The sequence below is a fragment of the Botryllus schlosseri genome, chromosome 4, assembly GCF_051294905.1.
Source record: "Botryllus schlosseri isolate E-star chromosome 4, Bs_hap1, whole genome shotgun sequence".
Taxonomy (NCBI): Eukaryota; Metazoa; Chordata; class Ascidiacea; order Stolidobranchia; family Styelidae; genus Botryllus; species Botryllus schlosseri.
The window spans coordinates 11,321,755-11,393,843 of NC_137239.1; the positions used below are offsets into that span (position 1 = coordinate 11,321,755).

Genomic DNA, 72,089 nt, shown 5'->3' on the forward strand with positions numbered 1-72,089 from the left:
GCTCCAGTATATTCCATCTATAGACATCTGGTTAGAATACCAGGCTTCCTGACACGCATTGACAAGCATGATATCTCCAGAGTTACACTCCATCTGGGGACTTGGAAGTACGGAATTATAGCCCCTGAGCTCCATCTCGCATTGCGTGGAGATGGCAGTTTATGCCATTTGATTACTGGTAATCTACTATTTTCTCTGAAAGAGCGGCATGCTCTGCACAGCACATAGATAAACTTAAGATCATCCCTCCATCCTCGGTTTTCTAATATTTGCATTTGAAATCCTGGCTTGATGGATTGTACCAAGATTTCGTAGTGTTTTACTATATCATCTTCAAATTTGTAGCTGATTGTTGGATTTGTTGAGGATGTTGGATTGAAAAACTCTGATATATGCTTTGAGAATCGATAATATTATGTTGACAACGAATGTATTGTGGTCCATGAAAACCCTAGCTCATCATTGCAATTTGCAGTTTCACAACAACGCCATTCCGCCGCCCAGTATCAACAGATGCTGAGTCACATATGATATGACATTTTCAAATTTTCATCATATTCCTCTAATCGGTTTTCTAGACCGCTGAAATTATGTTAAGTTGTTCTACTTTCGCCTTTTCGAACAACCAGTTCGATTTGTGTCAAACAAATTGAAATTATACGATCCGTACAGTCTACATCTAAAATCGAAATTAATAATTATTTATTAATTATTTAATTTTGACTGTAAGCAAGAAAACGATAGGAATAATTCAATAAGAGCGATCAAAATTTACCAAAATACTATTTTAGATCTTCGTAATTGGAATTGTGTCAGTTAAATTCAAATCAGTCGGTATATATATTATATAGTCTGTATCTGCAAAAAAAGCCTATCCTTCATACCGTGAAAACTGGAAAATTTTTGTGCGGGAGGTTTTTGTTTAGCCAGTCTTAACTTTTGGTATTTTTGCAATCAGGACACAAAAGTTCATCGTTTGTGACTACAGGACACACAAAATTTTGAATTTTTTTTCTAGACATAACCCTAATGTACACTGCGCTATTTGTAAGGAGCTTACAGAAAGTACAAATTCAATATTTCTGAACCGTCGCAGTGGTTTCCTCAAGCATCATTATAGACGGATATTGCAAGCGGGACACATGTCATCTCCATCCTTTTCTACTCCAAAAGGAATCGAAAAGTCCATACCAACATTCAAGTGATGTGCACAAACACATGCTTATGATACATCAAAAGGAATATAGCTTACAAGCTCGTACAGCTGATATGAACATATCTTACGATAATGCACGCCCGGTCAACATACTGATGCTCTGAATCATGCAAATGCCTGTTTGTTGTGATAGCTATATAGTCATCGGTCCATTTTAATTCGGATCTGGTACACCCCTGTACACCCCATGTGAGTGGTACACCCTTTTAAAATTTTGGTACACCCTAGGGTGTACGAAAACCCCGGTTGAAGAGCACTGATATAGCCTATCTGAGCATGAAAATATCTTAAAACTGGAATTTCACCCTAAAAGAGGAGTGATTTACAGAAGACGAACGCCGGAGCTAAAAGGTTTGCTTCAAACATCGGGCAGAAGAAAACTAGCTCGTGTAAAACAGACTGGTAGGCTACACCCGAAAACGCATGCCGTACTGCGGAAAACCGTCTTAAATGCTTTCCCTGTGTGCGTGTATGTGTGTGTGTTAGAGAGTGAAGATATAATAAATATGATGTAGCTAATTGTACTAAGCTCTTCTTTTCGGTTTATCTATTTGTGAATTTGACTCTGCGCTACCGTGATTAATTATTAAGTTCATTATCGTTCACTGTATCGACAATTGTCGCGTATGAAACATCTCTATGAACCCGTGTTTAATTGCTTAATTTTAACCCTACATAGCCGCCCGAGCGTAAGTTGTCCGATTGTTACGCAACCGTAAGGAAAGGAGAGAAACGATATGTTTATTTGTACAAATCCAATACGCTTAGAGAGTTGGTCGTAGCTCAACACTTCGACCACTGCAAACTTCAGATTTTCCAAATTAGATTAGAATTAGAATTGCTGAATTCATGAAGACTTGTTGTCCACGTTTGGGTTGGCCCCCTATTATTTTCTAAAATCCATGGCGTCACTAAAATAGTGGCCGGTAGACTCGATACAAGTCATCGCGTGTTCAAGTTCTTCAACCCTGCAAGAGCCTATACGCAATAATCGGTATATCGCATCACGCATCGAGCAAGGCGCTTTTATATCTAGGACGCTTTTCACCTCAAATTCCCTTTCAACGACAGTCACGCCTATATAGTAATTGGTTAAAACTGCAAACCTGGTCGGTGTTAACGTAGAACGATCACCGCGCAGAACGGTTTGCTTTGTTGAAATTCACCGCACGTTTTATCCTGTATTGAGATGACTCTTCCGAAAAAGCTATAAACGTGATATCGGGAAGACGAGTAAAATATAACTGACAAGAATTTATGGATATTGTGGTTCAATTCAATAACTTGAGAATTACTGCAGATTTAGCGACTTTTTGGCGATTCTTTACAAGATTTGGCGACACCGAGCACCCGTTTAAGCGATTTTGGTTCATCTGGAGTTGGCAACACTGAATACGCATATTGTTATTACTTGGCGGAATATATCGTGTTATAATTGCTTAATTGTGCACATTCATCGAAATTTCGGATAATCCAAAAAGCAAAACTTAATACAGAATTGCAGATCAGTCCAGTAGAGTTAGATTGTAATGCAGGAAGAATAGTTTCTCTGCATGCTCACCCAGTTAAACTCATCCTGCAAGGGTAAATCTGTCACGCATCGCTCTTAGCGTCGCCGATTTCTTGAGATTGAGAACACAGAAATTGAATTTCCAATATTTATGATTTCTTTTTTATATATATAAAATATCGTCCGCGATATCGGCCTTCATAGGCTGATATCGATAATCGGGAAAGTTCCAAATATAGGCAAGTTCGATAATCGGTTGAAGTCTAGTTATAATCCGGTTAGACATCTCGGCAAGATCGGAAATGTAGCCTAAGTGCAATCATTGAACAGTTACTTTGGAGGCTCAATGAGACAGTCTGACCACCCTGGGCTCCTATCAACGAAATGAATCTTCACATCGTAATGCAGCAAAAGATCTACTTACTCGTCCATAATTTTGTTTCTATAGATATAATATTCTATCGTTATTAGGGATTCGCGACCAGCAGTGATGAAGGATAAGCAGTTTGCGAATATTTTGATATATTTGGTTGGCTTTGTAATTGGATTTTATGTCTTACTTGTCGGATGGAAAAGTGGACTAAATCTGATCACAAGTAATTTTACATGGTCAGTGCATATTCACGAAACGGTTGGTAACAGGTTGAAGAATATCACTGCAGGTATGTATTAAATTGCAGCATTCATAGTCAAACCATATCATACTTGATATTAAGTATTCTTGCCGATCTCCTAATAATGTTCGAAACTTTTATGCGAGTCGTCACGTCCAGAATGCTACTTATGTATACAGCAGAAATGAGTAAATTTCAAAATTTCACACCCAAGTCCTGTGTTATAAATATAGCTACATTGATCGAACGCCAATAGATAGGCTGCGATACCATATTGGCAGTTAGCGTCCCGTTAGCACAGTGCGTTCCAAATTATGTTGAAACTTGTAGCGCGCGTATTAGATGTTATGGAGTACGTATATCTCTGCTGTACATCTACCTACAACTATATATTACCGTATTCATGGTGGAGAGCTACATTGATCGAACGCCAATAGATAGGCTGCGATACCATATTGGCAGTTAGCGTCCCGTTAGCACAGTCTCGTTAGAAGATGACGCGATCATTCTAAAGTTATATCTCTATAAGCTATCCCTAGGTCACGCCATAGTACAAGGCATAGTCTATACTTAGTAAGTATTAAGTATTACTTACAGATACTCAAATACTGCAATATGTGGTTGGTTCTTGTATGTACGGAGTTTGAACATATTTACGACTGATGATTGAGTTCAGTGCAATTTATGAATTGTCAGGTTACTTCGTGTATCGATATTTCATTTTCAGAGAGTGACGTTTGAATATTAGCTGAGTGACATATATATTTCATTTTAATAGACTGTATTATCATCTATCTACATTATAAAATGACACGATATTGCTGTGTACCTGGTTGCACGAGTCGGATTGGTGGTTATTTGATTCCTACGTCACCAGGGAAGCTGATGAAATGGAGAGAAGCAATTAATAGATCAAACTCCAAAATGAAACAGCTTTGGACAGAGACATTGGGCAGAGGGCAGAGACATTGCTTGCTATGGTCATTTTCTTCCAAGTGATTATATGAGTCGAACATGAAACTTGAAAGACAGGAGGCAGTCCCATCAGTCTTTCAGCATGATAAAAGAACGCCACTAAAAACTGTCAGGAAGACAAACAATTCGAACCCATTTACACCAGAACCTACTGAAATAATTCATTCCGGAACACATAGTGACCAGAAATTTCAAACAGACTCGGAAAATATGGGCATTCAGTGCCAACGACGGGAAGAACGTTATAAAACCTATTTAGTTTATGTTCAGGCTACATGTTATATTTTCGCGATATATTATGAATGTTTTATAGCAGTGTTTCTTAACCTGGTCGCCAGCGCACCCAAGGGGCAATTTGGGGTCGGAAACGCTTAGGGGCCGATATGGTTGCGCTGGGCTCAGGGGGCGGTATGGGGGGCGCTGAAGAAAAATGGCGTTGCAGTAGAGCAGTGGTTCGCAACCTTTTTGTCTTCGCGGACCTCTTTTGAACCGTGACGGACCCCCGCGGAACCCCACAAGTTTTATTACGAATTTAGTTCAATTATCGTGCAACCGTCATCTGTCTTTTGCAAATATAAACTCAAGGCTAGTGACAAACAGCAACGAAATGACCGTTCTTGAAAATAATATCATACTATATGTAAAAATATGGGTAGATTTTTATTATTTCGAAGGGACTTCTGCAGATGAATTTCTTATTTCTTGAACTATGAGGTCCTGTCTTGAAAATTCAGGCGTTCGATTTGGTATGAACGAGTGCCGAAAATCTACTTCCACAAAGGTAGGTGACGGCGAATGTAATATTAACGGCTGACGCTTCTGACGACACCTTTTTCATTGAAGTTACCTCGTCCAAACTAGTCGTTTTTATACACGGACCCCCTGAAAATGCTTCGCGGACCCACGATTGAGAACCACTGCAGTAGCGGGTGCAGTAGGCACATATGATTATATAGTAGTAGAACAACGGTTTTATATATCCCTGAGTTCTCATTCCAAATTAACATTCGAAAAATCTTTCAAATTACGAGATTTTTCGTCGCGCTTCACACCAACTATATTCCCCCAATGTTTGCAACATGTTTTCACGCATACAGCGCGGTTTATTATATTCCATGTGAAATTAATTGCGCGTACCTTTAGATCACCAATTCCCCGTTTTATACTTCCATCACGCTAGCTTGGGTTATTTTCCGCCAAATGTTTCGAACTAGGTATTTTATACGGCAATGTACAAAGTGTCGAAGTCGAAGAAGGGGCACTGTATCACTTTTGAGAGTGAGAGCCCTTTGTACAATATGCTTTGAAGCTTTTTGGTCAATATGAATAACTAAATATATTTGTATTTTTTTAGAGCTACAAAATAGAATCTTCAGAATTTGTCTTTATCGTGTCATAGTGGATGATACATAGGCCTATTGTGTAGTGTTGTGACCCTCAACCTCACATTAACGTGGTATAATACGGCTTGCTTTGTTTGGAATACATTCATGTCAAAGTTATTAGGTGGGTGCAGCACTAAACTCAATGTGAGCAAACATCTCTAGCACCACCTTAGTTGATATACTAGTCACAGAAAGCAATGAAACAAAACTCAATAACATCAACGTCCTCGTATTGCCAGTCGCAGAGGTGAATTCGGGATATGTACAACGGGCTTGAACCAAATGGTGTAAGCAGGTACCAGATGGTTGTTATAACAATCTTGAATCTATCCCGGATATAGTACATACCATTATTTTAGCGTTAATTAGTCGCGTGCTCCTCGGACGTGATTCAAACTATTTGCAATAGTTAAGTCCCAATCCGAGAAGACCGACAGGACTTCGAATTCTTACCCCTTGTTTTTATACTACCTTCCTTAAAATATGGGGGTAGGGGGCGCTAGACCTAGGCAATTTTCGAAAAGGGGTGCTGTAGGAAAAAAGGTTATAGTAACCACTGTTTTATAGTGTCAACTTGTCCTTATCCGCGGCGCAAAAAAGCCTTCAGTTGTAAATAGCGCTACTCATTCCCGTTTTTATTTTACGAATAATACCCCGACGCCATGCCATATGTTTCTGCCGCCAGGCTGGTGAAGCTACAATCTATATTTTACATATGGCGGCTGCATGTTATGCCCAGTTTACTACGCGATTGCTTTAGATTTAAGCTTTTACCAGTGTCCAACAGCCTGTGTCTACACTCAGTAATTCCGTGCAGGTTGCGATCTTGTCCAAGACAAATCGTGTTACCGGTTTCAACTGACATCCAGTTATATCAATTTCCCATTCGCTTCATTACTTTGTGAAGGTTACGACTCAACGTCGGCAACAATCGATAATGTGGAGCTATATGACGCAATTGTGGACACAGTCAGGCGTAAAATGCAGGAAACTTGGCATGCGATTTCTATTTGGGTCAACGTTACTGAAGCGGTAGGTAGCTAAGATAATGCACACATACCTGTGTTGTCCACATCCGTGTTTTGATGGTAGAAAATGCGTTTTTGATTTATGTGAGAATGTTTTATGATTTTTCACTTGCTTGAGTGCTTTTCAAACCTTTCATTATCTACTTCTACTTGATTTAGACGTCCCAACATGGTAGTAGGAAGTCTGTAGACTATACCATCTGCAACCGTGACACTGGGAATATTGATCTATTTCTGATAGCCTAGGAGCTGCCTTTCCAGTTTATTTCCTGTCTAAGTATGCCAATGGTAAAGCTATTCAAATATACGCACTGAAGTTTTGTAAATGCGCCTGCTAGATCAGTGGTTCCCAACCTTTTTCGACTTATCGCCCCCTTATCAAGCTCGTCACAAATTTTCGCACCCCACTTCCCCCCAAGATTTACAGATTCGAAAAAATAGAACATAATTTATGGGAAATTTATTCAATTAACTCTGATCGCTGGTAAATTGACTAAAAAAAGGTCATTTATCCGAGTAGGTGCTCAAAAAACCGGTTTCCACGTTTACTTTACGTTTAGTTTCCCTTATTTAGTCAACTTTCACCTGAATTTTTTGACCGTGGTAATTATATAGGAGGAGATGTGGTACAGATGAGACACTGGGACCGAAAATATTTGAAAATGCTCTATGACAATCCTATGATCACACTCCGTGAATTTGTATACAATTGCAAGCTGGCAGAATCCTTCCTCGCATGCAAAAAATTGCGACATGAATGAGTCATGGGGTCTCTGACAGATGTTTTCTGTTTCGGGAAGTGCAAAATAAATTTCAATCCACGAACTCATTTTTCTTTGTAACATTCAAAGTTGGTCAAAGTAGTCACCGTCGCTACTGAAGTAGAAGTAGAAGTATTGCCGGAATTTCTACTCAAGTAGAAGTAAGAGTGGTGGTTCACAAGTAAGTAAGTAAGTAGGTATTCTACGCTTATTTTTGCCTACAAAACTGAAAACTGTCAAGTAGAAGTAGAAGTAGTCTAAAATCATAACTACTTAAAAAGTAGTGTGAGTACGCAAAATCTACTTCAAGTACTTCAAAAAGTAGAAGTACTTCGTTACTGACCACCTCTGCATTCAACACGAACAAACCTGCAATAATTTTTAATGTGAAGTGTTGGGCTTGTACCAGACTATATAACGGCACACATTTATTATTCAATACCATCCTCAGGTGAACTTTTTTTAAATTCAAATACATAATTTATACAGTTGAAGCTAATGATACCATAGTGAAATCGAGCAAAATAGTTGGACTAACTAGTCATGCAACAACAGAAACATGCCTATACACATAGTCTGTATGCTGTACGATGGGACTGAACTAAACATGGGTCCAATTTCGTCTCTTGGGGTACAACGAAGATGGTGAGAGTATCCATATCAATATAAATCATCCATATGGATATCAAATAACTGTTATAGCTGACGAAAATGATACTATTTCTTGGCGCCTTGTCCTCGTGATGGAAGTGATGATTTGGTTTGACGCAATGATTATATCCTTATCACCAACTGCAAAGCTTCTATCAACATAGTTTCCGCTATTTAGAGGCCAAAACTACAGCAGATTGGACTTGATTCAACACAATCCCTTCCTAGATATAGTAGCCAACGACATATAGGGCAAATAGCTGTGTATGGTAGAAAATCTTCATGTCATTTCAGCACCTTCTTATCCTTTGATCTCATCACTATCTGTTGGTGCATTTAATTGGTAAAATAATGTTGCAGTAACCTTATTGAATAAAACGAAATGGTTATAAACTGAGCTCGTAGTAACATACCGTAGCCTACACATCTGCAGGGATATGTAAAAACTCAAGATATCTAGAAATTCGAGATATCCCTGCATATCTGGTAGACACTTCCTGCCACCACATCTGAAATATAGAAGATTTAGTTGATTATTGCGGTGATGTCTTGGCATGGATGTTTTTAGGACAATCTACTTTCCACAGATGATTTATTTTGGCTATTTATTTGCAAAGCGTATACATAAAGCAGAGGTTGCCGAATATTTTTTGCCCGACCACTAAATAAATTGTATGGATTATAAAAACTAAGCAACGTATTATGTATGCTCATTATTACTCAGTTATATAATGCTAAACTTGAAGGAATATCAACCCGCCATTTGGGAAACCCAAGTATGGGAATGCCCTAAGACACAGAGCAAAATACATGCAACTCTAGGGACGCCAAACACCAGAATGATCCACCAACTTCAAGCCAATAAAACATAAAATTTATGAACAAATATAAAGCTAGGGTTGAAACCTAATTGCTACAAATACCACCACCCTATCCAAGCATATTTAATGAGAATGCTAATGTTGGAATTGCAGATTTCAAAACACAAAAACGAGAGTGTGAGCATTAGTCGTTCGTATTTGAAAATGATCATCATCATCATTGGTTTATTAGCAATTTTATCAGTTCAATACACCACAAAAAATGCGATACAATGAAAAGATAGGAAGATGTCGAAGCGACTAGGAGTTGTCTATGGAATCGGACACCCACCTTGGCCTAGGCGATGTAAAGATGAGGCATGCACACTGAATGACAGTAAAGAAGATATAGTATAGAATAAAGAAGCGACAAGAAATAGGGCGGCATGTCATGGGAAAGTCTTAGCACAGTCCGTTGCGCTACCAACATAATATGTATCATGTCGAGAGTCCAGGTAGCGAGCAACCGACAACAGTCCATACTCCATACTGTGTTACAATTTTTTAATGATCAAAATCTTGCACTTGGTTTCTGCATGGGAATTTCTTCTACATCTGGGATATAGCTGAAGCATACGGTTTGTTGAAGTTATATATGATCGTTTGATTCACTGTCTTACAAGTAAGGATAATTTCCAAGTCTTTCAGTTGAAAGTACAAAAAGCACGCCATGCTTTCAATATCCGGCAGTATTCATGGATGTCATAATATAGATAGCTAACGTATGGAGGTTAGTTATCTATACTCATAACATGAAAGCAATAGAGATCTCATAAGCCAGACCGGAAACAGTGGTTGTTTTCGCCAATACGTTGCCTGTGACTGAACGGTTGCATGCATGGAATGACTATGTACTTAAATGAAGTTGTGTGTGAAGTTGCCACCAATTCCACTCTGGCGAATAATCATCCCTGAAAATCACTCGGAAAAGGTGACCAGTGAACTCGGCCTTTGGTGAGCTCGGCCCATAGAAAATTTGTTGATAAAATTATTACAAACGTCGTGAATTGTATACTGGAGAGAATGGGGATTTGGTGGTGGAGGTCATGTCGTATGAATGTTATTCCCTCTGAGGGACGGTATTGTATGTCGTAAGAATGTTATAGCATAGTGTCCTGTATGGTGTGGAGTGTGGACGCAAGGAAATCCCACGGTTTAGTGAAATTGGTCTACGTCACACGTTCCATTTGGCTAAAGGCAATTTGACAGTAATTTTTTACAGGCTTGCCGAGCGCAAAATGTGATAAAACGGGTATCAATCGAAAGCTACCGCGGTACTGATTCCGAGAATATTAATTTTATTCTGCTTGTGGTCCTGAACCCCCCTAAAATAACACGCCACGCTCGAATGTTGCATTGCAGCGGAGTTTGGTATTGTGACCAGGGCCGTAACAGCACTTCGTCAGCCCCCTAAAAAAACGTTGGCCTTGGGCCCCCCATAGTGTTCGCTTTTGCCACGAAATTAGCTGTACTGTTTAGTGAGCCATCACGAAGCGCGAAAATTTTCGATATTTCATGATACAATCGGTCAATAAGATCGGGAATTGCATATATATTGCTATCAATTTTGATCCTCTCTCTGTTCACGTAATCAGATTTACCGGTAGAGCTGAGCGAGGTGTGTTTGAAAACGTAGGACCGCCCAATAATCTTCGGGCGTATACCCGTTGGCAGGAACGAAACAGCACTTCGTCAACCCCCCCCCCCACAAAAATTTGGGTTTTGGGTTCTCATAGGGTGAGAAACCAGCCCCTCATCGCAGTGTTCGCTTTTGCCACGAAATTAGCTGTACTGTTTAGTGAGCCAGCACGAAGCGCGAAAATTTTCGATATTTCATGATACAATCGGTCAATAAGATCGGGAATTGCATATATATTGCTATCAATTTCTTGTCCTCTCTGCTCACGTTATCAGATTTACCGGAAACTGTAGGGCCCGTAAATAATAATTAAACATCTTCGGGTGGGCGGACCCGTTGGTATGACTTCGTTACATGATTTTATTTCGTGACCTCCTGTCTGCCATATCAAAAATATAGAATCGCTCAAACGTACTAAACCAGTGGTTCTTAACCTTTTTTCCTCCAGCGCCCCCTTTTAAAAATTATCGTGCTCCAGCGCCCCCCAACCGCATATTGTAAGGAATGTAATAAAGACAATGAGTAAGAGGGAGGGCCGTAACAGCATTTCGTAATCCCCCCTAAAAATGATTGACTTGCGCACCCATAGCGTGATAAACCAAACTTCCGAGGGCTTCGCCCCCAAGAACCCCGTAGCGTGATTTTGATGGTCAGCAAAGTTTGTGTGGCATGGTCGCCCTAGGTAATAAAATTTTCTATATTGCATGAATGAATAGGTGGTAATTACATATATAAGTCGCTATAAACTTTTTATCCTCTCAGCCCACGTAATCAGATTTACCAGTAACGCTGATTGAGCTGTTGTATGGGAAGATGGACGGCACGTAATTAATAAATAAACATATTCGGGCATGCCCGTAGGTACAATTAATTCGTTACCAGGGCCGTAACAGCACTTCGTCAGCCCCCCCCCCCAAAAAAAACGTTGGTCTTAGCCCCCCCCCCCTCCATCGGGTGATAAACCAAACTTCCGGGGGGCTTCGCCCCCAGACCCCCTTTCGGCTATCTACTATTTGCTGATACTAGTCATCTACATTGGGTGTCCATTTACTGAGCCAGGTATTCCCATCTAGACGCGCGAAGCGCGAAAAAAATTCAATAATTAATGATTGAATGGGTAAATATGATCGGGAATTGCATGTATATTGATATCAAATTTTATCCTCTCTTTGCTCACGTAAACAAATTTACCGGTAGAGCTGAGTGATGTGTGATTGAAAAGGTAGGACCCCTCAATAATAATTATACATCTTCGGGCGTATACTCGTTGGCAGGAACGAAACGGCACTTCGTCAGGCCCCCCGAAAAAACTTGGGTCTTGGGCTCCCATAGGGTGATAAACCGACCGCCCCCATCACGTTGTTCGTTTTGCCACGAAATCAGCTGTGCTGTTTAGCGAGCCAGTGCAAAGTGCGAAAACTTTCGATAATTCATGATAAAATCGGTCAGTAAGATCGGGAATTGCATATATATTGCTATTAATTTCTTGTCCTCTCTGCTCATGTTACCAGATTTACCGGTAGAGCTGAGTGAGGTGCAATGTTCCGTCTAAGCTGCTCACGTGCGCAGTGCTGACATGGTATCTGTGCACAGAAAATCTACGTTGCGCACAACTAATCCGAAGTTTTGACCCTTTTTTAGTCGTTACGCACTGTTGTCCAAGGGTCTGCGCAGTGAGATTATTGAGTGTGCGCAGACTCATCAAAACGTGGAGCGAACAATGTGAGGTGTCTTAGAAACTGTAGGGCCCGTAACTAATAATTAAACATATTCGGGCGGGCGAACCCGTTGGTATGACTTCGTTGCATGATGTTATTTCGTGACCTCCTGTCTGCTATATCAAAAATATAGAATCGCCCAACAGGGATATCGCCCTACAAGAATATCTAGTTTTAGATATCCCTGTCGCCCAATCGTACTAAACTAAAAGACGAACACGATTTCAAATTGGTATTTCTTCACTGGCATATAATTTTTCCCTGCCGGATGGAATTCGTTTTCTGGGGTTCAGATTGCCAACACAGGAATATTCGGTGCCAGTCATTTAGGCGCCCATGGACAATTAAACCTATATGTCGTTTGTAGGCTATATATAACGAAGTTTTCGGTGTTCATTTTCTCTGAATGCTTATTAAGGATATGTCCTACCATCACATCATCTACTGCGAAGCCATTTTTCTCCAGCGCCCCCCATACCGCCCCCCTGAGCCCAGCGCCCCCCATATCGCCCCCTGAGCATTTTCGCCCCCTTTCAAAATCGCCAGCACCCCCTGGGGGGCGCTGGAGGCAAGGTTAAGAACCACTGTACTAAACTAAAAGACGCACATGATTTCAAATTGGTATTTCTTCACTGGCATATATTTATTTCCTGCGGGATGGTCTTTGTCTTCTGAGGTTCAGATTGCCACGACAGGAACATATGGCGCCTGTCACTTAGGCACCTATGGACAATTAAACCTATTATTTTGTATATATAACGAGGTTGTCGGTTGCCACTTGACTCTAAATTTAACTCGACTTGACTTGACTCGGGTCAAAATGTGCAATGTCCCGAGATGACTTGTGACTCGAAGGTAGTGACTGGTTACTAGGTCTGGGCACAATGATTCGAGTACTCGAATCTGAATCGAGTAATAATTTTAATCACTCGAGTTGAGTAGCCTACTGAAATGATACGCTCCTCGCCCCTGAAAGTTAATTTATCAACGAGAATTAGTTTCGATACCAATTTTCACTGTTGAAGCCTTTAAACCTTGATTGGCGGTATCGTAGCATACGACGAAACATATAGTACAGGGGCTCTGAACCTTTTTGTCTTCGCGAACCCCTTTTGAACCGTCACGGACCCCCGCGGACCCTAAGTTTTAGAGCAAATCGAGCTCAATCCTCGTGCAACCGTCTTATGTCTTGTGAAAATATTAATTGTAGGCCAGTGATAAACAGCAGCAAAATGCCTTTTCTTAAAAATTTCATCATACTATTTATGTAGAAATTATGTAGACTTAAATTTGAAAGCGATTTCTGAAGCACTGTAGCTGCATTTATTGAAATACGTCTTGTGTCTCGAAAATCTGCGTCTTCTATTTGATATGAACGATTGCCGAAAATCCATTTACGCCAATATATATGATAGCGAATATAATAATAACGCGTAATGCTTACGACGAGACATTTGGGTATGGTCGCAATATATATGGTACCGAAATTGACAACATATATTTTAATGAACATACAACGTCCATCCTAGTCATTTCTGTCAAGCAGCTCATCTTTATAAATTATTCCGGAATATTGGTTTTGTATGTCACAGGAGAAAATGGGTCTTGCAAACATTTCGAAGTCACCCTGATTGATCTGCACGACTGCGACTTTTATATTTTACCACAAACCCAACAAAATATCCATTCTGTTGATGTAAGTCCTGAAGTTTTAGCAGCGATGAAGTGAACCTGCCTTAGGATTTCCCTAATTTAAAGAAATACAAATTAGGTTATTAACCATTTCGCAAATATGGAGGCTTCGCGGATCCCCGTTTGAGAACCGCTGATTAGTACAAAGCAACAAAGGTTAGTGGACGTAGCACAATTCCGGAGTCATGATTATCCAACAACATTGTCACAGGCGCAATGAAATCGGTATGGTCAAAAAATGCCAAAGTATCATTAACGTGATGAATAGCAGAAAATATATTCTTTGTGGTGGCATAGAAGAAACATACTGAAACTTTGACATATTACATTCTGTTATGACGTCATAATGAGTGATACTCGATTACTCAACTCGAAGCATAATACCATTAATACGTGATTCAGAATCGAATCACTCAGGCACTCGATATTGCTCAGCCCTACTTGTTACGAACTGTGATAGTAATACATAGTAGCACTCAGGAATCTAGCAACTGCGAATAAATCACATGATTTTTTTTTATATCACCAGAAAGTGGGGAATACTGAACATATTGTTGCAAGAGTTGCCGAATTTCTCTTGATTCACTAATTGCAATATGTGAAATGTTCATTCCCCATTGATGTGACAGGAGAATCTCATGATTTCCAAATAACCTTGTCAATGTTGTCCAGAAACCGCAATATTCGCTTGAATAAAAGCCGATGCCCCGGAAGCGACATCGAAATATATCCTGTAACATATGTTACATGACAAGCAGCCATTTCACAGACTTTACGTAGAACATATAACACAGAAGTATCGCTGGATAAGGGAAGCAAGGGAATCGAACAGTGGAGTGGAGTGAAGGCAGTCATATTCTGCATTCCGCAACGGTGAGAAATACTCCTTGATCCACCTTCAGCAGCCGTAATGATAAAGAATTCTGCACAGAAGTTTCCTATTATGGAAGTAGATTCAAGTGAATACTACTGTCAGGGGTATCGATGTATCGTTGACTACTGTAAGTAGAATTGTATATATGAGGGTTTGACAAGTGCCCACAAGTAGGATTTTATTAGGTCGCAGTCCCGAGGCAACTTGCAAAAAGACGAAATGCAAGTCTGTAACAAACTCAAAATGGTTATTACTTACATATATGGTGTTGTAAGGAAATGCAATTCCGGTTACTTTGTTGTTGTTTCTTGTGCATGACGTTGTGATTTCAGTGGTCATTTCAAACCAGGTCTTTATTCACTATTATATCTCCTTAAATGCCGACTTATATCTCAGCCCACTTTAGTTCTATAGTGTACCGTATAGGCTTTTGTAAGGTTACGTGGATAATGGTGGCCAGGGGAAGCCTATCGATAGATGTCAAACCCTCTGGTAGGAATTCTGTACTCGTAGTTGAACTCGCAAATCATTGTTTTTCACAGTGTGGAAATCATCTGGTATACGCTATCTCGACCGCATTGTGAAGGTACGCTATCCCCGCATGGACGCATTAATTATTGTCACTGATAGCCAATCCTATACGAATCGGCATTACCGTAACAGCACTTTGGCAGCCCCACCAAATGTTGTTCTTGCGACCCCATAGGGTGATAATCCCAACTTCTGGGGGGGGGGGCTGCGCGTCAGGTTTTACTTTTGTGACGCTACTTATCAGCAGTGTTGGGATGACTCGAGTCAGACTCGAGTCAACTTTTTCGAATGACTTGACTTGACTCGAGTCACTTTGCAAAAGTGACTTGACTTGACTTGACTCGGCGCTTCGAAAATGTGGATTGACTCGTGACTCGGAGCAAAATTTACGAGTCAATTTCAAGTCATCAAGTAAACGTTGACGACTAAATCATTGTGCATGTTCGGATTATTCATGATACGCCGTAGTAACTTGTGAGAGCAACCAGTCATTCACTGATTGTACGTTTCACTGATCCTACATTATTACATCACAAATACACTGACCGCATACGAAATGATCACAGCTTGCGTTGTCGTAGTAGCAGATTAATTTATTAGCAACGGCTCTGTCCTTACATTGCACGGCGCTCACCTTTACCAACCCTCTTGTATGATTTAAATCTAACAAATGTATTTTATGCATTTATATCCTCACGGATGTGTATAGATGACTAGTGTATTGTACGATATCAATATCTTTCATCTTCTCGAGGCTTCGTAGTCGATCCTCTATTTTGGCTGGTAATAAGAGAATGTATAGCATGTAACTCAGAGCTGTCAAACTCAACTGACGTCGCGGATCGAATTCATATATACAGATCACTTGCGGGCCGCACCAGTCAAATGATTCCAAAATATTACTAACTTTTAACAGACTTAACTCAATATGTGCACTTTTTCTCATTCTCGGAAATGGGTGTTAATGTCAGCGATTTTCTCCTGACGATAACTACAATCACAACTCCGCTGTCGGGTTGTTAAAATGTGGCCTATGAACATACTCTAAATTTGCTATCTTGAAGGATTATTTATTAGTAGTATTTCTTACTACAAATTCGAGAAATGTGTTGGATAAAATCACGCAATTTCCAACATATACTCAGAATTTCTTCGCGGGCCGAATGAAATCATTTCGCGAGTCGTATGTTTGACACCCCTGATGTAGCTATACAGTTACTTACGTGTTTTATTAGCAGTTCTACGTGTGTGTGAGCGATACAACGCATTTTTGCATGTATCTTTAACTTCGTTAATTCGTTATTTGATTCAGGATGAATGACCAATTGATCTCTTTATTACAGCTAGTGAAATATAATGAATTTAAATGATCACTCATACTTCGAAAATTCAATTTGACTTGAATTGTGACGTGACTCGTGACTTGACTTGACTTGACTTGACTTGACTCGAGTCACCTCCAAAAAACTAGTGACTTGACTTGACTCGAGTCACCTCCAAAAAACTAGTGACTTGACTTGATTCGAGTCACCTTTGAAAATCGATTGACTTGACTTGACTCGAGTCAAAATGTGCAATGACTCGAGATGACTCGTGACTCGAAGGTAGTGACTTGATCCCAACACTGCTTATCAGTGAGATCTTCTGTTGTACTGTTTAGTGAGCCAGCTGGTCTTATAATTGATTCGGTCAATATGATCGGGAATTGCATATATATCTTCTCTCTGCTAATGTAATCAGATTTACCGGCAGAGCTGAGTGAGGTGTCTTGGAAAATTCAGGTGCCGTAAATAATAATTAAACAGCTTCGGGCGGACCTGTTGGTATAACCTCGATCGTTAGATGATGTTTTTTCGTGACCTCCTATCTGCTATGTCAAAAGATATTGAAATCGCCGAAACGTACCAAAATAAAAGACGCAGACGATTTCACATTGGTATTTCTTCACTGGCAAGTAATTTTCCCTGTGGGATGGCATTAGTCTTGTGGGGTTCAGCTTGCTAGGACAGGAACATTCGGTGCCAGCCATTTAGCGCCTATGGACAATTGAACATTTAGCTACAGATATCGAAGTTTTCGGTCAGTTTAAGGGCATTCCTTTTGGGTCAAGGTCTTCTCGCTGCTGATAATTCTGGCATACTTCTCGGAGTCGCATGTTACATGGCCTAAAACTGCGTATGTCTTAGTGCATCGTGTCGTGGTAATATCGACTCCGAAAGGCCCATTTCTATAAATCATCTGTATTTTTTCTTTGGAAGGGTACTCAATAATCAAGATATCCGGCAACAATAAATCGATCACAGCGCGATTATTTTAAAATTGCATATACTTAAAAAAATAATCGATGATTATGTTAATTCACGAAATAACTTTGGGCCCCTTCGAGATCGCCTCCCCCAATTGGGGGGTTTGGGGTGTGGCAGTTACGGTCCTGCTCATCGGAGTGAACGTACAGTACACCAGCGTAAATGCACAAACGTAACAACTAGTCTTCTTCGCTTGTCTGAAGTATATACGGTGAATCGCAATCAATTAGAATTAAGATGGATTATCGAACTCACCCCCCCCCCAATTGGGGGTTCGGGGTGTGGCAGTTACGGTCCTAGTTAGGCATACATGAAATATCCTATTTTCATTGCCAGGGTTGTAATGACTCGAGTCACGATTTTCTAACGACTCGACTTCACATTTTCTCAACATACGGAAATGACTCGACTCGACTCGAGTCAGTCTGTGTAGTAACTCGACTTGGACTCGAGTCAGTGCGCATGACTCGAACCAAGTCATGAGACTCGAGGCTCAGACGGCTAAGACCGACATTTCATTGTAATTTCGAAGAATAGTAGGCCTGCTATTGGGATTTCGTCTATTGGTACTGGTACTTGAAATTGCGACAAGAAACTGTTAAAAGTTAGGAAAATTAGTATATTATAAACCCGAACCATTCTATGTCACCAACCAAAATTATAAAAGTGGGTTTAACAAGACTTGGAACTGGAAACTGAGCAGTCAACATAATGACTTGGACTCGGACTCGAGTCATAATACCATGACTCGGACTCGAACCTCTGCTCGATGACTTGGACTCGGACTTGATTCGGTGGTGATTGAAAATGACTTGACTTGACTCGAGTCAAAACTATAAGAGTGAGATTGACTTGTGACTCGGAGCCTTGTGACTATTGGTTACAACCCTGTTCATTGCCATAACAGAGCCAAAGATAAGCATTGGTACATTTCCAGTTATTTTTCAAAATGATTTCAAGGCCTTGTGCTTGTGTTTGTTTGTTACATTTTCAGGCGCTTTCTGATTTGCCGTATTATTTTACTATGAACCAGAGGCGGTCGAAGAGATCAGCGTTTCCACTGAAGTAGAACTAGTAACGTCTTATATTTCTACTCAATTACAAGTGGAAGTTGTGATTTCTGAGACAGATCAACTTCAATTCAAAGAGCTGACGAAATGTCTAAGAAGTAGCCAGACCAGTATGTGTCTCAGTATATTTAGTCGGGGAGGGGGGAGAAGGGGAGCATACTATCAGCAGTTACTAGGAGGTGATCACATAAGAAATAGCAAGATGTACCTTTTCGGCTAACGCAAAATGATTATAATGAGACTTCTTATTGGTAGAATCTTCGAAGATATATATTCATTATTCAGTTACCGTGATTCAGGGACAATTTCACGCAGTTCTCGTGACAATTTAAATCGTAACAGTTGAGCTATCTAATCCCTGAACTACTTTTTACTTTTTAAAACCAAAATGGCAAAAGTAAGTAGTTCATCCAAAATACTTTTCAGGCAGAAAAGGAAGTAGTCTGAAAACAAAACCACCCTAATAAGTACTGGAGGTAGGCAAAATCTAAATGAGTATGCTCCGAATAAGTATAGTTATAATCGTCGACATATATATTACGACGGACAACATCAACATTAAGTGCAGAACCTACAGTCCTCACCTCACCTTGCAGGTGTAGTTGTTATGTATGTAACTGCTATCAATAATGATAGAACGGTAACCTACATGTATTTTGCATAACTACCTTAAATTATGAATATGTACGGTAGTGTGACATACGTATGATGAATATTGATGAGCTATGAAATATTAAGTAGTCGGCTGAATAACCTACTCATTTGGGTTCATGTATTTGTAAATATGACTGTAAATGGGTCAATGCCTCACTAACGATGAATGTTATTGTGTCCATCAGTGTCAAAAATATATGAATGGTGTTTTGCTCTCTCTCTCCCTTCACTTACAGTTGTGACTTGGGAGTAAGACGATTTTTTTTACCTAAAAAACCAAAATTCTGAATTCTTAGTTTTGACCAAATTTTGACCTCACGTATACAAATTAGGTGTTTTCGCACATAATGTTAAAATTGTATTACTTATTTCCATTTCTGGTTGGAACTGTCCGTCCTTACGAAGTAGTTTGGCCTGAAAAAACGTTTCTTACTTAAAAAACTGACATATTATTACATGCCAATACTTTATTTCATCGAAATCTGGCCCTATGAAGAATTCCAGTAGCAAAACCACGTATCATGGTAGAAATAATTGAGGATTTTTGTAGTACAACGAAAGATACTTTCCTACATTCTCGGGTAGAAAGTGTCTGTCCTTGCCAAGTAGCTTGCCAAGAATAGAGAAAGAACGTTCAACAGCAGCAGCTGCATGCAATGCAATGCCCAAGCAGTCTTGCTTCAGTTAGGATATTGCGGTACGTAGACCATAACACCATGTCAACATATTTGTTTCATGTGACCGTATATGATCCACAGTGAGCAGACAATGGGCCGTCTTCAACGGTAGGCGTATAAAGTATAGGCTGCAAACTGTAAAATATCAATAAGTTCGCCGAAAGAGCGAAATCTAAAATACGAGCGAAATGGAGGGGTCAAATTTTTTTGACTTTGTTAAGAATTTTGACAATTTTTGACCTAACGCTTCAATTTTGACAAAATTTTGACATATCAAAAAGTCGCCCTACTTACGAGAAAGTTTTTCTAGCAGATGCTTGATGAAGTCGGGACAGACTTGAGCACTTATTACTTGGACTGGGCAAAATCGAATACCCGAGTGATTATATTCTGAATCACGTATTCTGCTTCGAGTCCAGTCGAGTAATCGAGCATCAATCAATATGACGTCATAACCGCATTTAGTATGTTAAAGTACAAATATGTACCTTTTATGCCAACACAAATAATATAATGCCCATTATCCATCACAATGAAGATATGATTGGGCATTTTTGGACCTGACCGATTTCATTGCACTTGGTGACAATGCTGTGGAATGATCATGACTTCAGAAATGTGCTATTTCCAGTAATGTTCGTAGCTTTGACTATATGTATTGTATGCTACGGTACGGCCAGTCAAGGTCTCAAGGCTCCAATAGTAAAAATTAGTATCGAAATTATAATTCTCGTTGATAATTAAACTTTCAGTGTCGAGTAGAGTATGATTTCAAAAAAGTACTCGAAAAAATCGTATTTTACTACTCGACTAGAATTATTAGAATTAATACTCGATTCAGATTCGAGTACTCGAATCATTATGCCCAGCCCCACTCATTACACGTGGGCCTTTGCAACACATTTCCAAGAATAAGTTATCTCGTTGACTAGCTTCAAGCTCATTCAGCGCAGGAAAGCGGCATAGGACGTTGTAGATTTTTCTCCAATACGCTCATTCGATGTAACTCTTGGAGTAATACAATCTGATGCCAGAATTGTAGCCGTAGGCCAGCGGGAACATAGAGAAATCCTGGTCAAATTGGAATTTTCATACCCCCAAAATCTCGATATATGCCAATATCTCCCAAACTGCATTAGCCATGATTAAGCCAATACGCTCATTCGATGTAGCTCTTGAAGTTATACAATCTGATACCAGAATTGTAGCTGTAGGCCCTCGGAAACACATAGAAATATTGGTCAAATTGGAATTTTCATACCCCCAAAACCTCGATATATGCCAATATCTCCTAAACTACATTAGCCATGATTAAGCCAATACGCTTATTCGAATTAGCTCTTGGAGTTATACAATCTGATACCAGAATTGTAGCTGTAGGCCTTCGGAAACACAGAGAAATCTTTGTCAAATTGGAATTTTCATACCACCCAAAATCTCGATATATGCCAATATCTCCCAAACTACATTAGCCATGATTAATGAATCACTATATTGTCGACTCATGATATTTACACACACTCTCCGCACATGGCACGAAACAATACGAATACGTAATACGCTAATATATTGTTAGTTAGGTCTGGATAAAATGATTCTTGTACTGGAATCGGAATCGAGTATTGATTCCAATGATTGAAGTTGAGTAATTATAGTAAGAGATGATTCTTTCCAACACTGAATTTATATGCTCCTTGCTCCCGCCGTCGCCTTCTTACGGCGACAAAAAAGTCCAGAAAAAGACCTGACGACAGAAAGCAATTACAAGGAACGGAAAGAACTAGAAACGAGCTGTGACATCGGGCACTCTAGGCCGAGGTGAATTCAGTCTGAAAGACCGCAACTGCGCGTCGTTCGCCATCCTCCTATCTGTTCATTACATCGCGTTGTGTCTTATCACATTGTGTGTGTCTTGTTCAAATGATAATATAACTCGACGATTAATATTATTCTAGTCATTGATATACCAGTATTACAAGCAATTCTCGACCCAATCCTCATCGATGCTGTGTTATCTCGTCAAAGAATGAACTCTTCCCACTGTTACGCAGCAAAACAGTTGTCGCATGATCTATAATTTTGTTTCTGCAGATATGATACTCAATCGTTATTAATGCTAATAGCAGCACTGATGAAGGAGTAACAGTTACTGAACGTACTGATATCTTTGGTTGGCTTTGTGATCGGATTTTGTGTTATACTTGCCGGATGGAAAAGTGGACACACTCTCATCACAAACAATCATGCATGGTCTGTGCATATTCACGATGCGGCCGACCACTGAAGGAAGGATATCCTTGTAGGTACATATCAAATGACAGCATATAGCATAGACCAGCGGTTCCCGACCGACTTGGCTTGGCCTGGCAATCTGAGCCCCGCGATACAATTGCGATCCGCAGAGAAAAAAGTCTGGGCGCCACAAAGATATGCCACTTAATTGGGAGTCGAGTGCGTCTCAAGTGCGTCTCAAATTAAGTGGCATATCTTCGTTGCGCCCACCATTTTTTTCTTTCTTTGCGGATCGCATTTGTAATGGGGGGCTCAGATTGCCAGGACAAGAATATTAGGCACCAGCCATTTAGGCGCCTATATGGACAAGGGAAAATTAGAGCACATCTCGCATGGCCGAAACGTCAGTATCAACGTCTTGGTGTGTCTTGACGCGATAGTGGCCGAACGACTTTTCGAGAGTGGTACCCCCATCTTAATCTCAAAATAAACAGCGACGATAAATCGTGAATATCAATATCGATCAAAGAGCGAATAAAAATTTTAAAACGTTATATGAATATCAAAATAATACTTTACAATTTAAGCTTGTCACGGAATAATTTATGGGCTCCTTTCGGGCTCGGACCCACCAATCGAAGGGTTTTTGGTGCAACAGTTACGGCCCTGGACACGAGGCTTATGAAGCTACAAGAAAATCTTATAGGTGCATGCTGCATATCTTTACCCCTGGTCATTTCCAAAGGTGGTCAAAGTAGTCAAGAAAGCTACTCAAGTAGGAGTAGAAGTAGCGACGAAAAAAGCTACTCAAGTAAGAGTAGAAGCACTTTTTTCCATTAAGAACCTAAAACTACTTGAATTCGAAGTAGAATTGACTGACTTTGAATCTACTCAAGAAAGTAAGTTGCTGTGAAAACGATCGTAATTCGTTCGCATGGATTGTCAAAAGCTGCAAATTGAGCTATGCAAAAAGTGCAGAGCTTGATTCATATTGATGTATACCAGCAGGTATCCAAATTTCGACAGCATAAGCATTCGTCCACATCATGGGATGAAAATGCTAGTATTGATATGAAAATGCGATACTAATGCTCTGTTTCTTCAAACAGCTCGTTTTAGAAAATATCATGGTATGGCGCCCTCCCCATATCACAAGGCGTAGTTTAGTCGAAGAGCAATACGGAGGTCTAAAGCTAAAGAAAAAGTCACGCCATGAACTGCTAGATTACGATATGATAAGGAAATGCTAGATTGCGAAACATCAGTTTCAAGCGTTAATATGGGCCATATATACTGTGATGAAATATTTCGTATGGACGACAATGCGGTGTGAACGGAACCACGCCACCCGCTACCTAATTTATGTTCACCGATATATGCGTGAAATCATATTGGTCTACTGTGCGCGAAGCGCGACGAACATTCTGGGCTTCACTCAACTTTTATGAAAATTAAATGTTGATACCTCGTGAAAACAGCCGCGAAATTCCTCAGGCTATCTTTCTGATTGAAGGATTAAACTACTTCTACCTGACAAACTGAAAATAGCGAAAAGTAAGTAAGTAGATCACAAAATATTACGAAGTGGAAGAAGAAGTAGCAGGAAATTAGATCTACTTGAGTAAGAACCCAAGTAGCAGGAAACTACTTGAGTACTTCAAAAAAGTAGAAATATTTCGTTACTGGCCACTTTTAATGAAGGTAGAGCCGACACGTAGAACAGCAACAGCAACAGATAACCGAATAAAAATAGCTGACAAATAATACAGCAGAAGCAACACACAATCGCATGACGATAACAGACCCATGGAACAGCAACAGCAACATACAACGGAATGAAGAAAAGCCAACAAGCAGTACAGCAACAGCTACATACAACCGAATGAAGATAGCAGAACGCTACCGAATGGACGTAGTAATGGAGGACGAAAGTAAGTAACTGAAGTAAGTAAGATTTACACTTAATTCGACAGAAATTTGCAATTCAATTCGATCAACAATTTTAAATTAATTGGCGATTCGCAATTAATTCGACTGCGATTTCCAATTCAATTGGATCAACAACTTACGATCAATTGGCAATTTACGATTAATCCGACTGCAATTTACAACCACCTGACGCCAATCTAAAATCAATGCGTCAAAGGAAGATTTCCTTCGAATGTTCTCTACATTGAAGAGGTCATTTTCTCTTGGAACGAAACGGACGGTTGCGATGATTTCACAATCTATATTCGACGTTTCGAGGATCGAGTCGTCAAGAGCTCAGTTTCATTATTTTAGTTCAGTTTTCGTATTCCGACACTGCTTTAGTCCATTAAGTATTCGCTGCTTGGCTGAAAATCACATCGATTGGCAGCCAGTCCAGGGTTGTAATGACTCGAGTTTGACTTGTGTCCCGATAATTTGTGACTCGACTTGACTTGAGTCGTTTTTCAAATGCCTAAAATGTCTCGACTTATTGACTCGACTTGTGCTCGAGTCATTGTACAGACAGATATCTCATTGTAACTGCGAAGAATAGTAAAGTCACCACATTGTTGGTATTTCGTCTATCAGTCCTGATACTTGGGAAAATTGGGCCAGAAACTGTTAGGACTGCGGATAATTACGATATTATGAATGCGAGCCATCCTATATCACTCGAGCATAGTTGAAAAAAGTGGGTTGAAACGGATTGAACTCAAAACTGAACAGTGAACATAATGATTGGACTCGGACTCGAGTCAAAACACTATGACTTGGACTCGACACTCCACTCACTGACTTGGACTCGGAGTGGACTCGGTGGTGAATTGAATATGACTCGGCTTGACTCGAGTCAAAACTATAAAAGTGAGATTGACTTGTGACTCAGAACCTTGTGACTTGGGTACAACTTGGCTGTCACATTCAGGATCATTGCAAAGACGGCAGCGCAACTGTAAGAGTAGTATATTGTTCCCTTTCCACATGGGACCATATTCACTCAGGTGCTTGAGTCACAGTTACCAACAAATATGCACAAACGTTTGATACCGAGGATTGGTCTGTTGCTGCAGGCCAATGAAGGAGTAGATTCTGTGTTGTATGATTATATTGCAACAGAAACAGCAACAATGCTGATCATCAACGACAATGGTGACAAACAAGTTGGTGATAAAGTGGGTATGCATCCAAGGCAGCAGAGGGTCAAGTCGGAAGAATCCTTTGCCCAGTCATTCAATTCTCTGCACGGTCACTCATTTTTGCCTTCGCTACCGTTCCTTCATTTCATTGACGCAAATCGTTTGCTGGACCCGTTTCAGGCATCTCGCATCGAACGAATCGATCGAAGATTTTCTACCAAGCAAAGACCGATATATTGTTATGATTGCGATAATATTCATTACGAGCTTTTGCGACTTCTCCAATGGTGACGAAGTTTCGAGAATATGTTACGATTCATCTGACATCGAGTGTCATCATCACCAGCACCGTAACTGTCGCACCCCAAACCCCCCAATTGTGGGGCCCGAGCTCGAAGGGGACTCAAAATTATTTCGTGAATTAGCATAAATCATAGAGTATTTTTTGAAAGTTTATGCAATTTTTTAAAAAAAATTTCGCGCCGCGCGCGAATACAAGTAGCCTTTTATTTATATTATTCGGTATTGGGCCATTACCGCGCCGCCATCCACCAAGACATACAACCAAGTTTTAGGCTATATAACATGAGACTCCAAGAAGTGTGCCAGAACGATCGGCAGCGGGAAAATCTTGGCCGAAAAGGTCTATGTCCTTATGCAGACCGAAGACTTCGTTATATATACAAAATACGTATAGGTTTAATTGTCCATAGGCTCCTAAACGACTGGCGCCGAATGTTCCTGTCTTTGCAATCCGAACCTCACAAGACAAATACCATCCCGCTGAGAAAAATTTTATGCCAGTGAAGAAATACCAATTTGAAATCGTGTGCGTCTCTTAGTTTAGAAGCCTACGTTTGGACGATTCTATATTTTTTGATATAGCAGACTGGAAGTCACGAAATAACATCATGTAACGAAGTCATATCAACGGGTCCGCCCGCCCGAAGATGTTTAATCATTATTTACGGGCCCTCCCGTTTTCAAGACACTTCACTCAGCTCTACGGTAAATCTAATTACGTGAGTAGAGAGGACAATAAATTGATAGCATAATATATATGCAATCGCCGATCTGATTGACCGATTTTATCATAAATTATCGAAAATTTTCGCGCTTAGCGCTGGCTCACAACACAGTACAGCTAATTTCGTGACAATCGCGAACAACGTGATAGGGGTTCGTTTTATCACCCTATGGGAACCCGAGACCCACGTTATTTGGGGCCTGACGAGGTGCTGTTTCGTTCCTGCCAACGGGTATACGCCCGAAGATGTTTAATTATTACCTTTTCAAACACACCTCACTCAGCTCTACCGGCAAATCTGATTGCGTGAGCTGAGAGAAGATACAAATTGATAACAATATATGCAATTCCCGATCATACTGACCGATGAAATCATGAATTCTAGAAATTTTCGGCACTTCGCGCGCTTAGGCGACAAAAGCTGATTCACTAAACAAACTCCCAATGAATATGATGAATAGCGATAAAAGTGTATCGCCGGAGGGGGTCTGGGGGGCGAAGGCCCCCAGAAGTTAGGTCTATAACCCTATGGGGGGCCCAAGACCAAAGTTTGGGGGGAGGCCTGACGAAGTACTGTTACGGCCCTGATCATCACGCACTTGGGTAAAACTATTAAGTTGGTGGCGCGTTCGATCCTCTGCGCCCATTCAAAGTTGTTTTATTATCGTCTCTTGAAGAGTTGCTGAGCTCCTGTATACCAAATCCTTATTCAAAGTGATAAATTCTCATCGCTTGTAGAGTTTCTGAACGCGTCCCTGTCATTTTAAATTATTTATTCTCACTACGTGACAGTAAAGTTGTCGATAGCTTCCCTACCCTTGAAAGTGATTCATTCTCGTTATAGTAGAGCTGCTCACCCAGCTCTACTATTCAGGGTGATTTATGGACCATCTTTTGGATCGGAGGCTCGTAATATGTTGTTCATTGTACGATTTCACTTTGCCTACGTGAATGATGATTTGAGTATTCGACTGATTTGAACGCGCATTACATTCATAATTATGTTGACTGGGACCAGTCAACTGGGGGAGTGATTGCGATTAAGCATTTTATTTGGTAATATTCAATTGAGTTCGGATTTTAGCAATCATTTGTAGTCAAGCCTTCTCAGGGACTGTTCTCGCCGCTCTCTATAAAGCGTCCGCGAAAGCGAACCACCGATTGTTGATTATTTACGGTGTCGCAAACTTAACCGTAAACCCTACGTTTTCCTTGATTAGCCTACGTTCCTTACTTTCGTCCTATGCTATTACGCTAATTTGGTTGTACGTTGCCGTACCACGTGTGGGCTATATTTATTCGGTTGCATATTACTGGTGCTGTTCTACGTGTCTGCTATGTTCATACAGTTGTATGTTGTTGTTGCTGTTGTTGTTCCATTGGTCAGCTATTCTCATTTGAATCGGACTTGGACGTTTTAATAAACTCACGGAATACGCTTATGAATTACATCGATTAGCATTCGTAGATAACCCATTTGACAGGCTTCTGCGCCATAATCGGCCGGAGTGTCGCGTCGAAACAATCCGCAATATTGCAGTCCGGATTCAATTCACCGTAGTCAGTCTGGAAGCAATTCGCATAAAAGCTAATTCAAGTCGATTAACCTACTTCAAGACTCTGCTGCTGATCGAGGATTGGTCGACTCTGCTTCATCATTTGCTGTTACATTCAGTTGAATGGTGTCGTTTTCTCTTGAAGAGAACCGACGATTGCGACGAATTTCACAATCTACGTTTACTGTAGTGAGGATCAAGACTAGTTTCATTCATTTCATTCAGTTTTCGTCATCTAACGTTTGGCGAACACTCGCTTCGATTCACTGCCACATTCAAGATCGTTGCAGTAAAGATCAATGTTGTAAGATACTCCGCAAAAACTGCGACGATTGGTTCAACGACTCCAATGGCAACGAATTTTTGCGACAGTGACACGATTCTTGCCACAACGGTAGCCTTCATCAAGCACTTGGGTTGTTGTTGTTGTTGTTGTTTATTAGAAGAAAAATTTGGCGCTTATCACCTGTTGGTCTTTTGCAACACGATCAAGAATTGCGTAATAAATGAAAATCAGTCAATGATGGCGTACTAAGCACTTGGGTAAAGTCGGTCACGTTCGACCCGTGTTCGATTGTCCGTCTCCATAACGGTCTCAACACCTGTAAAGCTGCTGGAGTGCTGGACGCCTCTGCCGTTAAGATGATCCATTCTCATCGCTAGTAGAGTTGCTGGATGCCTTTGTACGTTTGGGGGTGATTTATTCTCATTCCTTGCGTTAAGGTTGCTGAACGTCTCTACCATTTAGGGTGCTGGTTTGTTCTTGTAACTAGTCGAGTTATTATTATTAGTAGTAGTAGTATTAAAAATCGTGATAGTGGCGCTTATCACATTGCAGGTTTTGTGCGCCACCTCTATACTAGTTATTACAATGAATTTGAATAATTCAAATATACAGCATCGATCAGTACTATTGGTATACCAATATGCACATTCAATATACGAAGCTAGCCGACAATATACAATATGCAAACACGAAATAAACACACGGCATCATTATTACTATATAAATCGTCCCAAAGATATCGCGAACTCTACAACAGTATTCAATATATTTGGATCTGTTAAAACGTCTTTCAATTCCCAATTTATTCGGTTCACTCGCGCAGCATGATGCAGTTTTCTCCTTTGATGTTGATATCTCACACAATGTACCAAAAATTGCTCTACAGATTCTTCAGCATGGCATTGCATTGCACTAGTCGAGTTGCTGGACGCCTCTCTACCGCTCAAAGTAATTTATTGAACGTCGGTGGGATCGGAGGTTGCGTAGCTTCCAATTTGGGATGGTGTAAACGTGAGGTTCACGTTCGCGTTCTGTGTGTGAACCTCATAAATTTAGAACCTTGGTATAGGTTCTGCACTGTGAACCTTTTCATATATTACAATTTTCCACGTCATTATAACATTACTGGTTAAAATCCATAGCATTTCAACTGCGGGCCACTGTGTGCATAGCGCTGGCAGCATACAAGAATCAACACTAAACGAGCATGCACCTTGACCATCTCAAAGATTTGACCTGCTTTATGTTACTAAGGTTTGCTCGAAATATCCAGTTTTCCTATCGTGAATATCTAGTGACTCTCTGCCGTGAGCTTGACCAGCAATCACATAATATCAAAAGCGAAATACGCAACAGCATAGTCAGCGAATGATGCTTATTAAACCAATCAGTGAAATTCATATAAAGAATACATCGTTGTGTAATGGAAAAATCTAGCAGGCGTACGGGGATCATCTTGATTTGATATGTTTATTGTATCTAAAAAACAAATCAGTGTGATTGAAGTGTTGGCTACTCCTGTATAACTTGTTAATGGGATAATATCGGTAGCAAGTATAGAAACCCTTTTTGTACTCTGCTCAATAACAATGTAGCAATACTCCGGTCTGGACTAGACTGTTAAGGCGTAAGCTTAAATTCCCTTGTAAGTCTTCGTCAAATGTGTTAGCAAAGCGACGGAAGATATTGAGTTTATGGGATTATCATATCATTTGATTGCTCAAGTTGATATATTTGGCGACGTTTAAAAAGTCACTATGAACTTCAGCAAAGTCGCCGCTAGGTATCGTGTTGTACATTAAAGGGGGGATGCGCTCTAAAAATGATGTGGTCTCAAATTGAAAGTAAAAACGAACAAAAATTTTTGGCCGCGGCCATTTTCTTCAGAACGCCACCGTAATGGAGCTGCAATTTATTGAAATTTCTACAAGACCAGCTGCCGCGGCTGCATGACCCGTTACATGGCACGATATCTTCACCGTCGCACTTCCCCGACGCGATTAGGCAGTCACGCAGAGAACGAATTTTAGATAGTTGTCAGCCGATGTTATGAAGGAAATGTGTCCAAGTTTCGTTCTCTGCGTGACTGTCTTATCGCGTCAAGCAAGTGCGACGATGAAGACATCGTGCCGTGTAACGGGTTAAGCAGCCGCGGCAGCTGGTCTTGTAGAAATTTCAATAAATTGCAGCTCCATTACGGTGGCGTTCTGAAGGAAATGGCCGCGGCCAAAAATTTTTGTTCGTTGTTACCTTCAGTTTGAGACCACATCATTTTTAGAGCGCAGTGCCCCTTTAACTGTTTTTAGCTTTGCACTCTCGAAACTAGGGCTAGGCACAATGATTCGAGTACTCAAATCGTAATCGAGTATTAATTTTAATGATTCGAGTCGAGTAGTAAAAGGCGATTATTTTGGAGTACTCATATTATACGCTCCTCGCCACTGAAATTTATGCTATCAACGAGAATTGTAGTTTCGATACTATTTTCCACAATGGAAGCCTTGAAACCTTGATTGGCCGTATCACAGCATACGAATTATATAGTTGAGCTACGAACGTCATTGGACATCAGATATTTCCGAAGTCATGATCATCTTACAACATTGTCACAAAGTGCAATGATATCAGTATGGTCGAAAAATACCACCAAAGCATCTTTATTGTCCTGAACAACAGGGATTGTATTCTTCGTGGTGGCTTAAAACGTAGCATATTTGAACTTTTACATATTAAAATATGTTATGACGTCATAATGAGTGACTCGCGAATACTCGACTCGACTCGAAGCATAATACGTGGTTCAGATTCGAATCACTCAGGTAGTCTATTTTGCCCAGCCCTACTCGAAACCCCATGTTTCTCGAAAGATTTCGCACCATCACAAAGGATCTTATATGATTCCGATTTGATGTGGACATGAAAAGTCTTGTGACACGTGCGGGAACGAGAATAACGCACTCTTCTGAGCATTTTTTGACAGATCTGGTCGTTTACTTGTATGCTTCTTACATTAGTGCAATTATGTCGATTGGGACCAGTCAAAAGGGCAAGTGTTTGCGATTGCGGATGTTATTCTTTATTTGATCAGGCGACTCGTGGTTTAGGGAATCAGTTTGCAATTCCACTGTCCTCTATTTGTATTTCGTTTTTATGATCATTGTAATTGCCCGTTTCAGTCGATTTGATTGTTTTATTACTGTTTAATCGTATCTTCGCCTTTGCTATATATTGCCGTCATCCATCTCCTATCGTTAACCATTAGGCTACATATAGAGCAGAGGTCTCAAACACGCGACTCGCGAGACCAGTTTGTGCGGCCCGCGACGGCATTTTGGATTTCGAAGTATATTTAAACTACCAATTTCGTTTTAATTTCAGGACCTAAAATTCGCTCTAAAACTACTCCAGAAGCCTGAAACAACTCATCAGACTTCACTATTACATGACTTTCAAAATTTACCACGCAGTGGAAGATCAACTATTACGTGACATTACTTGTTCATGATGGTAAAACATGACCCGTTAATGATTCGTGACTGAAAATGGTGATTTGGACTTCGGCGCGACCTTCTGTAAAATTACTCATACTCATACTCGTCGCGTGAAACGTTACAATCAGAGAAGGACTTTTGTGACTCAGAATGCCGTGACTTAGTACAATCACGGACGCAACAAACTATCAAACTGGTATGAGAAACAGTAAAATATCAAAAGTTCGTATCTTGCGTTGCGTAGCTTATTTAGATATCTAAGCAGGTCGGTGTGGCCACCGCCATTGACATTATGTTGCCCCTTTGATGTATAGTTGGTTACATTCTGTGTCATCTTGGGTATCTTTTTATATGTTATTATCGCCAATTAATTGTGGCGAGTATCAAGTAGTCGTAGCCTATGCTTCACCTGTAACACCAATGGATTTTTCGGTGATTGAACATTTCTACCGCTACGGCACAGTATTCATTATGGTCAAGTTGTTATCTATCTGTTCGATTTCGAAGGTAAACCTAATGCTAATTATATTTGACTTTGGTAATGACATGATCTCATCAATATAGCCTAGTCATCAGGAGTAGGTCTATGCCCGAAACTCGGAATAGGCTGTACTGCTCCAATGCTCCGATATCAGATCAATCTTTGTAAAATTATTAAATTCTACCTATAATTGTGGCACGTCAAATGTCCCTAGCTGCAAAATTATGACGCGCCAGCTGATGCATTTGTACTGTCGCATGGGGTCTACAACTAATAATTTTGATAAACTATGCCAAGCACAGGCAACAATTGTATTCAAATATTTAAAAATGAGACGTTTGTCGTACCAGGCGTGAATTCACAATACTAAATCACATTTTCACGATGCGTGTGAAATGCGAGTCTGCAAGGTTCCGTCAAATAAGGCCTACTTGGTAATACATTGTTGCTGCGACCCGCGGCGCCATCAAAACCTATAGGACAGTGGTTCTTAACCTTGTCTCCAGCGCCCCCCAAGGGACGCTGGCGATTTTGAAGGGGGCGGAAACGCTCAGGGGGCGATATGGGGGGCGCTGGGCTCATGGGGCGGTATGGGGGGCGCTGGAGAGAAATGGCTTCGCAGTAGATGATGTGATGGTAGGACATATCCTTAATGAGTATTCAGAGCAAATTAACACTGAAAACTTCGTTATATATAGCCTACAAAAGACATGGGTTTAATTGTCCATATGCGCCTAAATAACTGGCACCTAATGCTCCTGTCTTGGCAATCTGAACCCCAGAAGACGAATTCCATCTGGCAGGGAAAAAATTATATGCCGGTGAAGAAATACCAATTTGAAATCGTGTGCGTCTTTTAGTTTAGTACGATTGGGCGACAGGGATATCTAAAACTAGATATTCCTGTTGGGCGATAGCCCTGTTGGGCGATTCTATATTTTTTGATATAGCAGACAGGAGGTCACGAAATAACATCATGTAACGAAGTCATACCAACAGGTTCGCCCGCGCGAATATGTTTAATCATTAGTTACGGGCCCTACAGTTTCCAAGACACCTCACAATGTTCGCTCTACGTTTTGACGAGTCTGCGCACACTCAACAACTCACTGCACAGACCCTTGGGCAACAGTGCGTAACGACTAAAAAAGGTCATAACTTCGGATTTGTTGTGCGCAACGAAGATTTTCTGTGCGCAGAGACCGCCTCAGCACTGCGTACGTGCGCAGATTAGAGGGAACACTGCACCTCACTCACCTCTACCGGTACATCTGGTAACGTGAGCAGAGAGGACAAGAAATTGATAGCAATATATACGCAATTCCCGATCTTACTGACCGATTTTATTATGAATTATCGAAGGTTTTCGCGCTTCGCACTGGCTCGCTTAACAATACAGCTGATTTCGTGGCAAAAGCGAACAACGTGATGGGGGGCGGTCGGTTTATCACTCTATGGGAGCCCAAGACCCAAGTTTTTTCGGCGGGCCTGACGAAGTGCCGTTTCGTTCCTGCCAACGGGTATACGCCCGAAGATGTATAATTATTATTGAGGGGTCCTATACCTTTTCAATCATACATCACTCAGCTCTACCGGTAAATCCGTTTACGTGAGCAGAGAGAGGATAAAAATTGATATCAATATACATACATGCAATTCCCGATCATATTGACCAAAAGGAAAAAGGTAAGGACGTAGATTATTTTTGTCCCAATTCAATCAATACTTATTGAAATTTTTCGCGCTTCGCGCGTCTAGGCGAGAATAGCTGGCTGAGTAAATGGACACCCAATGTAGACGATTAGTATCAGCAAATAGCGGATATCCGAATGAGGGTTCTGGGGCCGAAGCCCCCGGTAGTTTGGTTTATCATCCGATGGGGGGCCCAAAACCAACGTTTTATTTTTTTATTTTTTTTGGGGGGGGAGGGCTGACGAAGTGCTGTTACGGCACTGGTAACGAATTAATTGTACCTACGGGCACGCCCGAATATGTTTAATTATTAATTACGTGCCCTTTATTTTCGCATACAACAGCTCACTCAGCGCTACTGGTAAATCTGATTACGTGGGCTGAGAGGATAAAAAGTTTATGGCGACTTATATATGTAATTACCACCTATTCATTCATGCATTACAGAAAATTTTGGTACCTAGGGCGACTAGGCCGCACAAACTTTACTGACCATCGAAATCACGCTACGGGGTTCTTGGGGGCGAAGCCCTCAGAAGTTTAGTTTATCACGCTATGGGTGCGCCAGGCAATCGTTTTTAGGGGGTTGACGAAGTGCTGTTACCGCCCTCCCTCTTACTCATTGGCTATACTACATTCCTTACAATATAAGGTTGGGGGGCGCTGGAGCACGATAATTTTTTAAAGGGGGCGCTGGAGGAAAAAAGGTTAAGAACCACTGCTATAGGATATTGGCCCGCGAGCACATTTGAGTTTGAGACCTCTGACATAGAGCATCGGGCGAGCAAGCTGTATTGCGAGTCTCGCTTTTAGCATCTTGATATTCTCAACGCAAATTCAGAATTCACATCATTTATTGTGATATGAATACAAGACTGATGCGCAAGGTTTGAGTCCAAAGCCGATTTTGTTGAGCATACGGATTCGAAGCCTGGAAAATCGGCACTCATTGACACTGGAATTCGCGTCGTAACAATTGTATGAATTCATATTCGCAGGCATACACAATAATACACTGTCAAATTTCGCTCTCCGGTTAAAAACCGTATTCGGTGATAATGCGTTACGAAACAACGAAGTCTTGTTTAGCCTCAGGGCAGAATCAACCTATACATTTAGGTTATGCTGAGCAAGAAATTGTGTAAACTGTGCACTGCTAAAATTGGTTAGCGGTATTCGCCGGTCGTTTCAAATATTGCTAATACGCTTCCCCTCGCTTCCCCGTGAAGGGTCGTGGTAGATTCAATGTTAATTTAGACTGCGTGGCTTGGTACGATAGCTTTTGTGCTCTTATATATCGCGTCGGTTAGGCCTACTGCTACTGTGGTTGTTGTCTGTTCTAGAGCTGTGCAGTGTGCAATATGCAGGCTAAGACTTATCAAAATTGAAGCAAATATTTTACGCTACGTCCTTAATTCGAATTAAGCTAATCCACACAAAATTGATGATGATTATTTGTAACTTGGTTTTCAACGGAGGCATTATTTTCGTCTAGGTTTTCCTCTGATGACTGTGGATACGACTGAACAGGAAATTTGTAGAGTCTGCAGGGCTTTTCTTAATAAGAGAGCGCAAACTCGGAGTACCGGATGGGGAAGCCATCGATACCCGCAGTATTACAAGCGATTATTTGACTTGACCCAATCGCTATTGCTTAAAGTCAAAGAAATGACTTTGAAATGACCCACTGTTACGCTGCAAACGGTTGTCGCATGATCCATGATTTTGTTTCTACAGATACAATAGTCAATCGTAGTTAATTAGTGTTTCGCTAGCAGCACTGATGAAAGAGAAACAGTTCCAGAATGTACTCTTATCGTTAGCTGGCTTCGTAACAGGATTTTGTATTTTACTTGCCGGGTGGAAAAGTGGACCAACTCTGATCACAAATAATTTTGCATGGTCTGTGCATATTCACGAAGCGGCCAGCCACATAAGGAAGGATATCACTGTAGGTAGGTATCAAATGACAGCTTAGCATAGATTGCTAGGCGATATCATATTTGACACCATTTTCAAACCTTCAAAACGCTCGCGGGCCGGACCAATGAACTAGCTCAAAAATATTACCTTATCCCCTTGCCCTTCACTTGAATACTTGAATACTATCAAGCATTTATATATAGTTCATTACATTTATTACATTGCATCACGGATCGCAGTGGTTTTATTCTAGCAATTAGAGCAACAGCTTTATACGCGAACAACGGAGGTGGCGAAATACGATGATTGGCTGGTTGAATTCAGTTATAAACCGCTAAAATATAGCGGCAGAAACCATAAGTTGGCATATTTCTCTGCTCCCTCTTTTTTAGTCGTTAGCTGGTGCTAGCCCCAACCCTACGTATGTGTTGTGAAGAATATAAGAAATTTAGGCAGAGGCGGTCGAAGTCGTCGAGAAAGCTACTCAAGTAGAAGTATAAGTAGCGACGAAAAAATCTACTCAAGTACGAGTAGAAGTATTTATTTCATAAGCAACCTAAAACTACTTGAAGTAGAAGTAGAATTGACTGACTTTAAAAGTACTCAAGTAAGTAAGTAGTTGTGAAAACGATCATAATTCGTTCACATGGATTGTAAAAAGGTGCAAATTGAGCTATGCGAAAGGTGACGAGCTTGATTCATACTGATTCATACCAGCAGGTAACCAATTTTCGATAGCATAAGCATTCGTCCACATCATGGGATGAAAATGATGGTATTGATATTGAAATGCGATACTAATCCTCTGTTTTCTCGAACAGCACGTTTTAGAAAATAGCATGGTATGGCGCCATCCACCATATTATAAGGCCAGTAGTTTAGTCGAAGAGCAGTACGGAGAAGTTGTATAGGATACGGTCTAAACATTTTGCGCGATTAGTAAACGTTAATAAAAAATATGGTGAACCGTAAAAAGGCCATATTGTGCAGCTTTATTTCCGGAAATAAAAGGCATTTGTTATCCAGACAAAAAAACTGATATTTATTATAACTCAAAGTATATGATACTCGAAATTGAAAGTGAAAAATAAATACTAATTCTAAAAGCGGAAAATGTATTTCATGCCTTTAGTCCAGAAAGTTCCAAGGGTGATATGCTAAAACATCTCTAAAACTAACAAAAAAGTAGAGTCCACTTTTCCAGGTTAGAACGCGCCATGGCCATGCTATAGATTACGATATGACAAGTAAATACTAGATTGCGAAACATCAGTTTCAAACGTTATGTTGAGCCATACATACTGTGATGAATTATTTCATATGGGCGATGGGCGACAATGTGGTGTTAACGGAACCACGCCAACCCGCTACCTATATTATATTCATCGATGCTTTCGTGAAATCATACTGGTCACGCCCAACCCACTGCGCGCGAAGCGCGACGAAAATTCTGGGCTTTACTCCATTTTTATGAAAATTAAATGTTGATACTTCGTGAAAACAGCCCCGAAATTCCTCAGCCTATATTCCTGATTGGAAGATTGAACTATATTTCTACTTGACAAACTGAAAATAGCGAAAAGTAAGTAAGTAGATCACAAAATATTACGAAGTAGAAGTAGAAGTAGCGAAAATCAGATCTACTTGAGTAAGTACCAGAAGTAGAGGAAAACTACTTGAGTACTTCGAAAAAGTAGAAGTACTTCGTTACTGACCACCTCTGAATTTAACTATAAACGCGGATGTTGGAATTTGGTTAATTATTATTAAATCGCGATTCAGGTCCATCTGAAGATCGGGAAACTTTTGAGTCGCGAGTGACAGAGCAATGCAACCACAGATATTTGAAATGTATTTTTGTATAACTGATATATTCTCCTTGTAGGTTGCATAATAAGGCTACGCGTTGGCGCGTTCGCTCGTGTGAATAGCTACTTTTCTGCTCATTTCCATAAAACTCTGAACTCAATGTGCAGTGGTAACTAGAGTGAAACCAAAACACCGCAGTCGTTTGGTGATAATGGGGCATATGAAAATGCTCGACAATTGCTGTCTTGAGGGAATATTTATTGGTAGTATTTCCTACAAAAATATCAACATTCAATAGAAATGTGCTGGACAATATAAGCATTTTCACTCTACTCAGAATTGCTTGCGAAGCCCGCGAACAATTATGTAAGATTGAAAAAATGTTGGAATTATCCCGCACATTTGTAAACAATGTTGAGATTTTTGTAGGAAACACTTCTATTATTTAATCCCCCAAAACAGCAAATGCCAAGCATGTTCATATACCACTAACTACCCGACTGCGATGTTGCGGTTTCACTCTAATTGTCATTAGGATCTAGGTTATACGGTGACATTGAAATCCAATTTCGAAAAAGCAAAAAGTGCACAATCAGTGCAGGATTTTTATGGGAAATGAACCCAAAATCAGTTGTTCACAGAGACGAAAACGCCAATGCGGAACCGTTATATGCAGGGTACATGGAGTTAGATACACAAAATATAATCAAATATCTGTAGTCGCACTGCTGTATAACTTCTGACTCCAAAGCTGCCCGGCCCCCAGACAAACCCTAATCGCGATTTAATAATAATAAAACCAAATTCCAACGTCCGCGCTTACAGTTAAGTCTCTTGTATTCCCCACAACGAGTTATACTCGGGGCCAATAACAGGCTACGACAAAAAAGGGAGCATGGAAATATGCCTACTTATATCGTCGTTAGTGCCACTGATTTAGCGCTTCATAACTGTACTCAATCGGCCAATCATTGCATTTTTTTCCAATTCCATTGTTCGCGAATAAAGGCGTTGCTAGAATATAACCCCTATGATCCGTGATAGGAGTTAATATAGTATTATGTATATCTGCTTGATAATAAAGTATTCAAGAGAAAAATAGGGACATGTGGAAACAGTTTGGGAGTTGCCTGACGGTCCATCCCGCGAGAGATTTGAAGGCTCGAATCCGGCCAGCGACGCCATTTGAGTTTGACACTCCTGCTATACATAGTACAGTACATTGCTATACATAGTACAGTACATAATAGGCCACATCATAATCATCCGAGGACAGTGTTGCGCTTTCACTCTTACCATTAGGAATAAGTCGATGAAAAACTCCACCGAACGGGTTAACTGTTTAATCTCTTGTATTTCCCCACGAAACCGGACAATAGCCTGGCCATGAATAAAGCATAGGGACAATATAAATTTGTCAATAAGAGCCGAAGATTTAGCGGTTTATAACTGTAATCAATCTGTCAATCATCGCATTTTTCCAAGTTTCGTAGTTTGCGAATAATGCTGTTGCTAGAACAGAGCCCCTATCATTCGTTATGTAACGCATACTATGTATACGTATAGGCTTGGTAACATATACACCGGTGTACAACATGGGTATCTATTTGGAAATTAACATTTTGGAATCATTTGACTAGCCCGGCCCGGAAGCGATCAAAATGCTTTAATACAGACTATGCGACTCAAGAAGTTGAGTTGATCTTCACTTGCACGTAGCCTGTGACGTTTAGCATAATAGACTGTCATGGGTTACTGACTTACTGTCATCGATTACGATTTGATGTATGACGTAGAATTGTAGATATATGACATGGATCTATAAAACTAAATGCAGGCTAGAAGTTGCAAGTGACTCGGAGTGTTCCAGCGAAACGATATATAAGTAAAGCATAAATACTCATCTCGTCAAAATCCTATAACTGATACATAGGCTATACACACCTTCCTATCTTTTCATTGTATCGCAGTCTTGTGATGTTTTGAAACGATGAAAATATCAATAAACCTGATTGATTGATTGAAAAAAAGGCTACATCACGCCGTAAACTTGAAGCTCTAGCTATGGTGCTCAACTGCTCATATAACATAGGCTATAAACGCTGGAATACTCTGAATCACGTTGCAACTTCTAGCCTGCATGTAGTTCTATAGATCCCTGTTATATGTCTACCTACACTACATCATACATCAAATCGTAATCGATAAATCAGCTTCGTTGAGCTTGCTTGCAAATATCATAGGCAGAGCCCTAGGATTAGAAGATGACTCGATTATGCTGAAGTTACGCTTAGGTTACCCCGATGCCACGTCATATCAGGCTAACCATAGAATCGTTTCCTACGACTCTTGTGAAGTAGCAAGAATGATATGATGGGTGCATTGCATATTTTTACTCTTGCTCATATCGCGCCTCGTCCAGTAAATCGTCATTTGAACAGTCGAATATTCATTGCAGATTGCGACATCGTACAAGACAACTCCTGTTACCGGCTTCAACTAACATCCACTGATTTGAATTTCCCCACAGCATCATTTCTTTGTGCAAATGACGACTCGGCGATAGCTACCATCGATAATATGGGACTGTATGGCGCAATTGTGGACGCAGTTAGGCGTAAAATGCAGAAAGGCTGGCAGGCTACTTCAGTTTGGATCAACGTTACAGGAACGGTAAGAATCTAATCAGGGTATATGCTTGAGTTGCCATATTTCTCCAAACATGCTCTGGATTTTTATCTCAACATGTGCGTCTTGGATTTATGTTACAATTTCCCGGATTTTCGTAGATATGCACGTTTTCGAGGTTCTTCTATACAGGCCAGGGCCTTCTTTAGGATGATTTGTCCTTTTTGGGAGGGAAATTGAAAATGTCCGCCGAGGGCGCCTTAAAGTCCTCTTTTTTGGTAATTATCGACCTCTTATACGTGTTTTACAGCTAGGTTAATGGACAGGGTCAACTGAAAATCGACATCAATGACGCGAAATGGGTAATACGGACGTTGGGACTTGTCATTCGGGGGTCGAGTGAAAGTGATAACCTCTTCTTAGTGAACGCCTTAAAATTAATATAAAAGTGGGCAGTCGGGGCAAAGTGATGACTAGGGCAAGTTTTTGCAACTTTTGAAACTTTTCTTTTCAGCTTCCGACAGCTTCCTAGATACTCAGAATCTATGCACTATGATGTTTTAAGCTGTGTGGAGGGATTTTATAGTGCAACTTTTTGCAACTTTTCTCTATTTTCCATGCCAATTTTTACTGCAACTTTTATCGCATATTGGTGAAAATGTAAAGGAGTGATTTAAAAACATGCTATAAAGTATTTCTAGTATGGTTCTATTCTCTTTGAGTTGCATAACAGTGAGATATGGTGGGTTAGCTGTTAACTGTTATCTATGACACAATGGCTTGCAAGCAAAAGTTCAACTACCCCTGCCAAGCACGGCCGTGCCCGAACAATATGTAAATAGATCGCTATAATAATTCTGTCATGTTAATTTGAGATACAGCTTCCCACTTCACGAACGCCCAGGCGAGACCGCTAAAAATTTCATTTTCACCGGGTCACCTTTTTCAGACTATTGATTTTGTTGAAGTCGCTAAGAGTGAGTTTTTCTGCGATGCCTTGAGCCAACGTTGCAGACCTAGGGGGTTTGGGGTGTGTTATTTCTCTTGTTTTAAGGAGAGGGGGTTATCGCTGTGCTGTTTGGCTTTTTTGGGGAAAATTATTCCCGCATTGCGTAATTTTCTAGCTGTGTACAGAGGAAAATGTAATTTTTGGCGATCTTGCCAGTCGCCGGACCGTCCGTGAAATGGCAGAGTAACAAATTTGACAGCTATGCAGGAACTAGGTTATACAACAAAACCTTTTGAGTATGTCATGCCCCAATAAATCAACAAAAATTATAAATGCAACTTTTTACTGCAACTTTTGTTAAAATTAAGTGCAACTTCCTCGCGACTTTAGTGCAACAAAAACTTGACCTAGTGATAACTTTTTTTAAGTCAACACAGCAGGACTTCTAGTAGATATAAGAAAATCTGCTGAACTTTTATGACTTGGTAGAAGTGTCCTCCCTTTCCCGAATCTAAAATATGGTAACCCTAATATAGGCTGATAGTTGAAACAATTTCCTATGACGGTCGTAAACATTCTTAGTCCATTATAATAAGTAACTGTCAGCTTGAAATTTGTCTGTGAATCCCGTCAGATATCATTTTCTACAACTAATCACGTATATAATTAGTAATCTACAATTACCATTTTGCATCAATAATCGAGTGTAGGGATGTCCCTTGTACTACCATATCGATATTGATATAGAAAGAAATAGCTATGTGGCCGAATTTTTTAAAGATTTTTTTCGAGTCGATTACCAGGAGTCAATATGACAGTATATAACCCAGTGATTCTTAACTGGGGTACCCTGATACAGTCCCAGGGGTTCCGCTGTAGGCAATTAGATGCGAACAGTAGTCGTATTGTGACTGTTGTGGTGATTTTTCGTGCGCAACGGCGTACGTATGTGCGGCAGCGGTACGAAATCGACACCCCGACATTCTTAATTGCCAGTTCCATCCCCAATATTTATTAGCTTATTTCCAACAAGCAATTGGTATCACGCTGTTGCGTTTAGACTGAACAGTACGAAGACAATATCTGAGGCGCAATTCTTCCTAACTTTTACTGGCCCGTGGAAAATTTACGCTAATACGCTAATCTGTAAGCCTCCGCGGAACCATAAATGTTCGATAAGTCATAAAATCAAGAGTCCTTGACTCATCCGGTCAAGCTTGATGTTCAGCAATCAACGGCCACAAATTCCAACTCTGTCATTGGCAAACATCTATTGGATAGTTCCGCTTGTATGAACAATTATCGAGACGACAGATTTCGAGGGGCCGTTCACACTGTCATTTGTGTGCCTTGTCTTGTCGACTTTTATCAAAATTCACCGGTCAAGGCTGTGTCAACAAAAAGAGTACGTTTACCATCTACAAATAGTACACTGAACGCTCTCGTGTTCATGCTGGTGACGTCATATTCTGTGATACGATTGTTGGTATACGATGTTCTTCAGGGCCGTAACAGCACTTCGTCAGGCCCCCCAAAAAACCTTCGTCTTGGGCTTTTCTCGACTAAACGCGCAAAGCACGAAAATATTTCTATAATTCATGACTCAATCGTGCAATATGATTGGGAATTGCATATATATTGCTATCAATTTTTATCCTCTCTCTGCTTACGTAATATGATTCACCGGTAGAGCTGAGTGAGGTGTGTTTGAAAAATTAGGACCCCTCAATATTAATTAAACATATCCGGGTGTATACCCGTTGGCAGGAACGAAACAGCACTTCGTCACCCCCCAAAAAATGAGTATTGGCCTCACATATGGTGATACACTGACCCCCGTCAAGTTGTTCGCTTTAGCCACAAAATAATAGAGGTACTGTTAAGCAGCCGGCGCGAAGCATAAAATTTTTAGATAATTCACGATAACATCGGTCAATAAGATCGGGAATTGCACAATGCAGATATAGGCTATTGCTATCAATTTCTTTTCCTCTCTGCTCACATAATCAGATTTACCGTTAGAGCTGAGCGAGGTGTCTTTGAAACTGTAGAGCCCGTAAATTATAATTGAACCTCTTCGAGCGGGCGAATCCGTTGGTATATGGTATGTCTTGGTGCGCAAACGGCCATGCCGATATGCCCATTTCTATTAATCTTACGTACTGTAACGAGTGCCAGCCGAAAATATATGAATATACTATTCAATGGTGTATTGAAGTTCTGTACCTCCAGGAAGCTCTTCAAAAACAAAAATCTATTACATTTCCCCGAACATCTAAACACATCTAATACATTACTGTAGATTACCAGTGCACAAAATAAATTCTGCGTCAACAAAGTGTTAAAACAGCGAAACCAATAAAATGAAATACTTTGAATATTTATTACAAGCCAGCGTTACATCTTCACCTCCCTTTCAGATACCACAGTACACATAAACGCAAGGCTTTACCTTGAAAAATGTCATCGGATTGTTCGGTCGAGACGAAACATCGTGCTATCGATTGCGAAATTGCCAAGTTGTCTCATTTTTTTTCTTTTTTATTTGTGTTCATGTTTTGAACAAAGTGTTATAAATACAGCCCTAGATACGATCAATTGAAGTTTTGATGGTTCCGCATGGGAAAAGTAGCCTATATTAACTCTATCCCGGTGATAATTAATATAATATAACTCTTATGGTGGGAAGAGACGTATATTGTCGAGACTTAAAATAATTGTCTCTAGCAATAATCGACTCAAATGATGACAATTTACTAGATTGGGTTGGGAATACTCAAATCATTATGCCATCACTGGTAGATGTAGAATATTCTGTAAACGCTAGTACTTTAGTAGCACCATGCGACATGTTGAAATAACCGAATGGGGAACGAAATGAATGACCAGTCGCACATTTTGTATTACCAGATGATAGAGAAAAGGGATCTATGGTACCTCGATGGCCAAATCCCGTGGAGCGATGAACTCATAAATTTCTACCTGGTTGTTGATCAAGACCAACACTCGACATCGCAAGGGCTGCGTCGTGGATTCGCTTTGTCAACTTTGAGGGGCGTAGTTTGTGAGAAAATCATATGATTGCATCTCTAACAACAGTCACGTTCGATTGAGTCGAGGATTTGAGTCGCCATTAAACCGCTATCGCTTGATTGATGAACAAGCGTTGCCTTGGTAATTGATACATGGAATAGTTTTCATACTTCAAACCAGATTCTGAACTGATGCTCGTGCCACAAGATACCGACTTTTAGGAAGATTGTTGCGAAATTATCTTTTCAATGAAACATTGACTAAACAAACCTGACAAAGAAATCTCGTTGTTACTATAAATTAAGTCGCAGAACACCCGCGATACTCGCACGGTACTGCAGTGTGCTGCGGGACACCGGTTGAAAAGCACTGCTGTATAGGACTCGGGTGATCACCATATGAAATCATATTTTTATGTCAGAATACACGCTTTTGGCTCTTGCCCGGTTAACAGATCTTATGATGAGCCGCCACTCGAACACAAGGAAACCCTGGGTCTTGGATTATGGAGATAAATCGGCCAAGCCATCAGGCGTGAATATTAACCCCTTGATATGAAGCTCAGATCATCTCAGATATGTTGCGCAATACAATAATTGTCGAAGTATGAGCCTCATTGCCCAATTATATATCCAGTTGAAAAAAACATGCATAGGCTATTATTCAAGTCAATTTTGTAATAATATTCGAGACCCATCATTTTATGTGTTTGCCAACTGCCGATATCTATACATTTTTAATTGTTTATGAATGTGTTTTTCAAGTGTTTATCAATAAACTCGTACGTTGAGGCAGCCAAAAACTATAAACGCATCACAAAAGATGAGGATGAGGTGTTGGTATTTAAGGGCTTCAGGATCTCGTAAGGCTCACTTTCGTATATCCTGACATTAGTGTTTTGCTCTAGCGCAGTGCGGGTTCCCCGCCTATCGAAGCGATATATAGTTTGTGGCGCCCCACGTAGGCTAGTGTTTAAATCGAAAATGCAAGGCTCAGTCGTTCAAAATAGGATGTTCAGATACTCCGCTATGTCTTCATTGTAATATCGCCGAAACCGTCGACCATTTTCTACTGAATTGTGCAAGATATGATTTTCATCGGTCCTTTCTCATTGAGTCATGCCGTAATCATGACATCCCATTCTCGACTTATAACCTCTTGATCCAGCCCGAGCTGTGCCCGAGCTCGACTTATAACCGCTGTGGCTGAATTCGTGATATCATGTCGTAGAATCCTTTAATTTTTGATCCGTTTATAGCCGAGGTTGAATTACATTGCAAAGGTACTTATACCGGGAGGTAAGTACAGACCGTGGTGCACCAGACCCTTATGGCAGATAAGCGCCGCTACCACTTTTTACCATATTAATAATAAAAATAAAAAAACGAAAATTCATTTGAAACAAACATGTTTAAAACAAGGCCCTTGATTCAAACATGCTTTTTATTGTTGTTGTTTTTCAAGCCATGACGTCACGCATATTTAATTGTGACGCCATATTGGATTGATATTCATAATTGAAAATATAGAGTAAATATAGCTCCTTTGACGAAATAGGCTTCCAAACCCTGTCATATTCGGATCAAAACTATCTTTAGTCAGGACTACATCGTCTTGCAGCATGTTTACGGTCGGCGGCCATCACCATCCGAACATTCATTCCGTACCAATGATCTACATCTATGTACTATATAGCTGTTGAACCGACTATTCCGAGGGTTCCAACCATTCCATATCGTATACGTCGTCCGCAGGCTCATACAACATGTTTTTGGGAAGTATTTACACAATTATGGCATAATTATACAACAAAACATGTTTTGAACAAAGTGTCTGAGACAACCATTCGTTTTAAATACAACCGTAGCGACACGTATAGTGCGCGTGTCATATAGTCGATTAACGATTTATAACGTAGTCCGGCATTCAGACTGCGTTGTAACCTTTAATTCAGTGGTGTTTGCGCATGAAAGTTTATGATAGTATAAGAAGACTACCAAATTTCAAAATCAGAGTTTTTCGGACAAAAAAGACTTATGGCTTCGCCATTTGTGAGCATAATCATCCGTCTCGTTTCTAGATATATTTTCCAAGGTAGCGTTTGAGACAGTGGTTCATACCATTACCACTAGCGGTACGCGCGAGACCATTTCAGGTGGTACGCGAAGAGTGCCTCGATTTTTAATTGCATTAAGTCTACAATTTGCTGTTATTTAGAGTGGCTAAAATCACCCCAAATAAACCGTGTAACTTGACTTCAGTGGTAGGCCTACAACAATTAGACGTCGGCGTACCAGCAGATTCACAACAACGAACACCCAGCAACTGGTAAATTTGCCTAACCAAGCTTCTGGGGATCTAATTCATCAGTACCAGAAAGCAGGATAAGATTTATCGATGTAGAAACGAAAGTATAGTGTCCAGAATACATAAACCATCAATTCATCGCAATCAAATACGGAGGATAATGTTTCAATCAAAAAATCAACACTAAACGAGCATGCACCTTAAAATATCAAAAATTTCACTTGCTTCGTTACAAAAGTTTGCTCGAAATAACCAGCTTTCCGTTTGTGAGTATTTTGACTCTCTGCTGTGAGCTTGACCCGCCATGACACAACATCAAGAGCGATTGACACTACGTGTGGTGTATAGTCAGAGGTGGTCAGTAACGAAGTACTTCTACTTTTTGGAAGTACTCGAGTAGTTTTCCTCTACTTCTGGTACTTACTCAAGTGGATATTTTTTCCGCTACTTCTACTTCGTAATATTTTGTGAACTAATTACTTACTTTTCGCTATTTTCAGTTTGTCAAGTAGAAGTAGTTTAATCCCCCAATAAGAAAAATAGCCTGAGGAATATCGGGGCTCTTTCCACGTAGTACCAACATTTAATTTTCATAAAGGTCATGTAATACCAATAATTTTCGTTGCGCTTCGCGCACAGTAGATATGGAGTGACGAATATGTTTTAACAAAAGTGTCGCAGAATATAATTTAGATACCGGGTTGCGTGGTTCCGTTCACACCGCATTGTCGTCTATATCAAATATTTCATCACAGTAAGTATGGCCCCGTATAACGTTTGAAACTACCGTTTCGCAATCTAGCAATTAGCTATTATACCTAGCAGCCCGTGACGTGTCCTAATCTGGAAAAGTGGACATTGACTTTTTTTAACGTTAGACCTGTTTTAGCAGACCGCCGTTGAAACTTTCCGGACAAAAGACATGAAATATATTTTCCGCTTTTTAGAAGTACTATTTGTATTTTTCTTTCAATTACGAGTATTATACAGTGGCGAGATATCGCAGTGGTATAATCCGTGGCTGCAACACCAATGGGTTGCGGGTTCGAGTCCGACCTAGGTCGACTTCAGAATTCCAATACCTAAGTGTTGGAGGTTTATCTAGGCACCTCCTGGTCACCTCATCCGCGTAAGTGGTGTCTTACGAAAAGCCGTGCTATAAGTCGGCAGTTACGGAATAAAAATGAAAGATATCGGACTGGTGTAAATGACCATAGTAGTCGACAAACACCATGAATACCTCAAAACCAACCAACCAAACAAGTATTATAAGTTGAGTTCTAATTATATAGCTCCGTTTGCAGCTTTTGACAGTCCATGCGAACGAATTACGATCGTTTTCACAACTACTTACTTACTTGAGTAGATTTAAAGTCAGTCAATTCTGCTTCTACTTCAAGTAGTTTTAGGTTGCTTATGAAAGAAGTACTTCTACTCGTACTTGAGTAGATTTTTTTTCTTCGCTACTTCTACTTCTACTTGAGTAGCTTTCTTAACTACTTTGACCACCTCTGTGTATAGTCAGTGAATGATGCTTATTCAACCAATCAATGGAATTGCTATCGCTGTCTGATGTAAAAAATCTAGCAGGTGCACTGGGTCAATTTAGACTTCATATGTTTATTGTATAGGCCAACATATCATAAAAACAAAATTCGTTCGATTGGGGTGTTGGCTGATGCTGTATAACTGGTTAATGGGGTATTATCGGTAGCAAATATAGAAACCCGTTTACACTCTGCTCAATGTCAACGTAGCAATACTCAGACGTCGAATAGGCTACATTGTCCGGTCTGGCTTAGACCGTTAAGGCGTAAGCAAATATATTGCCATGCAAGTCCTCGTCGAATCTGTTGGGAAAGCAACGGAAGATATTGATTTTATTGGATTATCATGCCATGTGATTGCCCCAGTTGATACATTTGCCGACGTTTAAAACGACAATTTGCACTTCAGCATAGTGGCATTGTGGCACTATGTGACCCGAGTCGTCGCTAGGTTTTTTGTTTGTTTGTGGTATTCATGGCGTTTGACGACTACTATGGTCATTTACACCAGGCCAATTTTCTTCATTTTTATTCCGTCGATACCGACTTGTAGCACTGCTCACTTCCAGGCTTTCATAAGACACTGTTTACGCGGATGAGTTGACGAGGAAGAGCGTAGACAAACCTCCAACAGTTAGGAAGGAATTCTGGAGTCGACCTCGGTCAGACTGGAACCCAGCATAATCGTGTACAATAATATATGCTATCACTTCACTGAAATGGAGTGTTGGAATTAGCAATATGACGTCTCATGGCGTCATGAGGTTCACGTTCGCGTTCACACAGAACCTTTCAAAAAGGTTTGCGTTCACACGAACCTGAACCTGTCAGAGGTTCACACCATACCTTTGAGAATCGACATGATATCTAATGTGCAGTGAGTATAAATGCCATGTCTCGGATGGATACGTTTTCGCATGATAACAGTTTCATATACATAGCACATTAAATGGTGTTTTCTTACATCGATTTCTGCTGAGAGAAATAGTAATAACCCCAGTAACTAAAAAATACCAATAAATTCGAGAAAACAAATCATTGGAACGCGATCGCAATGAGTTTGAGAAACACGGGTTTAAGACAATGCCTACTTCAAAGAAATCCATGCATCTTCGACAGCTACTAAAACAAGCACATTCAGAATAACTAGAATTGTCATCAGGTAGGAGAATTAACGACATAGCGTGGGCGTAAAATCTTGTCAGCATTATCGGACCATAAGATCCTGGAAAAACAGCCTAAGAAATATAAAACTAATAAAAATCGGTATATTGCAGTGACATACGTAGACAGGGCTAAAACCGTAGGCTACTCCGTCAGCGTCCCACATTAGCGTTGGTCTTGGGTCCTCATAGCAGTGTTGAGATCAAGTCACTACCTTCGAGTCACGAGTTATTTCGAGTCATTGCACATTTTGACTCGCGTCAAGTCAAGTCAATCGATTTTCGAAAGTGACTTGAGTCAAGTCAAGTCAGGTCAAGTCACGAGTCAAGTCACAATTCAAGTCAAGTTGCCTATTCGAAGTGTGAGGCATAATTACTAGGGATGGTGTGAACCTCTGAAAGGTTCAGGTTCGTGTGAACGCGAACCTTTTTGAAAGGTTCTGTGTGAACACGAACGTGAACCTCATGACGTCTTGTGACGTCATATTGCTAATCCCAACCGTATCTTTCAATGAAGTGATAGCGTATATTAATGTACACGATACCTAGCTAAGACTCGGCCACATAATGCCACAATGCTGAAGTGCATATTGGCGTTTTAAACGTCGCCTAATGTATCAACTGTGGCAATCAAATGATAGAATACTTCCATAAAATCAATATTATCCGTCGCTTTGCCAACAATTTCGATGAGGACTTGCCATGGAATATATGCTTACGCCTTAACAGTCTTGGCAAGACCGGACAATGTATTCAGCGTCGGAGTATTGCTACATTGATTTTAAGCAGAGTGTAAAACAGGGTTTCTATACTTGCTACCGATATTATCTCATTAACAAGTTGTACAGCAGTAGCCAACACCCCAATCGCACGTTTTTTATGATACAATAAACATATGAAGTCAAGATTGATTGGTTGAATAAGCATCATTCGCGGACTACATGCAGTGTATTTCGCTCGTGACGTTGTGTGATTGCGAGTCGAGCTCTCAGCAGAGAGTCGCTAAATATTCACAAACGGGAAGCTGGATATTTGGAGCAAACTTTTGTAACAAAGCAAGTAAAATTTTTGAGATTGTCAAGGTGCATATTCGTTTTGTGCTGATTTTTTCTGCTGCCAGCGGCATGCACAGAGTGGCCCGCAGCTGAAATGCAATAAATTTGTACTAAAGATGTCATAATGAAGTGAAAATTGTAATATGTGAAAAAGGTTCACAGTGCAGAACCTATCAAGGTTCTGTTGTGAACGCGAACCTCTGAATTTCCGAGGTTCACACACAGAACGCGAACGTGAACCTCACGTTCACACCATCCCTAATAATTACGTCATTGCGAGGTGTCTGAAATACAGATTGAGTGAGTGGTCATGGTCATTGATTCTGAACCAATCAGCGAATATAGAGTTAAATATACACGCAATCAGGGATATCTAAAACTTCGGGATGAGTTACTCTCTCGAATTCACTCGCGCCGCCGCCCGACAGGCGTGTCACTTAATCAGTCTTTGCGAGCCAGTGTTGCCAATTTAGCGATTTTCGCGCTAGATCTAGCGATTTTTCATCCGGTTTAGCGCCAAAAAATATGGATCTAGCGCCTAGCGATAAATCTAGCGATTTTTGAAAAGTATTTAGCGATTATTTAGCGCTTTTTTACCGAAAATAAGTAATGAAGATCAGTTCAGGCAGACGACGGCATTGGCTATTCCGGCCACCAGAGCTCGGACTCCGATGCTATATTATAGATTACTGACCTACAGATAGATGCGCAACTCTTGGCGGTCACGCACGGACAAACAGTTTAACTTCTTGCTAAGTAATCTAAAAGTAGCATAATTGGCGGTGCTATATCTGGCGATTTCAGCGCTGAAATTCAATATAATTGTTGTTGATCGAAAGGTAGTGTCGCAGTGATTTCGAAAATACAAATTGAAATCTAGTCAGGACAATGGAACCACTCCGAAACAACCCTCAAAGTCTGAAAATCGGCATTGCTCCAACAATGGCACGCCTCAAAACAATGAACATAAAGTCCAATTTCGTCCAGCGAATGTTCGAATCAAAGCCGATTTTCAGACTTCGGAGGCTGTTTTGAGGTCGTTCCATTGTCTTGACAATAATTTAATTACTATTGTCGGAATCAGTGTGACACTAGCTTTCGTTTAGGACCAGTTTTATTAAATTTCATACCCCGGGTTGGTCCTCGGAATATTTTCTTAAGGTCTCTACTTATAGAGATCCCGATTCAAGTCGTGTTGTTTCGGGTCAAATCGCATGTCGTGTTCAAGTAGCCTACTTCAACACAGTTTAGAGAAGTCAAGCGCATTTCCACGGCACATCGCATCACGTATTTACGGACGCATCGAGCAAGGCACGCTTATACAGTGAGCGGTTATGCCTGCAAACCTGGTCAGTCGTCACGCAGAGCGATAATTGCGCAAAGCGATCTGCTTTATCGAAATGCACTGCATGTTTTGTCCCGCTTAGAGATGACTCTCACGTATTATGAACTAGAAATATGATAAGTGACTTTACACCCAGACGAGTAAAATGTAGCTGAGAAGAATGTATTGATATTATAGTTCGATTTAACACCTTTAGCAATTAATTCAGATTTAGCGTTATTTTTTAGCGCTTTTTTCTCAATATTTAGCGACATCTAGCGATTTTTAACACGAGTTTTAGCGATTTTCTTCGATCCGGAGTTGGCAACACTGTTGCGAGCTCTTGAGATGGCCGGTAGCTCCTTAGCAGATGCGGCTGTGTTTGTTCTACGAGGTATTTTGCCTAGATTTAGATTAGTGTGAAGTATGTGGACTATGATATGGTGAGTGAGAAGTGATGATCGATCATATATTCATATTCTAGTGTGCAGGCATTAGCAGTTGATAGACTATGGTGATATAGTATTGTGTAAATTACTACCGGTACACGCCATATTTGGTCCAAATGTTATGATATATTTGGAGTTTTCAGCAGTTCTATAGCTTTCTCTTGGTTGTATTTGAAGCTTGTCCACCTATGTTTGCTAGTATTCAGTGTACAATGCATATTTACATGTTTAGATGAAGGTGGGTGTTTGTTTGAAATGCGGCTACCTGTCCATTCACTACCTTAATATGGTTTCATAATTTCACTTGATTATTATTCTGAATTTAGTAATTTAGGGACAATGACTATTAGTCTTTATTAGGATGGGTTACACATGTTGCGTTCCTGAATGCCGCACTGGATATTGGGCTAATAGGAAAACTGCTGCCACTGCTCAAGTTTCCAAGTTGCCTCTGTTCAAGTTTCCACGTGATGAGAAATTGAAGGAGAAGTGGATCAGGGCAATACCGAGGCAGAACTGGACACTTTCGGTGAACCACAGGGTTTGCTCAAAACATTTTACTCGGGACCATTTCGTAACGAGTACCGTCGACCAGAAAGAGCGCCGGGTTCGCAAGCGTAAATCAGCGGATTTAGTTAGACTTCGTCTGAAACCAAGTGCTGTTCCTCATATATTTCCAAAATTGCCAAGTTATTTGAGTAGAACAACCCCATCCCCTCGAAGCCAAAACACCGGTTCATCAGCTCGTCTTGCCAGAGAAAATTCAGCTATTGAACGTCGCAACTTGGACTTTTTGAAGAAAGATGTGATTGGGAACTTCATGAATTTGAAAGAAAAACTGCAGAATCGAACAGTCCTATGTGGGTTTATTTGGTGTGTTTCACAAGTTATTTGGTGGGCAAATTTGGTATTGAATACATACTCTCAGGAAAAGTGATGTCCGATCCGATAGAAGCAAGATTTGGGATGTACCGCCAGTCAAATGGTGGCAACTTCTTCATGTCAGTGAAGCAGTTGGTTTCGGCAGAGAAAAAGATCCGATGCTTAAGTTTACTCCAACAGCGAGGATTGTGCACCGCATCACATCTCGATCAATCTGATCATAGAAATGATCATGAGGATGATGCATCACATTCTTCCCAGTTCTCGTGGTTAGTTGAATTCTTGAGTAATGTTGCAATTGACGAGGTGGATGATAGTGATGCGGCTGTTTCTTTCTATGTAAGTGGTTATATTGGTCGGTCTATTATCAGGCGAAGGCATTGTGAGGAATGCAGTAATTTACTTGTTACGAACATTGCTGTTCCACCACTGTCTGATTCTATACCAGACAAGTACAAATCAGTGCTGCAAATGACGAACAGGGGTGGTCTTTCAGAACCATCTGAATATTGTTATGTCTTGACAACCCTTGCTGTCCAATACTACACAGCTCTATCCAACGACAGTGATGTTAAGAAAAAGTTCCTAACCTGTCACAATCCAAGAAGTGTTTTTGTGTCTGCCATTCGTGAAATTTTGAAGTCAACTTTTTTGTGCAATCTGACATCTGTTGTATGTGAAAATGAGAAGATTGCCCATAACAATTTTGAATTGATCATCCAAACGTCTTTCAACTGCTTTGCAAAAAATGAATTGAAACGCATAAACAGCAATCCTACGACACAGCTGCCAATAAGCCAAAAACAGCAAAAGATCAGGAAACTTTCCTCCAAGGGTTCCAGCAAATCCTAGTTTGTTAGTGATTTTTGGTTGTATCTGCCTGTATCATACTTCATACTTACCTTGATTTAAAATTTAAAAATCAGCTAGTGGGTTTTGACAGTATCTGCTCTGTACCTTGCCGTGACTAAAAACATTTGATATCAGCTAGTGATTTTTGGTTGTATCTGCTCTGTGATTGCACCTGCTCTCTATCTTGCCTTGATTAAAATTCGTTTGTTATTTGTTAGTGAATTTTGTTTGTATCTGCTCTGTGATTTTGGACTGCATCTGCTCTGTAACTTGCCTTGATGAAAATACGTTTGTTATCTGCTCTGTGTTTTTTTCATCTGCTCTGTAATTTTGGACTGCATCTGCTCTGTAACTTGCCTTGATGAAAATACGTTTGTTATCTGCTCTGTGATTTTGGACTGAATCTGCTCTGTAACTTGCCGTCAATAGAATCGTTTGTTATCTGCTCTGTGGTTTTATGTTGTATCTGCTCTGTGATTTTGAACTGCATCTGTTCTGTAACTTGCCTTGTTTGAAATACGTTTGTTATCTGCTCTGTGATTTTGGACCGCATCTGTTCTGTAACTTGCCTTGATTAAAATAGGTTTGTTGTCTGCTCTGTGATTTTTGGTTGTATCAGCTTGTATCTAGCCTGGATTGAAATACATTTGTTCTCAGTTTGATATGAGTAAATCAGAATGTCGGCTTTAAGCTAATAGTTAAAATCGTAGGTACATCACTACTCCAATTGTAATGTAACGATTGTGCCATAATTAGAATGGTGCACAAGATAAGTAATGCCAATCAAATTCAATCAAAGCTGATAGAATTGTTAGGTATCGAATCCTTCATAAGTGATTGTCGACAGCTACTCCGCTGTCGATGCGTCTGAAGTGACACTTCTCTCGTCCGCCTAAAAAACGAGAGACCCATCCCGAGTTTTAGATATCCCTGACACGCAATAAGGCGCTGTATCGCTCACATATACGTAGAACTGCTAAACTACTTAAGTAATTGCACATCCTCAGTTTATAGTTACCAGTCAAAATGGAGAATAATGAAACGAATTGATAAGATTCCATACATTACCCATTTACAAATCGATATGATACAACTCAAGGCTATGCTAATGGTTGAGAACTATATCTACTATATTTGAATTCAATTTCAATAAAACATGAGGTTTGATTAAGGAAAGAACAGAGAACAGAAATAGAAATTATGCTATTACTGTATTACTATTACTATTACTGTAGGCTACTAGTTTACGACAACGTAATCTGTAAGTTTCGATCACTTCGTTTGCGGTCAATTTATTTGTGAGAGAACAATGGAGGTTCAGTAAAGTGCACGATCACTGAAAGATTGGTCGCTCTCACTGGTTATATACACCAGCATTTAGCGAACAGTCCGACCATATGCAAGATACAGGGATTTTTATCGACACCGATTACTTGATGACTTGAAATTGACTCGTGAATTTTGCTCCGAGTCGAGAGTCAATCCACATTTTTGATACGTCAAGTCAAGTCATTTTAGCAAAATTACTCGAATCAAGTCAAGGCATACGAAAAAGGTGACTCGAGTCTGACTCGAGTCAAGTCATGACTCGAGTCATCCCAACACTGCCTCATAGTGTGATCAACAACACTTCTTGGCGTCAAGCAACTATACCTTTGCCCAGACACTCGCTTCCATGCATACCATTCCCAAAAAATGCACACACACTATATCCACATCAAGTAGATTACTTTATCATTGACGGCGTCGGAGCGGAGTGCAAAAAGTTTCCATAATTACGGATGAATTTGGTCAATAGTATTGGTATAAAGCAGGGTTGTAATGACTCGAGTCATGACTCGACTCGAGTCCAACTCGAGTCACGATTTTCTGATGACTCGACTTGACTCGAGTCATTTTCTCAAAATACGCAAATGACTCGACTCGACTCGAGTCAAAGCTATAAAACTGTGATTGACTTGTAACTCGTTGCTTTGTGACTTGGTTACAACCCTGGTATAGTTGCACGTATTAAAATCAAATATTTATCCTTTCTCCGTCCATGTGATTAGACGGCAGTTGTTCTCAAATTGGACCTTGAAAAGGCGCTAGCTACAACTTGAGCGATTGGGGGCGATGGGAAAAGAAGGGGGCGCTGAAAGTGAAATTGGGCAGTATGGACTATGGCAGTGTTTCTTAACCTTGTCTCCAGCGCTCCCCAAGGGGCGATATCGGGAGCTCTCGGCTTAGAGAGGCGGTTTGGTGGGCTCTGAAGAAAAAATGGCTTCGCAGTAAAGCGTGCAGTAGGGTGATATGATTATATAGTAAAACAACAGTTCTATCTATCCCTGAGTTCTGATTGCAAATTACCACTCGTCAAAATCTGTCAAATCTGTCAAATTTTTCGTCGCTCCACTCGCGACATATATGCCGACAGTGTTTGCAGCATGTTTCCATGTATATAGGCCTAGTGGTTCATCATTATAATTCATGTAAAATTAATTGCACGTACTTTTAGCATATCACGTCGCCCCCCAAAAGTATCTGGACAAGTTACGTACCATAAAAATCAAGCTCTCCGCCTCTGCTGCGGAACAATGCACAGCACTCCCATTTGTGCACTGAAAGCATGGTGTGACGAACTTCCTCTCGACCTACGCCACGAACAGCTTAGCCTTAACTATCACTGCCACCTCAGACGCTACCAGGCCCCCGAACAGCAGCAATAGAAGTGCTCGAAGACTCGTGTCATGAGATATTCAGCCATTACCTTCAACATAACCACGAAAGTCGCGTATCTGAATAACCTGCTGGTGCTTGAAAGAAAAATTATCCCAGATTTCCCGACATGGTTGATGCAATCACCAAACGTTGATCTAGACCTGGAAAGAATCATTAAAAAAGGTATCGCACCTCTGTCACATAAACCCATAGTCCTGGACTTCATATTCGAACGCTATAACGATTCCATTGAAGTATACACTGTAGCGCGGAGTGGATCGACAAATTTTCAGGTCCTACACTCCGAGCCTGTTTTTTAAAGCTCTGGTTCGACTCATTGGCCGGATTCTATAAATGACCGCGATCCGGTCCGAAACACTCCATAATAAATGTCTACTCACCGGATGGTACTGAATATTGATTGAAACAATGCAAACAGGATATTAAAAACTCAAAGATCAAGATCAAGCCCAACCCTTATCTGAAGTAATTACACCATGTAACAAAAATTTAGTTGAGCCGATTTTTTGATATTTCTCGTACCATATTCCTTAGTAAAACATGTTTCTGGCATTTATTTGCCTCAAGTGTCGTTTAAAAATGTCATTTTAAGCATTTTAAACTGCCCGCACCATGTTTTTCGAGCTCCTTTATCGAAATTCCTATTAACTGTGACGTCACATTGATCCATCATTCAATCCATAATAGTTGGGTGTTAGTAACAATCATCTTCTCAGTATTGGCTACAGCAGTGGTTCTTAACCTTTTTTTCTCCAGCGCCCCCTTTCAAAAATTATCGTGCTCCAGCGCCCCCCAAACTCATATTATGAGGAATGTAATAAAGACAATGAGTAAGAGGAAGGGCCGTAATAGCACTTCGTCAACTCCCCTAAAAACGATTGCCTTGCGCACCCATAGCGTGATAAACCAAACTTCTGAGGGCTTCGCCCCCAAGAACCCCGTAGCGTGATTTCGATGGTCAGCAAAGTTTATGTGGCCTGGTCGCCCTAGGTACCAAAATTTTCTATAATTCATGAATGAATAGGTGGTATTTACATATATAAGTCGCTATAAACTTTTTATCCTCTCAGCCCACGTAATCAGATTTACCAGTAGCGCTGAGTAAGATGTTGTATGGCAAAATAAAGGGCACGTAATTAATAATTAAACATATTCGGGTGTGCCCGTAGGTACAATTAATTCGTTACCAGAGTCGTAACAGCACTTCGTCAGCCCCCCCCCTCCCCCCAAAAAAAACGTTGGTCTTGGGCCCCCCATCGGGTGATAAACCAAACTTCCGGGGGCTATCCTTCGGCTATCCGCTATTTGCTGATACTATAGTCATCTACATTGGGTGTCCATTTACTGACCCAGCTATTCTCGCCTAGACGCGCGAAGCGCGAAAAATTTCAATAATTATTGATTGAATTGGTCAATATGATCGGGAATTGCATGCATATTGATATCAATTTTTATCCTCTCCCTGCTCACGTAAACAGATTTACCGGTAGAGCTGAGTGATGTGTGATTGAAAAGGTAGGACCCCTCAATAATAATTATACATCTTCGGGCGTATACCCGTTGGCAGGAACGAAACGGCACTTCGTCAGGCCCCCCGAAAAAACTTGGGTTTTGGTCTCCCATAGGGTAATAAACCGACCGCCCCCCATCACGTTGTTCGCTTTTGCCACGAAATCAGCCGTACTGTTTAGCGAGCCAGTGCGAGCGCGAAAACTTTCGATAATTCATGACAAAATCGCTCAGTAAGATCGGGAATTGCATATATATTGCTATCAATTTCTTGTTCTTTCTGCTCACGTTACCAGATTTACCGGTAGAGCTGAGTGAGGTGCAATGTTCCCTCTAAGCTGCGCACGTGCGCAGTGCTGACACGGTCTCTGCGCACAGAAAATCTACGTTGCGCACAACAAATCCGAAGTTATGACCTTTTTTAGTCGTTACGCACTGTTGTCCAAGGGTCTGTGCAGTGAGTTGTTGAGTGTGCGCAGACTCGTCAAAACGTAGAGCGAACATTGTGAGGTGTTTTGGAAACTGTAGGGCCCGTAACTAATGATTAAACATATTCGGGCGGGCGAACCTGTTGGTATGACTTCGTTACATGATGTTATTCCGTGACCGCCTGTCTGCTATATCAAAAAATATAGAATCGCCCAACAGGGATATCGCCAAACAGGAATATCTAGTTTTAGATATCCCTGTCGCCCAATCGTACTAAACTAAAAGACGCACACGATTTCAAATTGGTATTTCTTCACTGGTATATAATTTTTCCCTGCCAGATGGAATTCGTCTTCTGACGTTCAGATTGCCATAACAGGAACATTCGGTGCCAGTCATTTAGGCGCCCATGGACAATAAAACCTATATGTCTTTTGTAGGCTATACATAATGAAGTTTTCGGTGTTAATTTTCTCTGAATACTCATTAAGGATATGTCCTACCACCACATCATCTACTGCGAAGCCATTTTTCTCCAGCGCCCCCCATACCGCCCCCCTTGATCCCTGCGCCCCCATATCGCCCCCTGAGCGTTTCCGCCCCCTTCAAAATCGCCAGCGCCCCTTGGGGGGTGCTGGAGGCAAGGTTAAGAACCACTGGGCTACAGCAAGCAATCTCAAATTCCTTTTCGTTTTGTTCTGATTGTGGATCTGATTGTGGATCTAGGAGTATAATCTCATCATTAATCTAAACATCACAAATGTAATCTGCTTGCTGGCCGAATTTGACATTTTTATTTTAGTCACCACGATCACGAGTGGCCCCAGTGAACAGTGATATTACGTAACTTTATGTCTTATATGTTGGTCATCTGCTTTTCAACCTGGACTATTTTCCCTTCCAGAAGTTGCGTCGAGGTCAATATGGCTGAGAACCACTGAACTGGTGTTTACCTCTTATTGTGCTACGTCAATAAGTGGAAATGATTTTAAATTACCATCCCTTCAGGTTCAAGTATATGTTATTTATAAGTCAAATCAAAATAGAGTATTTGATTACATGTTTATTTTTTCAAGAATAAAACACTATATTTGAGATGTGATTTGGAAAAGCAATACGGTAGAACAGACCTGGGCATTGTACTGTCCCGGAAGAGTTGCTCGGAATTTAGACCATAAAATCTATTCAATAATGTTAATGCGTGGACTAAAACTGTAGGCTGTTTAAACTGTACCGGAAATGCGTTTACCCAGGCATAACTCCGTTGTAATTCAGTAATTCGTATCACGTTGTTGCGAAGCACTTTCCAATGTATGAGGAAAGGGAACAGTAGAACTCGCACTGATTGACGGTAAATATTCATCATAATATTGTTGTTTTTTGTGATAATCATCTTTTAGTCGTCTTGTCGCATTGTTGAGATGACTTGAGTAATTCGAGTCACTTAACTCGAGTCACTTTGCTAAAATGACTTGACTTGACTTGCCGTATCAGAAATGTGGATTGACTCGTGACTCGGAACAAAATTCACCAGTCAATTTCAAGTCATCAAGTAATCGGTGTCGATAGAAATCACTGTTAATTGCATGTCTTCGGTTTGTTCGCGAAACGCTCGTGACCAATCATTCAAGTGTAGAGGCCTTTGCTCAGATAGGAGGTTTATTCACTCAGTCGTACTCAACAATCCCGCAGCGACGAGACCAAACACAAGAATACACAACTCACATGAAATCATTCGAGGGGACGCACGAGAACTGCTACACAAGCAAAAGATTTGTTTCTGTTCTCAGTTCTTACCTTAACCCAGTGGTTATCAACCTGTGGTTCGCGTACGACGCAAAGGTCTTCCAGGTGATACGCGAGTAGATTCTGTTTTTTTTTTTCGACCGAAGGGAGGTATTAGTTCAAGTGGGACGATTTTGAGTTTTTTGAAGCCGTCGTCGTCGTGGTAAGGTTTGTCATCGTGGGTGTAGGGGCAATCTCACCAATGACGGCCTACGAGGAATATAACTACTGAGATGGTGTAATGCAGTGGTTCCCAACCTTTTTTCACCCACGTACCATTTCGAGGTTTTATGCAGTGCTCGCGTACCACCTATAAAAGTTACGCTCGCTGAAGGAGGTCAAAAATATTTCCATCGTTTATGGCGTCATAATGACGTATTTCACGTATGCGAGGCGTAATAGTAAATACTATTAAACTAGGCATTATCAGCCAGGGTTAATGGGATGCATGTAATTGTTTTTTCACCACCAGTCACAAGCAGAACAACATAATAATGAAATAACAGCAAACAACAAACATCAATTGTTTTAATGCAATGGCAGCATTTGCTTATTTTTCACTAGCCCAGTAGTTCTCAAACTTTTTTAGACACGCCCCCTTTATGATGGTGGAAAATGTCGCGCCCCCTTATCGTCAGATCACAAAATGCGACCAGAATGCTAGCAATCCCAACGAATAACTTAATGGCATGGAAGGTTATGTCAGTTGATAAGAGAATTCTTAAATATGGAATTAGGACTATACACAGAGCAAAACCAATGTATCGGAAGTAAATCGCGCGAAGCGCGAAAAAAAATTTCACTTAGTCGCAGCTTCGCGCCCCCCTTCAGATGCTTTCACGCCCCCCAGCTAGAGAACCACTGCACTAGCTGGTCGATGCGTGGCATATGTTTGCTCACAGCACATCGAAAGTCATGCATGGGCGTAACAAGACGGTTTCGTTTCTTCGACTTGATAGTCATCAGAGATGAAAATCCTTGCTCGCACTCCCACGTAGAAGGGAAAATTAGCAGCTGGTGAATAGCGTGAGAAGCTAAAGTCGATTACGAGGAGGCCTATCTAGGCCTGAAGTTTATTGAAGAACAATCTTTGTGTTCAACCCCACCTTAACTAATAAGTCCATTTGGTCGAAAAAACAGAATCTACTCGCGTACCACCTGGAAGACCTTCGCGTACCACTAGTGGTACGCGTACCACAGGTTGGGAACCACTGGTGTAATGGTTATGCGTCCGGCTTCTCGATCGGTAGGTCGTGGGTTCGATCCCCGGCCGGGTCATACCAAAGACTCCAAAATTGGTATCCCCGGCTATCCTGCTAGGCCAGTGGTTCCCAAACGGTGGGGAATTCCCCACTGGTGGGGAATACAATGGTTTCTGGTGGGGAATAGACGCATTTGTTTAAAATTATGTACAGGAGAGTCTACATATATTCACGGAGACACATGCGCAATTACCGTTACCAGTTAACTGCTCTGGAATGTATGTATCGTAAATTATGTTGCGTGTTGTTCACAAAACCTCATTTTTAACTCTGCATGGCCAATAGGGCTGTTCAAAAATGACCTTTTTTCCTGAATCTTGCAGGTTACTTGATTAAATCGTTAGGTTGCCTTAAAAAACGACGCACACCAAATTTGAATTCATTCCAACCAATATTCGCGGATTTCGTAGAGTTTGAAAATTTTGAATTTTCCTAGAAATGCAAAAAAAATTTTTTTTCAAATTTTTCTTCCGACCTCATGAAATTGTTGCGCTGTCTTCAAAAACGATGCAAAACAAATTTGACTCAATTCGAAGCCGTAGAAGTGGAGTTATTTCAGTTTTCCTTTGATAATTCTAGGATTATCCTTGATTGGTGGATCATCCCAGAATTATCATCAAAAAACTTGTATAACTCCGCTTCTGCAGCTTGGAATTGAGTCAAATTTGTTTTCCATCGTTTTTGAAGACAGCGCAACAATTTCATAAGGTTGAAAGAAAAATTTGAAAAAAATTTTTTTTTGCATTTTCAGGCAAATTCAAAATTTTCAAACTCTACGAAATCCGCGAATATTGGTTGGAATGTATTCACATTTGGTGTGCGTCGTTTTTTAAGGCAACCTAAAGATTTAATCAAGTAACCTGCCAGATTCAGGAAAAAAGGTTATTTTTGAACAGCCCTAATGGCCAATGATGGCGTCACGAACGCATCCAGCACGACTATACTTTGATGTGAAATAACGCTTTCGCGAAATTTTGAGCGTTACTGGTATCAATTTACAAAGCACAATACGTTTTATGTTGCAGTTAAGTGTTGGGTAGTGGGGAACAGGACCGTAACTGCCGCACCCCGAGCCACCCAATTGGGGGGGGGGCGAGCTCGAAGGGGCCCAAAATTATTTCGTGAATTAAGATAAATTATTGAGTATTTTTTGGAAATTCATGCCACTTTTTCAAAAAATGTTTGCGCTGGGGACGCAATTTTGAATTGCCGAATATCTTGATTATTGGGTACCCTTCCCCCACGAAAATACGTAGAATTTATAGAAATGGAGACTTCCGCGTCGGCCATTACTGCGCCACGATGCATCAAGACATATGAAGTTATAGGTCATGTAGCAAACGACTCCGAGAAGTGTGTCAGAACGATCAGCAGCGAGAAGACTTTGGTCGAGAAGGAATGTCCTTGCGGTGACCGAAAACTTCGATATATATACAATATACATATATGTTTAATTGTCCATAGGCGGCTAAATGGCTGGCGCCGAATGTTCCTGTCCTGGCGATCTGAACCCCACAGGACAAATGCCATCCCGCAGAGAAAAATTATTTGCCAGTAAAGCAATACCAATTTGAAATCGTGTGTGCCTTTTAGTTTTGACGACTTCCATATCTTTTGACATAGCAGATATAGGAGGTCACGAAATAGCATAATGTAACGAAATCAATATACCAACGAGTCAGCCCGAAGATCTTTAATTCTCATTTAGGGGTCCTACCTTTTCCAACACACCTCACTCAGCTCTACCGGTAAATCTGATTACGTGAGCAGAGAGGGGGTAAAAAATTGATAACAAAATATATGCAATTCCCGATCATATTGACCGATTTAAACATGAATTATATAAATTTTTAGCGCTTCGCGCATTTAGTCGAAATAAGGCGGCGCACTAAACAGTAGACCTAGTGTAGCTGATAAGTAGCGGGGAAAAGCGTACAGGCTCAGCAGAGGGGCTGAGGGGGTTTATCACCCTGTGGGGAGGCAAGACCAACGTTTTTTGGGGGGGGGCTGACGAAGTACTGTTACGGTCCTGGTGGGAATGAAGGTTCGGAATAAATCTGAAGTGGGGAATGAAGGCAAAAAGGTTGGGAACCACTGTGCTAGGCGCTCAGCAATCACGGATAGCATGGAGGAGGAAAAGACGGGGGCGCAGACTTCAGCAGCTCAACACGATGGAAATATTTTTACCCCCTTCGGCGCGCGTAACTTATGTAAGTGGTACGCGAGCACTATTCATAAAACCTCGAAATTACACGTGGGTGGGAAAAGGTTTGGAAATAGAATATATTCGTCAACCAGTGGTGCAGGCACGAATTGTATCATAGAGATATATAAAATGGTAATGTACTGCATCATATTCATTAGTTTCTCTAGTCTCTATTCTGGCTGGTAACTATAAACTGAGGCAATGTTCCTTCTAATATTTGAGGAGTGTGCGCTCACTCACCAACTCACTGCGCAGACCCTTGGACAACAGTGCGTATCGACGAAAAAAAGGTCATCACGCAACTTAGATTTTCTGTGCGCATAGACCGTGTCAGCACTGCGCATTTGCGCACGTGCGCAGCTTAGAGGGAACATTGGACTGAGGCTATGCAATTACTTACGTAGTTTGACTTACGTACATGTGAGCGATACAGCGCCTTCTTGCGTGTATATTAAACTCTATATTCGATCATCGGTTCGGAATCATTGACCCCTCAATCTCTTTTTCAAACAGCTAGCAAAATGCAATGACGTAATCATGCCTCATACTTCGAAAGGGCAACTTGACTTGAATTGTTACTTGACTCGAGTCAACTCCAAGAATCTAGTGACTGGACTGGACTCGAGTCACCTTCGAAAATCGATTGACTTGACTCGAGTCAAAAATGTGCAATGACTCAAAATGTCTTGTCGAGCCTAGTCGTTCACGAAGAACTGCTCAGTAAAATTTACCTAGTATAGGCTAATCTACAACACGCTTGTTAAATCAAGTAATTATACAGATCTAACTAACTACGCACTTTCAAACTTTTTTTGCTGGTGATCTTTCTGAAAGCGTGACTCTATTTCGACTGGAATAAGGTAGGCAAACGTCCGTTTTGAAACTGCCAAGGCTGATGACCGCAGAGCTCCAAGGAAGTACACCTCGATGCAGGTACGATACGAAATATTACAGTAATGATGACCTGAATTTACACTTCTATTCAAACTTGAACAAACTACGAATTTCAACTAAATGTTTTTCGACTAGATTTAGTTGCACATTAAAAAAGTAGTTTCCGCACAGCTATGGAAAACACGTTTTTTCGTTTGGCGTGAACCGTGATACCTGTGTTATTGCAGCCATTGATATCTCAGAGTCATGACTACTAACAGTTGTCCACTGATGGCTCAGTAATTTTGTTGTGCTGATGTTCATGTGGAAGGCCGATCCAATAAAATATAAATCGCGATTTTTTGCTGACTCAGCTTTACTCGAGTCAATTTTTCAAATGCGTAAAATGACTCGAATCAATTTGTGCAATGACTTGACTTGTACTCGAGTCATTGTGCATGACTCGAAACTAGAGCGGACGAAACAGTCACTTCATTGTAACTTCGAAGTATAGTAGATTTACCACCGGGATTTCGTCTATCAGTCCTGGTACTTGCCAAAATAGACCAGAAACATTTAAGACTGAGGAAAATTACTATATTGATAATGCGAGTCATTCTATATCGCTCTAGCACAGTGCTCTTCAACCTTTTTCGTCGTGGTACACCCTTTTAACATTTTCTCAAAACTCTTACACCCATGACCGTATAATACACGGATAACGCAGAAAGCCGCATTTTGATTACCGATACGATACGCCGGATTCCAGCGGGGAGTCGCCATGACACATGGACGACATATACTCATATGAAATTTGATACTGGGAAGTTGACACCGCGGAGAGCCCTTGTGGTGTTCTGTGCCTTCACTTATTTCTTGAGATATGCAATGCGCAAATTTTCTTATTGTAGAAGCATAACATCCCAACAGACTTACAATACATAATATATGTACCGAAATCGCGAGTATAAATGTCAAGAAAAGACACTAAAACTGGTGTCTTAGTGTCTTTGTACTGGGTAATGAGGACGACTTTTGCTTACACGCGCACTTCCGTTCTTCATTCTCTCTCACTAACGTGGGTCCACTTTCAGGACTCTGCTGCTGACTTTGTAGCTCGGCTCAGTCTTCGTCTGGGCTTTTCAAGACGCTACGTTAACAGGGGTTGGCGACGAGGAGCCTAGATAAACCTCCGACACATAAAAACATGGCAGAGCCGAGACTCGAACCAGCAACAATTGGTTGCATAACGACGGCCGCCAACACACGCTAAATTAAATATGTGTAGAAGGTCGCAAAATTGCGGCTTAATGAGGCCGTACGTCCGCAGGTAGAACACCCCTGGCCTAGCCGAAATAAGGATGAGCATTTGAGCAAGGCTGCAGCGTATAGGAAATGCTAAATACGAATCAGGGCTCGAGGTTACTGGACCACCATCTAACGCAGTGGTTCGCAAACTCGACCCCCTGGCTGCGCAAGCATGTATTCTGCGCTATTCATATGCTGGCCGCAGGTAGCACCAATTCAAAATGTCCGAGCTGTAGAGGTGGTTTCCTCGAGAATCATCAGACAGATACTGCAAGCTGAAGACATGCTAACTCCACCCTACTCCACTCGAAAAGGAAGTAATAAGTCCATTACCAAAGGTTAAATGATTAGAAACATTTGCTTATGACATCACATTGTACGATATTACACATCCAGTCAATCTGCTTTTGAAGCATAAACTGGCGTTTATTGCGATAGCTATAGTCATCGTATCATCGGTTCATCATAATGTGGATCTGGTACACCCCTTTAGACCCAATCCGAGTGGTACACTCTTTACTAATTATGGTACACCGTGAGGTGTACGAAACACCCGGTTGTGGAGCACTGCCATACTGCTTGTTAACCAGTGCGTCAACCTGTACTGACGCATAAACTGCCTTTGTGATAGCTAGCCATCGGCTCATTTGTAATTCGGATCTGGTACACCCCTGTACACCCCATCCGAGTGGTACACCCTTTGAAAATTCTGGTACACCCTAGGGTGTACGAAAACCCCGGTTGAAGAGCACTGCTCTAGCAGAGTTGACAAAAGTGGGTTGAAACATAAAACTAAAAACTAAACAGTGAACATAATGACTTGGACTCGAGTCACAACGCACTATGACTTGGACTCGACCCTCTACTCCAGGGGTGAGCAATTATTTTTCTCCACGGGCTAATTGAGTAATAGAAACACGTCGGCAGGCAGAGTCAAAATGTTTAGCTGTATTATGCAGCGTATTTTATTTTATTTCTAAATTGAAAGAAGTGAATTATATTGTTAATAAATGCTGCTCAGCGAATGTGTTGATATTGGATAATGTGAAAATGACGGCTAATTAACAACGAAAGGATAATCTATTTTGTTACGGTCATAATTCGAAACAATGTTAAACGTGATACATATTGAGTTCTCTTTAATCCAGGTTTTTATAGTAATATATGTAAATGTAGCCTATCTGGGATACTACAAAGCTTATTGTCTTGATCGCTGCATTCCGAACAGTTGCGGCTTGGTGCAATCGACATATATATATATATATATATATATATATATTAATATTTGTGTGATACAACGTAATTCAAATTCGTTAATTCGGTCATATTCATTCAACGTGATTATGGAACGATTCAATAAATTTATAAGTGGTGGAGACAGAAACAAGCAAAGTTGTCCTTGTGATTTTGACTGCGTGGGCACAAGTCAGAATCTCTGTGACAAGTTAGTCCAAGCCGTTCACTGCCGTTGGACGCCGATTCGTCGGAGCAAGATATACACAGCGAATTGTCACAAGTAACCTTCTGGAGTCAGATTACACAAGTTTAACATTGATAAAGACATTCGCCCCGCGTTATAGGCAGTGTTGGGATGACTCGAGTCATGACTTGATAATACCAAAATTTCGTAATATATACCTTGATGAGGGAATCTAACACTGTACCAAGTTTGAAGGCTGTGAATCAATAATTAAAGTAGTAAGTACGGTATCAATGTCGAGTATCCAGGGTCTGCGTGAGTATAGTTAGTATGATCGCTCGTGATTCGCCATTGGCTCATATGGGCGCGGCGGTGATTCGCCTAGAAACTCGTGGTGGTGACTCGCCTTTTTAGAGCCCCCTCTCGGCGGTGAGTCACCATGTGTTCTTATGGCCGCGGTCGTGATTCGCCCTTTCAGGTATAGGTCGTGGTGGTGACTCGCCGTGAAAACTCGTGGTGGTGATTCGCCCTTTTTGCTATAGCCTGTGCCAGTGATTCGCCTGTCATGTATTTTTACGGGATCTCTGGTGCTTCGCCCTTATTGCTATGGGCTGTGGCGGTGAGTCGCCATGTGTTCTTATGGCCGCGGTCGTGATTCGCTCTTTCGGGTATAGGCATCTCTCGCACGGTGTTGAATATGTATCAGGTATAGTAAATAGTCACGTGATTTGGCCTTACTTAATGAATATATTCCAAATTATTATATATGACCGATTCGAGGTAATCCTGACGTGTACGGTGAGTGCGACTTCAATATATCGTTATTCTTATGGATGCGGCGGTGATTCGTACTTTCGGGTATAGGCTGCGGCGGCATGTTGTACTTTCAGCAACAAAGGTGTGAAATAGTTTGCTACATCTAGGAATCCCTCGCATTGTAATATTTTGGTAATTAGTTTACCACAGAGTCGTCGTAGACGGCGATTCGAATACCAACAATAACCGCGCTCACAAACTAACACTTCAAAAAGGTGTGAAATAGGCTGCCAATCCGGCGATCGCTGACAAGATGACACCTCAGACAAAGCGATCACTCGTGACTTTCTGTTACATACATACCGATCGCTCACGATGTAATATTTTGGTAATCAGTATGTCGCAGAACTGGATTTCACTGGTAAGATTTAATAAGTAACGAATAACAGAACCGTCGCAGACGGTGATTAGAATACCGACAAACTCTCACCTATTTCTGATCCAACCCTAATCCTCTGCGAAGTTGACGCTTATTCAAAAAGGTGTGAAATAATTGTAAAATCCTACGTCGCTGACTGGATAATGCATCAGACATAGCGATCCAGTTATAGTACGGTGTCGCAATCCATTTGCGAGATGTTCTATAGGTAAATTGAGATAATCCGAAACGAAATATTTTGACTTTGGTGTAGTGTGAATCAGTGTTGGCATGACTCGAGTCATGACTTGACTCGAGTCACCTTTTTCGTATGACTTGACTTGACACGAGTCACTTTGCAAAAATGACTTGACTTGACTCGGCGTATCAGAAATATGAATTGACTCGTGACTCGGAGCAAAATTCACGAGTCAATTTCAAGTCATCGAGTAATCGGTGTCGATAAAAGATAAAAATCACTGTATCTTGCATATGTTCGGATTGTTCGTGAAACGCTGGTGTAACTTGTGAGAGCGACCAATCATTCAATGATCGTACGTTTTACTGAGGCTCCATTGTTTTCTTACAAATAAATTGACCAGAAACGAAGTGATGGAAGCTTACAGCTTACGCCGTCGTGAACTAGTATAATAATGGAATTTAATAGCAAAATGTATATTTCTGTTCTCTGTTCTTAACTTAACCAAACCTCTTGTTTTATTGATATTGAATTCCAATATAGTTTATATAGTCCTCAACCATTAGCGCAGGCTTGAATAGTATCATATCAACTTGTAACTGGGTAGTGTATTGCATCTTATCAATTCGTTTCTCTATACTCTATTTTGGCTGGTAACTATAATCTGAGGCTATGCTATTACTTACGTAGTTTAGCATTTCTACGTATACGGGAGCAACAAAGCGCCTCCTTGCGTTTATATTTACCTCTATATTCGTTCATGAGTCCAGAATCAATGACCGCTCAATCTGTATTTCTGACAGCTAGCAAAATGCAATGACGTAAGCATGCCTCATACTTCGAAAAGGCAACTTGACTTGAATTGTGACTTGACTCGTGACTTGACTTGACTTGACTCGACTTGACTCGAGTCACCTTCAAAAATCGAGTGACTTGACTTGACTCGAGTCACCTTCGAAAATCGATAACTTGACTTGACTCGAGTCAAAATGTGCAATGACTCGAAATGACTCGTGACTCGAAGGTAGTGACTTGATCCCAACACTGGTGTGAATTGAAATAGGATTGACAAGCATGACTACCAACTTTCACCCAGTCACATTTCGAGATTATACGGACGTTGCTTTGACACAAGTTATGAAACATTACAACTCTATTCGCGATCCGACTTTCCGTTCGTCAAAGAGGCATTTTAACATCTTACTACACTCAAAAGAATTATTCACAACATTAACAAGTGCTAAAAATCTAGTTAACACTTATTTGATTATATCACTACAACTCGCAAACTTGAATTAATTCATCCAGGTTGTATTCATATGACCGGTCTTTTTATTCAACTGTAAAGGTCGTTATACTATTCTGTAAGACAGAGTATTTACTAATCGGTGCATATGCGACTTGACATAAACATATTATATTTTGAGTAAACGAGATTTGAATGTCTGAACAATAACTGAAAATTGAATTATCACAAGTGAATCCATATATTACATCGTAAAAGATATTGGAATACCAGCAACTCTTTACGGTCATAGTTACTACCACATTACCTAATTTACCCGGCCAACTCGTCATGATCATTCCTGAAATCAACACAAACATGGCCACTGGCTTGAGTTAACCACAAAACAGCATCAAGTTTTAAATCCACTTGTAGCTGTCGGATTATTTGAATGCATCGAAAGAGAATATTATTGAGCTCGTCGGTATTGTTACTTCAACAAATTTTCGCTTATACCGACTGCGAAAGTTAAATATCGAATCGTAAGACTTGACACAAATCACATATTTGTTTGATGATAACACAGACATGACGAAAAAACTTTACCGAGATTTTTAAACTAGTCATATTACTCGACACATCTATCAATATCAGAATGCAAGTCGTCAAACTTTTTGTTTAATGTAACATTGCACTTTTGGAATCGGATTCGGTATAGTCATACAAATTGTATTAAAGGGGCACTGCGCTCTAAATATGATGTGGTCTCAAATTGAAGGGCAAAACGAAAAAAAATTTTTGGCCGCAGCCGTTTTCTTCAGAACGCCACCGTAATGGAGCTGCAATTTATTGAAATTTCCAGAAACGCACCCGGCTGCAGCTGTCGCGGCTCCGGGTAATTTCTTAACCCGTTACATGGCACGATGACTTCATCGTCGCACTTGCTGGACGCGATTACGCAGGCACGCAGTGGACGAACAGTAGATAGTTGTCAGCCGATGTTATAAAGCAAATATGTCTTACACGCCAAGATGGTGTAGATACGGCGTTCCACGGACGATATTGAAATTTGCACCTGAACGTCTTCATTTTACTTATGACACAATGCTTGCACGAACCAAACTGGCTGTCCTGGACCACAATGAGAATGTTGGCAGATTTCCTGCGGTGACACAAGAAGGTTTGCTGTGCAGATGAAATGTTTGCAAGTCAAGGTACTCAGTTACCTACTCTATATGTGTTTAAGCAGGTGTTCTACGATACAAAAAAAGTTACTCTCGGTCAGCAAAAGAGTGGATCTTGAAAAGCATGTATGAAAAGAAGACGAACCACTATGCGAGAGTCTCTCGCCGAGAGAGCTTTTGAGGCGAACTGCTGAGAATCGCACCGGCATCAACTTCCCCAGTAACATTTCAAAAAATGTGCATCCAGTCAGCATTGCACCAGAACCAGCCCCCTCTAAAGAGGAATTACTTTCAAAACGTCGTTCTAGAACGTGACTTAGATACAAAACATCTCTATCGTACATCTTCGAGTTGTATGGCATGTGGTGCAATGCTACGTAGCTTACTAGTTCAATTTCATTCTTCCACTGCCTGACTGCCCCATTGTAATACCCTGGCTATGTAGTCCTCGGATGTTTCTTTTATTATTTATTTTAATAAACGAGTAAGCAAAGTAGTGGATGTATCAGGCACAGCAGCCATTGGTGGAATATAGAATGCAAACAGTTCCACCAGGTCACTGTCTAATGATACAGTAACAGAACTGATTTCGACATATATAGCAGAGCTGCAGTGTTATCAATCACAGTTCGTTTTCTATCGGCCATTTGAAACCGACATACAGTCCATCATCACTAGGGTACTTTTGCCTTGTAGCAGTCATAATGCACGCTTGCAAGGGCATCCTGTTTTTGCTACCCAAAACGTCGCCATCATTAATCCATTCCAGTATGTGTCGATAAGACACCAAGCGATATTGTCTGCAATTGGAAAACATCAAAGGATATTGCAGCAATAAAA

At 40.7% G+C, this 72,089-nt stretch overlaps 1 protein-coding gene and 2 long non-coding RNA genes across 4 annotated transcripts; all 3 read left to right on the forward strand.

Moving 5' to 3' along the window:
- Positions 1-3,147: 3,147 nt before the first annotated feature.
- Positions 3,148-45,177, forward strand: LOC145438093 (uncharacterized). 2 transcript variants are annotated; one of them, XM_080315492.1, is made up of 3 exons: positions 3,148-3,388; positions 40,224-40,438; positions 44,253-45,177. In XM_080315492.1, the coding sequence occupies exons 1-3, from the start codon at positions 3,217-3,219 to the stop codon at positions 44,421-44,423; spliced, it is 558 nt and encodes a 185-aa protein (XP_080171618.1). In that variant the 5' UTR covers positions 3,148-3,216; the 3' UTR covers positions 44,424-45,177. The 2 variants fall into 2 exon arrangements, with proteins under 2 accessions (XP_080171618.1, XP_080171617.1); XM_080315491.1 differs by lacking the exon at positions 3,148-3,388 and adding an exon at positions 35,387-35,988.
- LOC145438133 (uncharacterized) lies at positions 40,446-41,731 on the forward strand. The gene is made up of 2 exons (XR_013914847.1): positions 40,446-41,212; positions 41,408-41,731. It is a non-coding gene; the product is annotated as an uncharacterized LOC145438133 (long non-coding RNA).
- A 6,961-nt stretch (positions 45,178-52,138) lies between the features above and the next one.
- LOC145437033 (uncharacterized) lies at positions 52,139-54,550 on the forward strand. The gene is made up of 2 exons (XR_013914547.1): positions 52,139-52,996; positions 53,585-54,550. It is a non-coding gene; the product is annotated as an uncharacterized LOC145437033 (long non-coding RNA).
- The last annotated feature ends 17,539 nt before the right edge of the window (positions 54,551-72,089 follow it).

What these genes read in the sequence shown, in the direction of transcription:
- LOC145438093 (XM_080315492.1), top strand. Translation starts at nt 3,217, where the DNA reads ATGAAGGATAAGCAGTTTGCGAATATTTTGATATATTTGGTTGGCTTT. An exon ending in GTTGAAGAATATCACTGCAG is followed by an intron (nt 3,389 to 40,223) that starts GTATGTATTAAA and finishes TATTCATTGCAG; the next exon opens with ATTGCGACATCGTACAAGAC. An exon ending in GGATCAACGTTACAGGAACG is followed by an intron (nt 40,439 to 44,252) that starts GTAAGAATCTAA and finishes TTGTATTACCAG; the next exon opens with ATGATAGAGAAAAGGGATCT.